Source organism: Apium graveolens, chromosome 4 (assembly GCF_009905375.1).
Source record: "Apium graveolens cultivar Ventura chromosome 4, ASM990537v1, whole genome shotgun sequence".
NCBI lineage: Eukaryota > Viridiplantae > Streptophyta > Magnoliopsida > Apiales > Apiaceae > Apium > Apium graveolens.
In genome coordinates, this window is record NC_133650.1 from 165,214,171 (window position 1) to 165,286,259 (window position 72,089).

General features: G+C 36.2%; 2 protein-coding genes across 12 annotated transcripts; one reads left to right on the forward strand and one right to left on the reverse strand.

Annotated features, from left to right (window-relative positions):
- Nucleotides 1-32,724: 32,724 nt before the first annotated feature.
- Nucleotides 32,725-45,447, forward strand: LOC141720419 (ethylene-responsive transcription factor ERF096-like). Of its 11 annotated transcripts, none has more exons than XR_012574312.1 (8): nt 32,727-33,203; nt 33,291-33,372; nt 33,520-33,966; nt 34,311-34,472; nt 37,949-38,031; nt 38,199-38,277; nt 38,357-38,565; nt 38,858-39,257. XR_012574312.1 is itself a non-coding variant. In XM_074522819.1 (2 exons), exons 1-2 carry the CDS (start codon nt 33,531-33,533, stop codon nt 34,466-34,468), a joined length of 594 nt encoding a protein of 197 aa, XP_074378920.1. In that variant the 5' UTR covers nt 32,729-33,530; the 3' UTR covers nt 34,469-35,136. The 11 variants fall into 11 exon arrangements, 1 of the variants encoding a protein (XP_074378920.1); XR_012574313.1 differs by having other exon boundaries at nt 33,298-33,372; XR_012574317.1 differs by having other exon boundaries at nt 32,725-33,728; nt 33,847-33,966; nt 38,858-39,265.
- Nucleotides 45,448-50,833: 5,386 nt separating this feature from the next.
- Nucleotides 50,834-51,280, reverse strand: LOC141719126 (uncharacterized). Its single transcript, XM_074521507.1, has one exon. It carries the CDS (start codon nt 51,278-51,280, stop codon nt 50,834-50,836), a length of 447 nt encoding a protein of 148 aa, XP_074377608.1.
- Nucleotides 51,281-72,089: the final 20,809 nt, after the last annotated feature.

Genomic DNA, 72,089 nt, shown 5'->3' on the forward strand with positions numbered 1-72,089 from the left:
AAGTGGATCAGCATTGAACAATCTCTTCCTTCACTGGAAGGGGTAGATCCTTTATTAATCATACACTATCTTTGTGTACAAATTCCTATACTTATAATTGTCCCTGGAGACTAAGAACTAAACCAAAGCATAGTTCAGTGTACACAAGATGACTATGATGACCTCAAGTCTAAGGATACTTGTACAACTATCACTATGTGAATAACTGCTGACACGTGAGTAAACTCCATCATTTGTCCAGCTGTGTCAGTCATGTTCAGTGAACTTATTCTATAATAAGCACCTACATACTAGCTATAGTGTCACCACATAAATGTCTATGAGAACAGGCATCCTTCATAACGAAGCAAGCATAGTATGTACCGATCTTTACGGATTACTAATTACCAGTTAGTAATCCTATGACCAGGAAATATTTAACTTTAGAGTTATCATCTTTTAGGTCTCATTATTATGATCTCATCATAATCCATAAAAAAAGCTTTACTCTAAACTATGGTATATCTTATTTAAACACTTAAATAGATAAAGTCCGCAATAAAACCAAAACAAGTCTTTTGTTAATATCAATGAAATCAAAACAGAATACATAAAAGTTATTCCTAAATCATTATACATGATTGGACTTAGGACACATCTCTTTCAATGATTGGTTTAGTAATACACGATCAGTTTCTAAGAGGCAAAATTAAAAGGTATCTACAGATGAGTGAAGGGGATTGTTAGGAATATGTTGTGTACTTGATGATAAGCTAAAGAAAACACCTTAGTAGATTTAACTTAGTGAATTTTGTAGCACCCAACGGATGATCAATTATAGTCCCGACAGATGATTCAATATAGTCCCGACGGATGACTAATTGATATCCACCGGGTGAGTAGCTTATGTAACAATAAGTCATGTAGCACATTTCTGCAAACAACTTTGTATAGATTTTGTAATAGCCTATGAATCATGTAGAGTGCTAGGAAATGTGCAGAATAGATTGATTAAATATAAATATAAAATGTCTTGTAATTCTACACAAATGAAATAGAGTCAAGTGATAAATGGCTACCCGATGTATGATCAACAAAGCTACCCGACGGATGATCAACAAGGCTACCCGACGGATGACAAGCATGTACCTGACGGATGATCAATTCAAATAGCTGTTGACAGTGACAACACAGTCACATGCATCGAGTGTTTGCAAAAGGAATGTGGGCAGCCTGTTTAGCAGGGTTTTGAGAACAAAGAAGCATTACCATTTCCATGCAAGTTATGAAGATTTTCAAAGATGCTGGAATAGAGTAGTGAAGCATCATGGAGTTAGACTTGATAGGTTTTGTTTTATTATCTTTTCTTACTCTATATAAACTTGGTGATATATAAACCAAGTGTAGCAAGTAAAACAACGAAAACAATAGACTAAGCAAAACACATTTTTCGGAGAAACATTTGTAAGCTGTATCCTGTAGCATTTCTCTGTGAGTTTAGTTGTTCACTTGTAAAGCAGCTATGAGCTATTCAAGCTTCACAGGGTTCTCTCGATATATATATATATATATATATATATTTATATATATATATATGGTGGATATATTCAAATCCACCAGAAAGTTTTAAAGACTTGTGTTTTTATTTATATAATTCTTTCATTCCGCACTTTGTAAATCAAACACATATATATTATTGAGTTAGAACCATTTTTCTTAAATCTCAAAAAGAAGCCAGAATTACATTCAACCCCCCGTTCTGTAATTCTTTTTGTATTGTTAGGGAATAATAATTGGTATTAGAGCAAGCTCTTGAAGTACAAAGAGTTTAAAGATCACAACAAAATAGCAAGATGAACAAGAAGGATGTTGGAGTGAAGATTCCATTTCTGGACAAAGATAATTATCACCATTGAAAGGTGAAGATGCACCTACATCTTCTTTCTCAAGATGTGGCCTATGTGGATTGCATAGAGAGAGGTCCTCATGTATCAATGAGAGGTGCAATAGGAAATGAACCATCTGTTCCCAAGCCTAGGCATAAATGGTCAGATCCTGATATTGAGCAAGTCAGGAAAGACAAGAAGGCCATGAATATATTAGTCAATGGAGTTGATGGTAATATGTTTGATAACATCATTAACTGCAAAATAGCCAAGGAGGTTTGGGACACAATTCAGATTATCTATATTGGTACTGAGCAAGTAAGGGAAAATAAGATGCAGCTGTTAATTCAACAATATGAGCACTTTCATTGTGAAGATAGTGAGTCTCTCACTGACATTTTTAGTAGATTTCAAAAACTGCTTAATGCTCTGAAGTTGCATGGAAGAGTCTATCAGAAAAAAGACTCCAATCTCAAGTTCCTTAGATCTCTTCCAAAGGAGTGGAAACCAATGACAGTCTCATTGAGAAACTCTCAAGATTACAAGGAGTTTACTCTGGAGAGACTGTATGACATCCTAAAAACTTATGAGCTTGAAATAGAGCAAGATGAGAGGATGGAGAAAGGAAGGAATAAAGGAGGGTCCATAGCACTGGTTGCTGAGTTGGAGAAAGAGAAAGAGGTGAAGGTAGAAGCTGTTGAGTCTATTACAAAGGTCTGTGAAAATAAGGGCAAGGGGCTGGTAGCTAAAAATGAAGATTCTTTGAGCCAAGATGATATGGATGATATTGATGAACATCTTGTATTTCTTTCCAGAAGATTTTCCAAGCTCAAGTTCAAAAAGAACTTTGAAGCAGCTAAGCCAAATAGAAACATGGTGGATAAATCAAAATTCAAATATTTCAAATGTGGCTTGGCAGGGCATTTTGCCAGTGAGTGTAGAAAGTCAGATTCAAGCAAGAAGAAGTTTGAGCTTATGGATTATAAACAGAAGTATTTTGAGTTGCTCAAACAAAAGGAAAGGGCTTTTATTACACAAGAAAATGACTGGGCAGTAAATGGTCTGGATGAAGATGAAGATGTCAGCTATGTCAATCTAGCCCTAATGGCCAAGTCTAATGAAATAGAGACAACTTCTTCAAGTAATCAGGTAATCACCACTAACCTAGCTCATTTATCTAAAGCTGAGTGTAATGATGCAATTAATGACATGTCTACAGAATTATATCATTTGCGTATTACACTTAAGTCCCTCACTAAGGAAAATGCTAAAATCAAAGAAAATAATATGTTTTTAAGTGAGAGGAATAATGTGCTAGAGTCTCAGTTTATTGAATTTGAAAAATTGAGAATAGAATGTAAGATTGCTAAAGATGAATTAACTGAGTCCTTGAAGAAAGAAGAGATTTTGAAGAAGCAACTTGAACAAGAACAGGAGGTGATTAAAGCATGGAAATCATCCAGAGATGTTCATGCTCAAATCACTAAAGTTCAAGGTATTGAGTCCTTTTGTGACGCGACCTGGAAAAAGAGTAAGGAGATGCTGGAATCCAATTTGGTTGAAGGATTGCTAACAGATGTAGACTCGACGGATGATGAGAGTCATCCGTCGGATAATCAAAAGGATTATCCGTCGAGTGACACAAATCCTCATCCGTCGGCTGTGAGCAAACCTATGAGCAAAGCCAAACTTGCCAAGTTAAATGAAAAGTATGGATCAGTTTCCAAAAACTTTATTTCAGGAGAATCAAGTCAAGTGAAGAAGGAGAAGAAAGTGAATGTTGGTCATCTGTCTATCAAGCAATTGAATGAATGATTAGAAAAGATTGAGGTTAAATCAGAAACTAAAAAGAAAAACAATAGAAATGGGAAAGTAGGGATTAACAAACATAACAACTACACACTTGATAAATATGCTCCCAGAAAAATTTGTGTTAAGTGTGGTAGTGTTAATCATTTGTCTGTTAATTGCAAACTTGCCATGCCTACTCCTATATCTGCACCATCTTTTTTTCCCAACATGAATGCCATGCCTTCTATGCCTATGAATGTTATATCTGCACATAATATGAATGCACAATTTGCTAATATGCCATTTGCATATAATCCTTATTATGCTGCATTTAGTATGCCTCAAATGCCATTTAGCATGCCTTACCGGAATAACATATTTGCAAATAGCATGCATTTTCCTGTTAATCAAAATGTGCATGATAATTCTGTTTTAATGACTGGTTTCAAAGGTCCAACTCAGATGACTAAGGATGAATCTGATATCCCCAAGTCAAATGAGATCAAACTTAAGAAATAAAATAAGAAAGCTAACAAGGCGGGACTCAAGGAAACTTGGGTACCAAAATCAACTTGATTTGGTTTTGATGTGTGCAAGGAAACAGGAAGAATTTGTGGTACTTGGATAGTGGTTGTTCAAGACACATGACTGGAGATTCTACCCTGCTCACAGAGTTCAGGGAGAGAGCTGGCCCAAGTATTACTTTTGGAGATGACAACAAGGGTTATACTGTGGGATATGGCTTAATTTTTAAAGACAATGTCATCATTGAGGAGGTTGCCTTAGTGGTTGGTCTCAAGCACAATTTGTTGAGTATCGGCCAGCTTTGTGATAAATGTAATTCAGTAACCTTCAATTCAGAAGCCTGTATTGTGACTAATAAAAGGAGCAACAAAGTGGTTCTCACTGGAGTGAGAAAAGGAAATGTGTACCTAGCTGACTTCAACTCATCAAATGTAGAATCTGTCACTTGCCTTCTCAGTAAAGCAAGTCAAGATGAAAGTTGGCTGTGGCACAAGAAGCTGTTCCATCTAAACTTCAAGACCATGAATGAGCTTGTCAATAAAGAACTGGTTAGAGGTATTCCTCAAGTGGAGTTTTCTAAGGATGGACTGTGTGATACCTGCCAAAAGGGAAAGCAGATTAAAGCATCATTCAAAAAGAAGCTAGATTTAACAATTGAAGAACCTTTGCAATTGCTACACATGGATTTGTTTGGACCAGTCAATGTGTTGTCCATCTCCAGGAAAAGATTTTGCCTAGTAATTGTAGATGATTTCTCAATGTTCTCTTGGACATATTTCCTAGAGTCTAAAGATGAGGCTAGTGAAATCATCATCAATCACATAAGGCAAGTCAACAATCATCTTGATTTCAAAGTTAGAAGAATCAGGAGTGACAATGGAACTGAGTTCAAGAATTCTGTTATGAGAGTATTTTGTGAAGAGAATGGGATTATGCATGAGTTTTCAGCAGCAAGGACTCCACAACAAAATGGAGTAGTGTAAAGGAAGAATATATCACTTATTGAAGCTGCAAGGACAATGCTTGAAGAATCAAAGTTACCAACATACTTCTGGGCTGAAGCTGTCAATACTGCATGCTACACTCCGAATATTTCTTTGGTTAACCAAGCAAAGTGTATGACACCCTACCAGTTGTTCAAGAACAAGAAGCTAACTCTAAATTTTCTTTATGTCTTTGGCTGCAAATATTATATCTTAACAAATCAAACTGATCAAAATGGGAAGTTTGATGCTAAAGCAGATGAAGGAATTTTTGTTGGATATGCTGTGGGAAAAGCATATAGAGTCTACAATCTTAGAACCAACATTGTTATGGAATCAATACATGTTGTGTTTGATGATAAAAGGATTGAAGTACTCCAAGATAAAGATTCTCATGAAAGTCTCAAATTTGATAATGTAGAGATGGTTAGTGATGATAGTGATGATAAAAGTGATAAGAAAACAATGACAAAGGATATTGCAGAAAAATCTACTACTAATGAAGCACAAAATTCAACATCTGTTGAGTTTCAAAATGCTTCATCCGCCGGGAGACAATCTGCTTTATCCGTCGGGAGACAATTAGCTTCATCCGTCAGAACTCAAAATGCACCATCTGTCGGGTCATCAAAAAAAGCTGAAAGTCAGAGTAGATCACATACAGAAAGTTCCCCTTTCTCAAATCAAAGATCCGTAAACTCAGGGGGAGTTTCTAATAATCAAAACTCAGTTACACATCAAGACAACAATGAGTCCTCTTCATGTAGAGCTAATCTACCTCAATAAAGAAAATGGACAAAAGATCACCCCTTTGAGCTCATCATCGGTGATGTATCTTCTAGAGTTCAAACAAGGAGAGCAACTCAAGAAGAATGTCTATATAGCAGCTTCATATCTAAGGAAGAACCGAAGAAGGTAGAAGAAACTTTGTTGGATCCTGATTAGATTTTAGCTATGCAGGAGGAGCTAAACCAATTTGAAAGGAATAAAGTATGAAAGCTAGTACCCAAGCCTAAAGGAAAGAATCCAATTAACACCAAATGGGTTTTCAGAAACAAGATTGATGAAAATGGCATAGTGGTCAGGAAGAAAGCTAGATTTATTGCTAAGGGCTGTTGTCAACAAGAAGGAATAGATTTTGATGAAACTTTTGCTCCTATTGCAAGACTTGAAGCCATCAGAATTTTCTTTGCCTATGCAGCCCATGCCAATTTCAAGGTCTATCAAATGGATGTCAAGAGTGCTTTTCTAAATAGAGATTTGGAGTAGGAAGTCTATGTCAGTCAGCCTCCTAGTTTTGAAGATCCAAATTTCTCAAATCATGTCTACTATCTTTTGAAAGCACTCTATAGACTGAAGCAAGCACCTAGAGCCTGGTATGAAACTTTATCAAAGTTCCTTTTGGAAAATCACTTCACAAGAGGTACTTTGGATAAAACTTTATTCTTTAGAATATTAATGGCTCTAGTATACTTGTTCAAATTTATGTAGATGATATTATATTTGGCTCTACAGATGAAAAACTTTGCAAAAAGTTTGCCAAATTGATGCAAAGTAAGTTGAAATGAGCATGATGGGAGAACTAACTTACTTTCTTGGTTTACAAGTTAAGCAAGTTAGTGGTGAAATATTCATTAGTCAAACTAAATACATTCATGATCTTTTAAAGAAGTTTGATCTAATGAATTGCACATCTGCAAAAACTTCCATGACCACTGCAACTAAGCTTGAATTAAAACCTACTGAAAAGTCTGTGGATATTTCAAGTTATAGGGACATGGTTGGTTCACTTCTGTACTTAACAGCTAGTAGGCCAGATATAATGTGTGCTAATTTTCTTTGTGCTAGATTTCAGGCTGATCCTAGAGAATCTCACTTGGTAGCTATTAAGAGAATTTTCAGATATCTTAAGGGAATACCAAAACTTGGCATTTAGTACCCTACAGATTCTGGTTTTGATCTAACTGGTTATTCAGATGCAGATTATGCAGGATGTAAAATAGACAGAAAAAGTAGAACATGAACCTGTCAATTTCCAGGAAACAAGCTTGTTTCCTGGTTCAGTAAAAAGCAAAATTCAGTTTCTACCTCTACAGCTGAAGCTGAATATATTACTGCTGGTAGTTGCTGTGCACAAATTTTGTGGATGAAAAGCCAATTGTTGGACTATGGTCTACAAGTGGATATGATTCCTATTTTCTGTGATAACACAAGTGCAATTGCCAATACTGAAAATCCAGTACAACATTCAAGAACAAAGTACATAGACATTAAGTACCACTTCATAAGGGAACATGTGATGAATGGTACTATGGAACTGCATTTTGTTACAAGTGAAAAACAGCTTGCAGATATATTTACCAAGGCACCGGATAAATCCACCTTTTCAAAGTTGGTAAGTGAATTAGGTATGCTAAATTTTTCTTGAATCATTTCAGATATTTTTCAAGTTGTTATGCAGCCAGAAATTTAATTGACTTTTCTGTGTTGGATGAAATTTTGGCTAAGTCAAAATTTACATACCGACGGATGATCATTATCCATCGAGTTTGATCATCCGTCAGAATACAATTTGTCAATAAAATCAATTATTTTTCTGGAATATTTTATAACTCGACGGATAACTGATTTATCCTCATCCGTCGAATTATTTCAATCCTAGCCATTAATTCTCTGAACATTATCCATCGAGTATACTTACAGTTTGTAAGAATGACACGACGGATAAATGATGGAATTTTTACAGTTTATTTTTTAAACGGCTATTTTTGGCAATTTTTATTGGTTACTTTATTTCATTTTATTATTTTTGTCAGTTAATTTCTGAGATTGTATAAAAGCAAATTCACTTTTATTCATTTCTTTTATCATTCTCAAGGTTCAATTGCTCTAATTTCTTTCTTCTCAAAAGCAAACTCTCTCTCTGTAAATTCCAAATCTCTAACAATGGCACCTGTAGTAAAAATCATGTCTCAAACTGGTTATATCTATGAGAAAAACAACTTCTCAGCTCTGGTGAACAAGGAGATTCAACAGTCTGGTGACTGTCACAAAATGATGGATTTTGTGAAGAACTGCAAACTCAACTATGCCATGCTAGAATCACCCACCATTTACTGTAAAATTGTTGAAGAAATATGGACAAGTGTAGTGTACAACTCGATAGACAAAAACATCAAATTCACTATAAAAGGTAAGCAGTTTTGCATAAATAGTGATGTTGTTAAAGCATGCTTCAAGATTCCTGATAATACTGTAACTGCTCCACACACAAACACTGACATTGTTAATATGCTTAATTAATGGGCTATGCACTCACTACTTCAAAATTAAGTGAAATTAGGAGGTTGGGTCTTCGGAAAGAATGGAGTTACCTGTGTGATGTAGTAACTAAGGTTTTTTCTGGTAAAGCTAGTAACTTTGACTCTATAAACATTTCTATGCTTAACATGCTAGTTACTGATAAGTATTTCAATTTCAGTGACTTAGTTTTGTTTGAGTTAGGCTTTAAGTTAGGAGAGACCAAAAAGAGAGATAGAAGTGTCTATTATGCTAGATTTTTCATGATGCTTGCTAACCATCTTGTTGAGGAAATAGTAATTGAGAACCCAACCAACAAGCTGAATTGTTGGGTGCAAGAAAGAAGGATCATTGCAGATTTAAACAGAGCAAACCATCACAAGGAGGTTCCCTTATTCTACTTTCCAGTAATGGAGGGACCTCAGGTAAGTGAGGTAATTTCTTCTGTCTCAACTCTTCCAACCTCACAAATTTCTTTGCTTTCTAGTGTAGCTATGGCAACTGTATCAATGACCCAATAGTTGCCTACCCAAGCTACCAAACCAACAAAAGTTCCTAAATCCAAAGCTAAGAAAGCCCCCTCTAATTTCTTTCAAAAGAGATTAGTTGTAAAATCCACCAAACCTAAAGAGGGGAGTGTGAAGGTGGGTAAGAAAGGTGAGGGATAGGGTGAAAATCAAAGAAGCCCTAAGGATAAGGCTGATGAGAAGAGTGTTCCCAAACCTAGCCACACCACAGTTTCCCAACAAACTGTGGTTGTTAATAAGGATTTTAGCTCATTACTGGTTTCATCCTCCCAGAAGGATGTTATTATTGAAACAAGCTCCCAACCAGGAGCACAGGCCAAGAGGGGTAGGGACACTAGCTCTTCACAAACTTATACCAGAAAGAAAAGATCAAAAACACTTGGGGATGCACAGGGTTCACACACTGTGCAAATTGGTGCAAAAGACCCAGTCACTGCACCCTCTCAAAGTCAGGTTGATGTGGCTCCAATAAATGTCGAGTCACAACCAAAATATCTTATAATTGAAGCTCCTGATACACCAAATTCTCCACACACTCATTAAATGTTGATATGATTCATACATCTCAACCAAATTCTCCATCTTTAACTCTCTTGGAGAAGCCAAAAATCCATGCAAGTGAGCATCATCTTCTAGATGATTTGTTGGCTCACTTGCCATTTCATCCTGAAACTATTGAGACATTTTGGCCAAAATTTTCATCAATCTGCACAGAGTCTACAATAGTCTCCATTCCAAATTCAATTATTTCTTCTATCCCGATGGATATCTATCATCCGTTGAGTAGTGATTGTATCCCAATGGATAAGCTTAACAGCAGTCCTCCGTCAGATAGTCAAACTGCTAACCCGATGGATATTCCTCATCCATCGGGCGTCTCTACACAACTTCAAATTTCATCTATTCGTACCAGCGCAGAAGACTTAGCAGTAGTGCAATCACTCCTAGGACTGAGGGAAGGGAGTGATTTGAGTGAGAGTCTGGGTTTCTCCCTAGAAAAAAAAGAAAAGGAAAAGAGTGATCCAATGCAGTATATTTCTTAAAGACTGGAAAAAATGAGTAAGAGGAGTCCAACCTTAGATGGTGAAGGTGAGGGTCTGAGGGTGGGAAGCCAAGGTGAGACCTTGATGCAAGAAAAGAGAGATATTGAGAGAAATACAGGTACGGGAGATATAAGGGTGGATGTCATTGCAAGTGAGTTAATGAATGTTCAGGATGCAAACAGGGAGGGACTATTTCAGCAAAGTCAAGTTGTTATAGATTCTACCTCCTTGGATGCTGAGACATTTACTCACCCTGTTTCAGCATATCAGCTTCTAGCTGGACAGGGCAATGACAGTGCAGAAAGGATGCTAAATTTGGTGCACACCACACAGTCCATGCAAAGAGGAAAGGATGCAATCACAGCTTTGCCCTCTACAGCTGGTGATATTGACTATGAGACTAGTAGTTCAAAAGATTTCTTTGGTGGTGAGGATGGAGAAAGTGAAGAAGAGCCATTGGATATAGGGGAAAAGTAGGCCCCAGTTCCAGATCAGGCACGCCATCATGGGCCTTCTCCAAGAAATGTGATGAACACCATTTCAAAACCACACTCATCCAACTTATCAGTGAAACACACTTTTCTCTTCAATCAATAATAAATGTCAGCACCAAGAAGCTTCTGCAAGCACATCTTGCTTCTCTTCAATTGCAACAAATCCAAGGTTTTCAACATACTCAGGATGTCACTTCTATCAAAGGAAGAATTGATCAAATAAAAAAAGGACATTTCTGACTGGTCAGATTCTAAACTTTCAGAAGCTACAATGCTTGATATCAAAACACAATTAAGGAAGAACACTGATCTTACAACCAAGGTGGATTCCTTGGAGAAAAGAATGACAGCAATGGAAGCCTCTCTAACAGCAATTCACCTACACCAAGAACAATAAACAGACTTGCTTCAAAGGCTAGTGGCAGCACAACCTCCTCTTCTACTCAACTTGCTGATAACTAAAAGGGGGAGAAAGAAACCTCTTCAAAGGGGGAGAAAGAAACCTCTTCTAAGGGGGAGAAAGAAAGCTCAATTATCTTATTCAGTCAAGGGAAATCAAGAAGTTAAGGGCAACAAAAAGTGCTCAACATTCAAGTTAGTAAAGCAATTGTGCCAACAATTGTTTTCACAAAGCCACCTGCTAAAGATAGCATAGATCTAATCAAAGAAGTAGTAGCCAACTTGAGAGAAGCTGAGAAGAAGCAATTGAGTCCAATAAATTGGAAGAAAATTGATGAGAACATCCATAATATATTTAGCCCAACACAGAAGTCAGACAAAGTTTTCAATCATCACTCTAAAGTCATGAAAATCTCTGTGAAAGATATAAGTATGAACTATCTGGAAAGGGGTCAAACTTCCTGTGTCAAATCTCCAAAGAAAGATCTCATCATGAAGGCCAAATGGAACTATCCTAAGTTTTCAGATAATAATCCTATGGATACCGTGTTTGAGACACCGAAGCCAGATGAAAAGAAACTGTTGTCAAGATCAATTGCATTCGACAAGGATCCAGCTGATTCAGCATTGAAAAAAATAATTGCCAAAATTTATAGAAATGGTAAGGAGATTTGTGACGTGGTTGGACACCCACTGTTTGTGGAAGTTAAAAAGGAAGAGAAAGAAAGAACAAGGCTAGAAAAGAAGCAAGCTGCTTTGGATGCTAAGAAGCAAAAGGAAAAGAAAGAACAAGCTGCTATCTTGGCCAAGCTTCAAGCTGTAAAAACCATAACGGAACCTCCTGTAAAACCAACTGTGTAATAACCCCAATTTTTGGAATTTTTTTGAAACCCTTATGAATAGTGCTTTTGCTGAGTATGCTGAATAAGAAAACTTTTCATACCACACTATGTAGGGGTTCTTTTATTGATCTTCTGAGATATTATTAGTACTCTATGTGGTATATGAGTATATGTAAAGATCGTCAAAATCCAAATCCGAACACTTTGATTTTTCCCGAAAATCCACCAGATACCGAAGGAATTAAGTATAAGGGAATAGGATAAAAAGGATTTAAATTCAAGAATTATAAGAGAGGATCATAAAAGGAATATAATATATTGAGAAAGGTTTAGGGGAACCCAAGTAATAAGATCCCGGGTATGATCCCTCAAACGATAAACGAAAACGGAAGTTAAGCGAACCGCATAACAAATCAGCAGTCATTAGCCAAGTAATTAGAAGATAATTAAAGAGGTTAGTGAGGATGATATCATCAAACCAATAAGAGGAGGACAAGTGGGGGAGGATGACATAACAAGGTGACTTAAGCATAACAAAGAAAGGTGTGTTGTTGGTTGATTAAGAACCACACAAAAGTTACCATTGTAAAAAGTAATAAATCAAAACAAAAACCAAAAAACAACCAACCAACCATTCATTTCACCAAAAAACACAAAGTTGACTCATTTCTTCAAAGGAAGCTCTCGGCCTTCTCTTTATTTCAAGAAGGAAAAATTCAAAATCCTAGATCCAAGCTTTGTTAATTAGCAAGGTAATTATCTAAGGTTCCTTGTGTATATATATAGATATCCTATAAGTTTAAGCTTCAATTTCCTTTACAATCTCTTCCTAAAAATCATGGAAGAAGAGGGTGAATAGTGTTTTTCAAGAACTTAAATTTTTGTTCTTAAATTTTTGTTTAGATTAAGCTTGGATAAGGACTTTCAAGGGTGATTCCAAGCTAATTAGTTACTCCTACTCACAAGAAAGGTATAACCTCTTAACCTAGCTTTGTTATTGAATGTTAAGAGCATAATATGAGTATTATAGTTCATGAGAGGCTTGATTGTTGTGTATGTAGAGATTAGTTGGTTTTGTGGTGTTTTTGGAGTTGTAAATCTTGATAATTAGTTAAAGAACTTAAGTAAGCTTTTAGTTCATGATTGGGAAGTAGTATAAGTTGATAATATTGATTTGTTGGGGCTGTTATGGTGAAGTATTGATGGAGTTTGGTTGTGAAGTTGATTGTGGGTTAATTGTGGGTTGATTTGTAGTGGTATAAATTTGGGTAATCGCGTAAACATAGTCGTCGTAATGCCCGATTTACCGTAGACTGTTTTTGTTCTTAACATCAGAACCCTTGAACTCACTTTTAGGTTTTGACCATTTCCATGTTTAGGTAGTACATGTTACGAGCTTCGTTTTGATATGTGGTACGCTTGAATCCGATGTACGGTTTAGGAGAAACGACCGTTTTAAGTAACGGAGTTTCGCGAACGAACCGTTACCACTCGCCTTACATTGAAACATAGGTTAAAGACCTTAAAGGACTAATTGGAGTAAGAAACATTTATGTGAAGTGTATTATGCAGTTGGTAAGGAACTCGCGAAAGAATCTCCTTAAAACCCTTAATGGTTAATTTATTAAAAATGGTGGAGCCGAGGGTACTCGAGCGACTTAAGTGAGTCGTTAAGCGCAAAAGCGAACGTTAGGGTTCAATTGGTTAAAGTCTAGTTTCTTAAGCGACGTAGTTTAATTCTGGCTTATGTTGTTGTTCATAGGTTACCGGACCCACTCTAAGCTTAAGTCTATCCGGGAACACTCAGGCAAGTTTTCTACCCGTTATACTATTGTGGTGATGTATATATGTATATGCATTATCTTGTGATAGATGCATGATGGTTAATTAGCAAATCTTGCGATATATTGGAGCATGTGATATGGTATATATGCATGTCTGTTTCGTACTCTTGATATATATATATATTGTTGATTTAATTGCTTATAAGTTGCATAATACCTATGCTAGAGATAAGCAGTAGTTGCGTATACCCTTTGTATAGGGGACCCGAAGGTGAACACTTTCTAAAACCGGGAGTCGATGTTCCCGACTATGTTATATATATATATATATATTTATATATATATATATATTGATATAGTTTTCAAAACTATTAATCGAATAAGGTTTATTCGATAACTTTATTTTTATTAATGAATATTAGTTCGAATATTCATTCGAGGGCTTATGACTCCGTTTATTTTATTAATGAATATTATTTCGAATATTCATCCGAGGGCTTATGACCCCGTTTATTTTATTAATGAATATTATTTTAAATATTCATTCGAGTGCTTATGACTCCGTTTATTTTATTAATGAATATTATTTTTTATATTTATTCGAGGACTTATGACTCCGATTATTTACTAATTAATATTCTTTAATTTATTAAAGAATAATGTGTCGATAATCAAACTCACTTTTGATTATTCAAATAAAGATATTACTTTCGTATAAGTATATCATTGGTTATTTAATATTCATTTCAAGTGTAAGTTTTAAAACTTCTACTTCAATTATTTTTATAAAGATTATTCTTTATGGGAATATTATTTAAATAATAATATTCAGATATTTTCTAATATATTGGGACTGATTTATTTTATCAAATCAGTATCACTCCAAACATTCTTAGAAATGTTTTCGAGTCTTCAAAATGATTTTAAAGGTTAGAGCGGATCCCAAAACTCATTTTTATATTTAAGATCTTCCTTAAAAAGGGGATTTAAATACTCGCTCAAAACTTGAGGGATCCGGCTCTGTGGTGTATTTTATATTCGCAACGAGGTTGTTGCTTTGATAAATGAATTGATTACTTACCCAACGTTCGGGAAGTAAGTCCATCTATTGAGTCGGCATAAGCAACATGGGCTCAGTGGGCGTCCATGAAAGTGTAAGTGGCTCAGTGGGAGTCCATCAAATGCGTAAGTGGCTAAGTGGCAATCCAACATAAGGTCCTATTGCGGCCAGGGTGATGACCAGTGGGGAATTCATCCATCTACTAGTAGAAAAGGTTACTTATTGGTATCTTTGCCTGATCAGCAAGATATCAGGTTTATGCCAAGGTTTTCTCCTTTCCAAATTCATTGGATATTGCAACTCTGTTCATAATTTTCATAACAGAGGTTTTCAAGGAGTGTATGAAATGTATATATATATAGGCGTATATATATATCGGGACTCAATGAAGTATCTCGTAACTTCATTATTTATAATGATATTTCAAAGATTGAATCTATTCAAGTATTATCTTGTAGTCTCATCTGTGTGATGAACTTTTGAAACTAATTATAACTTGAAAGGTGGTAGTTCAAGTAGTATTCGGAAAAGATATAAGTATATTGGAGTATCTTGTAACTTCATCTTTTAAACTTATATCTAGTAAATGATTATCTTGTGCATGTCAAAGATTTTCAGAAAAACGTTGAGACAAGGTTAGATATATGAGATCACCTTGCAACGATATTTTAATACAGTTATAAACTGGAACTCTGTGTATGTTATGCATGGAAGAGGACTTCCAAGATTTTGAAAAGTATATATACATATATACTGAATATTTTGCGACTTGGTCGCATTAAGATATCAAACTTGGTTCATTTCTTCTTGACCAAGACTTTCGTGAGTACTATGAGAATGCTCATATATTGTTAATTATTATACATATTATTTCGGTGGGCTTGTTGCTCACCCTTGCTTTCTTCTTTCATGACACAATAACAGATAGACAAGATGAACAGGACCAAGCTCCCAATTCGTGAGCGGATAGGAAACGTTCCCCAGTTTCCTGTAGGCGTTGATTCTGTTGTAGCTGAGGTAAGATCTACCAATAGGCTAGACTTTCAACTTTTGATGTACCAGACTTATGTATATTTATGAATTGTAATAATGGCAAAGAATATGTAAATTATTCAGAAACCCGTTTTAAGGTGTAATGGTTTATAATTGTGGAATAAAATGACTTGTGTTATTTTTGGTATTCATCTCTGAGACTATAACTTGTGGTGTGTGTGTATATTGTGGGGTCACAGTACGCAGTAGTTGGTTGACTGTTAAGATTAAGTATTGATAAGGGAAATGGAACTCGTGACAACCCGAATCCCCGACCCCGGATTTGGGGGTGTTACAGAAATGGTATCAGAGCTAAGCGTTATAAACCTCAGAGATGATGTGACGTTAAGATAATAAGTTCACTAAGATCATAAGAACTCTTGCCAAGTTCATAGTCGGGCTACCTAACGTAGTACTGACAGTTAAAACCCTTACGGGAACCCTTATAAATATCGTGACAGTAACATAGTTCGTTCTCGTATAGGGCAGCGGGGCACCGAACCCTGAGGTTCAGGAGCATCAGCATGAGGATGTTTTATTACATGTTGGAGATCACATTGTGAATCCGATAGAGTACCCTAACGAGGGACCGGATGAGATTCATATTGAGAATATTGCGGTTGAGGATGTTATCCCAGAAGGGATTGTTGCTGAGGAGGATCTCGTGGAGGATCCTGCCGAGAATGAAGAGAGGACCGCTGGGGAATTGATGACCGTAGTCAGGGCAACTACCAGAGCAAGAATGGCATCGAGGGTGGCACTAGAGGATGAAGAGTTGCCAAGGGCACAAAGGTTAATGAGGGCAGAAGGAGTGGGGCCTTCCACGACACCAATTATACCAGTATCAGACCCTCTTCCAGAGGTTCCTGAAGACATCCATGAGGTTCCACCAATTCCTGTTCCCTCCCCTGTATAGAGCCCAGCACCTACTGAGGAAATGCCACCTTTATCTCCTGCACCATTGTCACCTGATACCGTGCTTGGTTATCCATTTGGATCCCCTGGGCCTGTACCACCTGCACCCCATGGACTGCTAGATGCTACCACTCAGTCTTCTCTTATCGCCAATTAAAACATGACTTTGGGTGGCCTGTCTGAGGCCCGTAATGTTAGAAGTGATCTGTTGGACCGACTTATTGCACCAAGGATTGAGGGCGGAGTACTTCCGGCAGGATTAGCGTATAGCATGGAAAGGATTAAGGCTACCACCCGTGTTACAGATAGAGGCCATCTTGAGGGTCAGATTGATCCAGCTCTACTTGCAACTATCTTAGACCTCATCACCGCTTTAATGGAGCAGGTTAGGGATGTTGTGTGTGCCCGCATTTCTTGATCCATGATAGTGTGCAGAGTCTGAGCAATCTGACAAGAATTTCATGTAGCACCGCTTTTGGAGGATTAACCTAAGTTATGAATGATTAGTTTTAATGACTAGATGATTCTCTATGGTAGTACTTTTGAGATAGAAGCGATCAGCTCAAATGATGTAATTCTCTTTAATGTGTTCAGTTGATGTACCCTCGAACAAATTGTTATGTATATATTCGTTAATTTCAATTCAGGATCAGTTTGTTTGTGATAAGTTTATATTGATAGTTGCACTATCAGCACTTAAGAGTGTCATGAAGTTTATAGAACTTGAGAATTCATAATTTGCAATCATACAAGGACTGAATGAGGGAAAGACTTAAGCAAAGTAAGTAAGATAAATATCCAGAGATTCTCAAAATTTTTCCAAGCATTATGCCCCCATGAGGAATAAGATTAGGGGCAAACCTTGAATGTGATAATCAGGGAGGTCGTAATTAAGATATAAGGAACCCAGAATATAATGAAGTGGAAAATGAGGATTTTAAATTAAAAGATGACCCCAATTATGGGGAGTAGGAAGAAATATTTAGACTGAGAAAACAGAAGTCGAGCAAGATAGGAAGAACCAGGATGGTACTCCTATTGGGCAATCCATGGACCTGCCTAAAACAAAACTTATACTTTTACCCCTAACCACCACCTTGAGGAAGTAATGTGGTGTGAAATTCTTTCAGGACCTTTAAGTCGCTAAGCTCTCAGAGTTCCAAGAAAATAGCTGACCCAGTCGAGGAAAGAGCCTGGCTAAAGAAAATACAGGAATTATTTGAGATTCTAAATGATTGACGAATCATAAAAGACTGTTTATGTCACTTACCCTCCTAAGAGAGAGACCACCCAGTGGTGAAAGACCAAAAAAGGCACGGAGCAAGAGGTTATGATAAACTGATTAAAGTTCAGTCAATTATTTTCGAGAAAGTAAATCCCAAGGTTAGGGAGATAGTGTAAAAGCTTTAAGAGCCAGAACAAAGGCGGACGAATATGATAAATTATGAATCTAAGATTATAAAAGTTGTAAACACTCGTTCGGAGGGCAAGAATCCCAGAACGACGTGATGTTTGAAGTAAATAATTAGTGGGTTCATGAAATGATTGTAAGAGAAAGGAAAATAAAAAGAAACTGAAGTGGAAAGGAGCATAAAGGCAATAAAGTTTGAGGAATGATAAGGGAGTTGGGTATGAGGAAACCCTAAAGACTCGTAGGAATAGAAATAGAAAAGTATGTAATCGTCAGGATGAAGGTGATTCACCATGAGTTAAAGTTGATGATTGAATGAATAAAAAAATACATATATTTTATCCCCTTTAAGTTGGGAGGATTCGAGGAAACCTTGAGATAGTTCGAAGGATAAATAATGAGACGCGGATAGACGGAAGAGACAAGAAAGTAAGAAATTAGGAAATTGGATGAAGGAAGTAACCTTCAAAAATGGAAAGTGTATGTAACACCTGTGACTTGATACCCAAAAGGGAGACACCAAGTACAAAAAATATGCCAACATTGAGATGACTGTTGACATAAACAACAAAGGTAAATGAGGATTTATTAAGAAGATTTTCATGTTGAACACGACCAATATCTTTCAGAACATCCATGTTATCATTACCAAATCAGGAAAGAAAAGCAGATAACCATTGTTATCTTTTGAAGGCCATATGTGTTGACCTCAGTTTTAATGAGGATGCCATTGTGAAATTGGTATAGACTATCTGGGTGGGAATGATTGAATAAGACACCCTTATCAGGGATATATGACTTGATTTATCCATGGAAGGATGCATGTACCTTTTTAAAGGTGGAATTAAGGATAGAACATCTGTAACTTAGAATGAATCCTAGGGGAATGCATAAAGGTTGGCATTTCACCCTTAATAGGGATAGTATGAGTTTTGACAGTATAAATTGGAAAGGATTAAGGTAACAACAACCTTTAAGGATTAGTGGAGAAATTTTTCAGAACTATATAGACAATAATTCTGGTATTAGTAAATGGTATTTTGATATGCCCTGTATCTAAGGAATATAGGAGGAACAATTTAAGGATAACCTTAGAGGTTTTACAAGGAGAAAGGTAATATTCAAAATTCTCAAGAATAGAAATGTTGATAAAGGAAATATGACGTAATTATAATGATGCCAAGTGGGGCACGTGTTAAACCACGAGAAAGTATGGATCGAACCAGTAAAGGTCGAAATTGTTCAGGGCAATTAGGACCTAAGATAAAAGATGTTCTAAGTATGATTGAGAGTCAGTCGTGACAGTGATTAACCTCTAAAGACTGAGGCAATAACTTATGGAAAAATGGTGATTTTTTTTACTCATCAGATTTTAAGGAAAACATTTTCACATAAGCAGTGATTGAAATGAGGTAGAAATTTTATTTGGATGTGGTTAAAATGACATTGACTGTAAGGAAATTTTACTATCAGGAAAGGCCAAAGAGGTGGCCGACACTTTAAAGGTAAGAGGATAATTATAGGCGCTTGTGCCAAAGGAATACAGTGATGATGGTTAAAGCTGTGAAGGTTGTATTATGGTTTGGAAGATTGACATTCCTTCTGATGACTGTGCAATATCCAACCGTAATAGTAGTTGGTAAAGGTTTAATTCGTGTAATCGCCATGAACGGGCTATCTATCTCAGAAGGTACTATCTTGAGATAAGCCAGGACCATGTTTAAAAAAGGACTAGATGAACCTTTGAGTTAAGTCTTCTATTTAAGGCATATGATTAAGAATGGTATTAACCTGCTATCGTTGCTTTGATTGAAACTCTTCTGCAATTTTATCTGCTTCATGTCATGAAAGTACGTCAGAATTTGGAGTGTTCTTCCTGAATTATGAATGGTGATTATGTTAACTCCTTAGAAGAATTCTATACGACATGTATGGACTCCGTATGTTTAGATATTAAAATTTCATGGAAAGTGAATGACGACAGTAGGTCAGTGGTGGACCATAGTAATGCAGCAATGATTCTGCGAGTAATGAGCTGATTACAACCGTGAGAGTTGTATTGGAATGGATGTTGAGATTGAATACCACTAATCGGGTCATCTTGACGTATAAGTTATCTTTGATAGAAAAACTAGGTCAATTATTTACCTATTGAATATTTATTCCATCTATCAATAGAGAGTCGTATTACTATACGAGGAAGGTTGTAGTGTAAGCATAGAATTCTAGTAACGATGATGTCTAGAATGAGGTCCCATATTCGAGTTTCGATATCGAGGGAGTTTCGAAGGTGATTGTGTATAAGCTCAAGGAAGAGCATGGGTTCATAGAATGATGGACGGAATAGCAAAAATATTTAGGCATGTGAAGTACGATGCTATAATACCTGATGTTGATATATATACGTATATGTTTTGTTCTCCAATGACAAACCTCTATAGTTCAGAGGTAGATTCCAAGCCAGATATTTTGTGGCAGCATATTTTATATATATACAATTCTCTTCAATTCATTATTTTCTCTCCTTTTCATTTTGTATAAGCTGAGAAGAACAACCCTTCCAGAAGGGGAGGTATTGCCGAATGACTATCTATCTGTGTGATAGAAGCCTAGTAGGATACCCCATGTTGTTTAATTGCTTGTCAAGTACTAAAGGTTGGCCACCTTCTGTACTAACTATGCAATAGAACAAGTGTTCATGATCTTAGTGATCTCTCAATAAATTCTTTTACTTCTATATGAAGGACCAAGATTTCGAAGATGGAGGCAGCTAGAGAGGAAGTGGTACCAAGTATGGTGGTATTCCGATTCTAACGCGTTCGTGATACTAAGGTTGACGCGATTATTAAAAGGTTATAGAACGCTAACGAGCAAAAGTGTAATCAGTATAAAATTTGGTACGGAAGATAATAACGATTACGAACTGGAAAAGAGTGGGTATTGTGAAGCAAAAGCTGTAGATCTAGATGAGATAATGAGAGTCTGTACAATAGACTTGAAAGAAATTTGGAGTGATCACTTAACGTTGATTAATTTTTTTTAAGATAATCGATCGTATGTCAGTATCGAGGTATCGCCTTACGAGATCCTTGAGGAAAGACAATGTCGATCTCCCTTATGATATGATGATGTTGCAGAGCGCAAGATGCTTAGACCAGCAGTGGTCCAAAGGACCAAGGATATAATAGATTTAATCAGAGGATGGCTGGTAGTAGCCCAAGATGGGCACACGAGGTATGTTGATTTGACACGAAAGGAAAAAGAATAGGAAATAGGGGACCTAGTAATGTTAAAGGTATCCCTTGGAAAGGATTGATGAGGGTCAAAAAGAAAGGAAAGCTAAGCCTACGAATTGTTGGACCCTTTGAGGTATTAAGACGTATTGGGAAGTTAGCATATGAGCTAGCCCTACCCCCGAACATGTAGCAAGTCATAACGTGTTCCACGTATCAATGTTAAGGAAGTGTAATTCGGATGCCAGATAAATAGGGGCATATGAGCGCATAGACGTGCAACCAGACGTAACCTATATGGAGCAACCAGGAAGGGTTATAGATTGAAAAAGGAACAAGTGCTTAGAAGAAGGGTTATCAAACTATTCAGAGTTTGATGAAAGAACCACAATGTGGGAAAATTTACTTGAGAGTTAAAAAGTGCAATGCTAAGAAAGTATCCCTATTCATTTTCTATCCGATTCCGGGACGGAATCCTTTTAAGGAGGGGAGACTGTAATAACCCCAATTTTTGGAATTTTTTTGAAACCCTTATAAATAGTGCTTTTGCTGAGTATGCTGAATAAGAAAACTTTTCATACCACACTATGTAGGGGTTCTTTTATTGATCTTCTGAGATATTATTAGTACTCTATGTGGTATATAAGTGTATGTAAAGATCGTCAGAATCCAAATCCGAACACTTTGATTTTTCCCGAAAATCCACCAGATATCGAAGGAATTAAGAATAAGGGAATATGATAAAAAGGATTTAAATTCAAGAATTATAAGAGAGGATCATAAAAGGAATATAATATATTGAGAAAGGTTTAGGGGAACCCAAGTAATAAGATCCCGGGTATGATCCCTTAAACGATAAACGAAAACGGAAGTTAAGCGAACCGCATAACAGATCAGCAGTCATTAGCCAAGTAATTAGAAGCTAATAAAAGAGGTTAGTGAGGATGATGTCATCAAACCAATAAGAGGAGGACAAGTGGGGGAGGATGACATAACAAGGTGACATAAGCATGACAAAGAAAGGTATGTTGTTGGTTGATTAAGAACCACACAAAAGTTACCATGGTAAAAAGTAATAAATCAAAACAAAAACCAAAAAACAACCAACCAACCATTCATTTCACCAAAAAACACAAAGTTGACTCATTTCTTCAAAGGAAGCTCTCGGCCTTCTCTTTATTTCAAGAAGGAAAAATTCAAAATCCTAGATCCAAGCTTTGTTAATTAGCAAGGTAATTATCTAAGGTTCCTTGTGTATAGATATAGATATCCTATAAGTTTAAGCTTCAATTTCCTTCACAATCTCTTCCTAAAAATCATGGAAGAAGAGGGTGAATAGTGTTTTGAAAGAACTTAAATTTTTGTTCTTGAATTTTTGTTTAGATTAAGCTTGGATAAGGACTTTCAAGGGTGATTCCAAGCTAATTAGTTACTCCCACTCACAAGGAAGGTATAATCTCTTAACCTAGCTTTGTTATTGAATGTTAAGAGCATAATATGAGTATTATAGTTCATGAGAGGCTTGATTGTTGTGTATGTAGAGATTAGTTGGTTTTGTGGTGTTTTTGGAGTTGTAAATCTTGATAATTAGTTAAAGAACTTAAGTAAGCTTTTAGTTCATGATTGGGAAGTAGTATAAGTTGATAATATTGAGTTGTTGGGGCTGTTATGGTGAAGTATGGATAGAGTTTGGTTGTGATGTTGATTGTGGGTTGATTTGTAGTGGTATAAATTTGGGTAATCGCGTAAACATAGCCGTTGTAATGTCTGATTTACCGTAGACTGTTTTTGTTCTTAACATCAGAACCCTTGAACTCACTGTTAGGTTTTGACCATTGCCATGTTTAGGTAGTTCATGTTACGAGCTTCGTTTCGATATGTGGTACGCTTGAATCCGATGTACAGTTTAGGAGAAACGACCGTTTTAAGTAACGGAGTTTCGCGAACGAACCGTTACCACTCGCCTTACTTTGAAATATAGGTTAAAGACCTTAAAGCACTAATTGGAGTAAGAAACATTTATGTGAAGTGTATCATGCAGTTGGTAAGGCACTCGCGAAAGAATCGCCTTAAAACCCTTAATGGTTAATTTATTAAAAATGGTGGAGCCGAGGGTACTCGAGCGACTTAAGTGAGCCGTTAAGCGCAAAAGCGAACGTTAGGTTCAATTGGTTAAAGTCTAGTTTCTTAAGCGACGTGGTTTAATTCTGGCTTATGTTAATGTTCATAGGTTACCGGACCCACTCTAAGCTTAAGTCTTTCCGGGAACACTCAGGCAAGTTTTCTACCCGTTATACTATTATGGTGATGTATATATGTATATGCATTATCTTGTGATAGATGCATGATGGTTAATTAGCAAATCTTGCGATATATTGGAGCATGTGATATGGTATATATGCATGTCTGTTTCGTACTCTTGATATATATATATATTGTTGATTCAATTGCTTATAAGTTGCATAATACCTATGCTAGAGATAAGCAGTAGTTGCGTATACCATTTGTATAGGGGACCCGAAGGTGAACACTTTCTAAAACCGGGAGTCGATGTTCCCGACTATGTTATATATATATTTATATATATATATATATATTGATATAGTTTTCAAAACTATTAATCGAATAATATTTATTCGATAACTTTATTTTTATTAATGAATATTAGTTCGAATATTCATTCGAGGGCTTATGACTCCGTTTATTTTATTAATGAATATTATTTCAAATATTCATCCGAGGGCTTATGACTCCGTTTATTTTATTAATGAATATTATTTTGAATATTCATTCGAGGGCTTATGACTCCGTTTATTTTATTAATGAATATTATTTTTAATATTTATTCGAGGACTTATGACTCCGATTATTTACTAATTAATATTCTTTATTTTATTAAAGAATAATGTGTCGATAATCAAACTCACTTTTGATTATTCAAATAAAGATATTACTTTCGTATAAGTATATCTTTGGTTATTTAATATTCATTTCAAGTATAAGTTTTACAACTTCTACTTCAATTATTTTTATAAAGATTATTCTTTATGGGAATATTATTTAAATAATAATATTCAGATATTTTCTAATATATTGGGACTGATTTATTTTATTAAATCAGCAATACTCCAAACATTCTTAGAAATGTTTTCGAGTCTTCAAAATGATTTTAAAGGTTAGAGCGGATCCCAAAACTCATTTTTATATTTAAGATCTTCCTTAAAAAGGGAATTTAAATACTCACTCAAAACCTGAGGGATCCGGCCCTGTGGTGTATTTTATATTCGCAACGAGGTTGCTGCTTTGATAAATGAATTGATTACTTACCCAACATTCGGGAAGTAAGTCCATCTATTGAGTCGGCATAAGCAACATGGGCTCAGTCGGCGTCCATGAAAGTGTAAGTGGCTCAGTGGGAGTCCATCAAATGCGTAAGTGGCTGAGTGGCAGTCCAGCATAAGGTCCTATTGCGGCCAGGGTGATGACCAGTGGGGAATTCGTCCATCTACTAGTAGAAAATGTTACTTATTGGTATTTTTGCCTGATCAGCAAGATATCAGGTTTATGCCAAGGTTTTCTCCTTTCCAAATTCATTGGATATTGCAACTCTGTTCATAATTTTCATAACAGAGGTTTTCAAGGAGTGTATGAAATATATATATATATAGGCGTATATATATATCGGGACTTAATGAAGTATGTCGTAACTTCATTATTTATAATGATATTTCAAAGATTGAATATATTCAAGTATTATCTTGTTATCTCATCTGTGTGATGAACTTTTGAAACTAATTATAACTTGAACGGTGGTAGTTCAAGTAGTATTCGGAAAAGATATAAGTATATTGGAGTATCTTGTAACTTCATCTTTTAAACTTATATCTAGTAAATGATTATCTTGTGCATGTCAAAGATTTTCAGAAAAACGTTGAGACAAGGTTAGATATATGAGATCACCTTGCAACGATATTTTTATACAGTTATAAACTGGAACTCTGTGTATGTTATGCATGGAAGAGGACTTCCAAGATTTTGAAAAGTATATATACATATATACTGAATATTTTACGACTTGGTCGCATTAAGATATCAAACTTGGTTCATTTCTTCTTGACCAAGACTTTCATGAGTACTATGAGAATGCTCATATATTGTTAATTATTATACATATTATTTCGGTGGGCTTGTTGCTCACCCTTGCTTTCTTCTTTCATCACACAACAACAGATAGACAAGATGAACATGACCAAGCTCCCAATTCGTGAGCGGATAGGAAACGTTCCCCAGTTTCCTGTAGGCGTTGCTGCCGTTGTAGCTGAGGTAGGATCTACCAATAGGCTAGACTTTCAACTTTTGATATACCAGACTTATGTATATTTATGAATTGTAATAATGGCAAATAATATATAAATTATTCAGAAACCCGGTTTAAGGTGCAATGGTTTATAATTGTGGAATAAAATGACTTGTGTTATTTTTGGTATTCATCTCTGAGACTATAACTTGTGGTGTGTGTATATTGTGGGGTCACAGTACGCAGTAGTTGGTTGACTGTTAAGATTAAGTATTGATAAGGGAAATGGAACTCGTGACAACCCCAATCCCCGACCCCGGATTTGGGGGTGTTACAAACTATAATTACTAAACCTAAGGATCTGAAAATGTAAGAAGAATCACATCAAAAAAGGAGATTTAGATACAAAATCCATTCCAAGAGGAAAGTGAACTTTAATGATGAGGAATTGGAAGACCAATTTCCCAAAAAGTCTACAACTACAACTCAGACATCAAAAGCCTCAATGGTATTTACAGAATTCAAAGTGGTTGATGCAACAAGGAATATTCATGGTGAACCAATTGTTCCTAAGGATGAATCAGTAGACTGGGATAGTTTACCAATTCCTGAGCTAAATTTACCCATCTTCAAGACAAAGAAGACAAAGACCAGAGCAAGCAAGAAAGTGAAGCCTGTATCTTTCAGATCCAAAGCTCTAACCAATTCCCAACCCACGGTAACTAAGGGAGACATGATGTACATCTGTGACATCAAGGAGTTTTCTGACATCAACCTTTACTTAGATGAATTGGAAGAAGTTAGAGGAATTGATGCTTACAGACGTCTTTCTGAAAGATTGGTATTCAAATACAAGGGAGGAAGAGAGTTCACATGGCCACTTCACAAGATTCTCTTAGAAAGCCAATCTGTGCTGATAAAGGTCTACTCATCATTCAAAAAGAACTTTGGTTACAATGTGACTGCAAGAAGACAAGTTCTAAAGAAGATTGAGGAGCTGAGGAGTATTGAGCCAAAGATTCACTTCCAAGAACTCTATCTATTCCCTTTACAGGAAAGAGAGTGCATCTGAGGCCTTATTGGCTGATGGAATTCAAGGATGAAAAAGGGGTTAGAAGATTTTTCAGATTGGAGGACCAATTGAGTATCACTAGCAATGAGACTCTTTTGGAAATACAGGAAATGCTAGATCTCTCAGAAGCTGATGAACTTGAATTCCATAGACAACTTCAGAATCAAATTGAAGAAAATAATAGAAGGCTTGGGAAGAAATCTAGACAATCAAGGAAATAGATCTATCTGCTCAGACTAGAGGAGCACCTTGATAACAATTGTGAGCAATTTCTTTGTGTACTTTGCATTGTTCAACTTTCAGCAATTTGTAGCACTTATAAGTTTTATCTACTATTTTTCAATCTCTATGCTTAGGATGTTTTGTTATCATCAAGTTTCTCTTAATTTATGGCTACAATTCTAGTAGAAATAAATTGGGGGAGATTGTTAGGAATATGTTGTGTACTTGATGATAAGCTAAACAGAACACCTCAGTAGATTTAACTTAGTGAATTTTGTAGCACCCGACGGATGATCAATTATAGTCCCGACAGATGATTCAATATAGTCCCGACGGATGACTAATTGATATCCACCGGATGAGTAGCTTATGTAACAATAAGTCATGTAGCACATTTCTGCAAACAACTTTGTATAGATTTTGTAATAGCCTATGAATCATGTAGAATGCTAGGAGATGTGCACAATAGGTTGATTAAATATAAATATAAAATATCTTGTAATTCTGCACAAATGAAATAGAGTCAAGTGATAAATGGCTACCCGACGGATGATCAACAAAGCTACCCGACGGATGATCAACAAGGCTACCCGACGGATGACAAGCATGTACCCGATGGATGATCAATTCAAATAGTTGTTGACAGTGACAACACAGTCACATGTATCGAGTGTTTGCAAAAGGAATGTGGTAGCCTGTTCAGCAGGGTTTTGAGAACAAAGAAGCATTACCATTTCCATGCAAGTTATGAAGATTTTCAAAGATGCTGGAATAGAGTAGTGAAGCAGCATGGAGTTAGACTTGATAGGTTTTGTTTTATTATCTTGTCTTACTCTATGTAAACTTGGTGATATATAAACCAAGTGTAGCAAGTAGAACAACGACAACAATAGACTAAGCAAAACACATTTTTCAGAGAAACATTTGTAAGCTGTATCCTATAGCATTTCTCTGTGAGTTTAGTTGTTCACTTGTAAAGCAGCTATGAGCTATTCAAGCTTCACAGGGTTCTCTCGATATATATATATATATATATATATATATATATATATATATATATATATATATATATATATATATATATCTGGTGGATACATTCAAATCCACCAGAAAGTTTTTAAGACTTGTGTTTTTATTACTTGTGTTTTGATTTATATAATTCTTTCATTCCGCACTTTACAAATCAAACACATATATATTATTGAGTTAGAACCATTTTTCTTAAATCTAAAAAAGAAGCCAAAATTACATTCAACCCCCTCTCCCCTTATGTAATTCTTTTGTATTGTTAGAAAATAACAGGGACGCATGTTAGAGTGCGGCTAAAGCATTTGATAAAGATGTTATTGAAGGAAAGAAGAAGATAGAACTCAGAGAATAGGAATAGGAGAGTAATGGAGGCGGGTCTGAAAAAATAAAAGAAGTGGATGAATCAGATAGTATGGTTTTTTACTGGATTTGACAAGAAGTATGGGCTGGGTTGGCTTATTTGTAGGTTGGGCTAAACGTTCAACATCTATATTATTCCCTCTCATTTTTTTATATATCGTTTGATTTTCTTGCACACAATTATAAGTTCTTTGACCGCATAGATAAAATAATATTTTTTAAAATTTTATTTTTATAAGTTAAAATTTTAATCCTAAATTGTTATTTCAATTTTTTTTAAAAGTATTTCACCATTTGCTTTATTTTTGTAAGTTATTATTTTTAAAACTATTTTTATAAAATAATTTTCGTTATAAAATATAATGAAAATTTCAGATCAAAACAATTTAATTTGGTTTGCCATTTTAAAAGTCAAGCATCACTTTGACTACTACAACTAACTAGTGTTTAGTTCTGAAGCGGTATTTTAATTTTTTTTAAAAATATTTTTCATCGATCCAACCGTACAGATGTCAATAAATATATATTAGTGATATAACAAAAATTCAAGATCAAAATAATATTATTTGGTTTGCCATTTTAAAAGTCAAGCATCAGTTTGACTAGTACAACTAACTAGTGTTTAGTCCTGAATTGGTATTTCGATTTTTTACAAATATTTTTTATCGATCTAACTGTACGGATGTCAATAGATATATATACTAGTGATATAACGAAAATTTCAGATCAAGACAATTTTATTTGGTTTGCCATTTGAAAAGTCAAGCATCAGTTTGACTAGTGCAACTAACTAGTGTTTAGTTCTGAGTTGGTATTTCTATTTTAAAAAAAAAATCATCGATTCAACCGTACGGATGTCAATATATATATATATATAGGTTATATAGGGGGCTACTCCAATAAAAACCAATTTAGAATGGAAACTAGAAACCAAATAATTTTCTTTTTAAAATTAATTCAAAATATAACACATATGGTATGCAAATCGATCGTGGAGAGATGTAGAAAAATACAGTGAAATTGGATTTTAAAAAAAAAATTACGGTTTGACGGGAAATATCAAATTAAAAATGGAGGGGAAAAGCTGAAATTGGGTGTGGGAGGGTGCAGGGTAGTTGGGTGGTGTGATTTAGGGGGACCATTAGATTAGGTAGATCTAATGATTTAGATTAGTTCTAAGTTTCTGTTTTAATTTTAGTTTGTATTTGATCATTCCTCTATATATATATATTAGTGATATAAAAAAATTTCAGATCAAAACAATTTTATTTGGTTTGTCATTTTAAAAGTCAACATCAGTTTGACTCGTACACCTAACTAGTGTCTAGTCCTGAATTGGTATTTCAATTTTTTTTAAAATATTTTTCATTGATCCAACCGTACGGATGTCAATAAATATATATATTAGTGATATAACGAAAATTTTAGATCAAAATAATTTTATTTGGTTTGCCATTTTAAAAGTCAAACATCAGTTTGACTAATACAATCAACTAGTGTTTAATCCTAAATAGATGTTTCTATTTTTTAAAAATTATTTTTCATAGATCCAACCATACAGATGTCAATAAATGTATATATTAATGATATAACAAAAATTCCAGATGAAAACTATTTTATTTGGTTTGCCATTTTAAAAGTCAAGCATCAGTTTGACTAGTACAACTAATTAGTGTTTAGTCCTGAGTTGGTATTTCGATTTTAAAAAAAAAATATTTTTCATCGATCCAACCATACGGATGTCAATAAATATATTTATATATATATATATATATATTAGTGATTTAACAAAAATTTCAGATCAAAACAATTTTATTTGGTTTGCCATTGTAAAAGTCAAACATTAGTTTGACTAGTATAACTAACTAGTGTTTAGTCCTAAATTGCTATTTCGATTTTTTTAAAAATATTTTTCATCGATCCAACCATACAGATGTCAATAAATATATATATTAGTGATATAACTTAAGTTTCATATCAAAATAATTTTATTTGGTTTCCTATTTTAAAAATCAAGCATGAGTTTGAATAGTACAACTAACTAGTGTTTAGTCCTGAATTGATATTTCGATTTTTTTAAAATATTTTTCATCGATCCAACCGCATGGATATCCATAGATATATATAGTTGTAATATAACCAAAGTTTCATAGCAAAATAATTTAATTTGGTTTACAATTTTAAAAGTCAAACATGAGTTTAACTAGTATAACTAACTAGTGTTTAAACCTGAATTGGTGTTTTTATTTTGAAAAAATATTTTTCATCGATCCAACCGTACAGATGTCAAAAAAATATATATATTAGTGATATAACGAAAATTTCAGATCAAAACAATTTTACTTGGATTGCCATTTTAAAAGTCAAGTATCAGTTTGACTAGTACAACTAACTAGCGTTTAATCCTGAATTGGTATTACGATTTTTTTAAAAATATTTTTCATCGATCCAACCGTATAGACGTCAATAAAAATATTCTCTCCAATATTCATAATTTCAAAATATTCACTACCATTAAATAAGTTCTTTTATTAAAAATTAAAATTCTGAAAAATCATAAATACAATCGAATTTCATTGAAATATAATTTCGAAAAGGGCGGAAATTTCCCTCACTTCTTTTAAAAAAATTTAAAAGTATGAGCAAATTTCCCTCCATTTTTAAATAAAAAATTTGACCGAAATCGGTTAAATTTAGGAGTGCCAAATAAAATATTTTGCGGGAAAATTCCCTCCAGTTTTTTATTTGGGCTAAATTCGACTGGAAAAAAAATTTGGTCGAATTTAGGAGCTAAATTCGACCGGTTTAATTTCGACCATTTTAATTTCAACCATTTTCGGTTAAAATTGATCATAAATACGACCGCTGGAATTCGACCGAGGCCAGTTGAATTTAGCCGTGTCCAAAGGATTCGACCGCTTGCGGTCGAATTTAACCCCAGTCGAATTTAAATCAGTTGTATTCTAGTTATCCAGAGTCCTCCCCTATGCCTATGGGGCGCCCTAAGCATGGAGAGGTCCTCTGGGGGCTCATATTCTCTTCTTGTACAATTCTTATGCTTTGTTTACTTCTCAATTTAGTTTTGCGAGCAACCTTCTCCCTAATTCTTCCTTGTCATCTAACTAGTGTTGTAGATCGGCCACCCCGTGCAGCCATATAGCATGGGGCGTGCCCCATGAGGGTCCAGGACCTTTCCTGGAGCCCGGGTCGTTCTTCATTTCATCATCGTACAGTTCTTCCACCATGGTCTTCGTAACCCTCCGTCGTAATGATCATCGTAAACCTTCATATATAATTTTACCAATCGTCGTCATAACTTCTCATCGTCAATAGTCGTCGTAAGCGACTCCCATATAGGAAGTGTCCCAAGCTCCGGAAACATGTTATGCGGAGCTCGTTCGTCATCTTTCTCGACGGTGATCCGATCCATTTAATTAATGATGGGATAAAATACTCAACACAATTTTATGGTATAACATAATTGTAAACATAGTTACGTTTACATATTGGATTACTAAAACGGGAAATCTATGTGAAAGTTTGCCGTGCAAATTTAAGAATAAAAAGTGCAGGGGTTATGATCTTATTGAGTTTTCCCTTGTTCTATTTGAGTATTCTATATGATTAGTTGTGGTGAATAATTTGTTGCACGGCATTTCCTGGTAGCAACCGTGCCATAGCTTTCCCCTTTTCATAGTTTTATAGTCTTACCTACTTTGAAAGCTTAATTAAGCTGAGCTAAAAGCTTATACCAATCATCCTAGTAATTGATATCTACACAACTTCAATACGATTCACCCCTGAAGGACAGGGGTATTGATTGTCCCTCGGTTCGAACTGTTCTCCGGAAAACCTATGTAGCAACTCCTAACCGGACTTATAAATTTGCAAGATTTAAATAATGACAAGCTAGCGAATAAATTATCAGCTGATAAATAAACACAAACTCATAAATCAGCTGATAAGTAGATCAAATAGGACTAATGTTTTCTAAGAACTGAGCAATATTAACAGATATCTATTAATTAATGTTGAATGAATTAAGTTCGCCTTACATGAGGTCTCTTTTTTTTTTTTGCAGAAAGCACAGTTGGACATAATTAGACTATATAAATTAACATAATTTAATTTACAAACTAAAGTTACAAGTTATTTACACTAAACACATGTTCTTTTATTTGCTTCTGCTAGTTGTACACTAAAATATGTTGCTCTGGCAAGATAATGAGGAAAAAAACATTTTCATCCTTCTACGAAAACATATAATAGAAATAAAGTATTGCAATCATATATGATTAAGCACCCTAAACAGTCTTCATGATGACTTTAGGCCGCTGATCAATAACATCAATCCTTTAACAAATGATGCTTAAATTATAACATATATCCTCACTCTTTTCGTTAGATTGTTAGATTGTAATTATAAACCTAAATAAGTGAAGGATCATGAACCCCTTAAGATAAGAAATCGACAAAATATCTTCTCTAAAGTTCCATATATAGACAGAGATACTATACATAATTTTAGTGCGTGCAACTTTGGACAGTCTATTTTTAAGTTTTGGACCCCTCCTTTGCCTTCCTCTTATGATACCAAATACACTGTTTTTGAAGTATTACATGTAGTAGTTGTAGTATATGTAGACAATATATAAATAATATTAGAATTGAGGTGGGTCATGATCAGCCGACGGAAAGTGACAAAATTAGCATTAAAACCTAGAACTCTCTGCTCATCCTCCCAAGGACCAAAATATTACTTAGCATTAAAACCTAGTCATATACATGAACACACATGTTTCTGATTTATCATTTTTCTTTATTATTTATCTATTTATGTTTAGCGTTAATCATTTTTTCTTGCCCCTCCGATCTAACACATGATCAAACCAACTATATATGATTAAACATACTGCTCGTGTACAGCTGTCTAATGTAGTAGCTTCACATGCTTCGGGAAGCCGTACAATTGATCTATACTTTCGCTACAAATTTTGTTGGGTTTGGAGACAGATATGTGTATGCCAATTATATTCGATCCTATGTATGTAGTAGTATCAATTTTTAATATTGGGTTTATTCAAGTATAATTAATTTGTTTAATAGAATGTAGATACACATCACATCTTCGTTACATCAATCTAGCTGCGTTGGACCCCTTGTTCTTCTCTCCTAAAACATCTATCAGGTGAGAGCCAACTGATTTAGAAACCCTAGCCCCCATAACTTCTTGACTGTGAGGTGCGAGTTGCTTATAATTTACTGCCTTGTTTATATCGGATCTCAATCTTAAAATTAGTTCATTTTGGAATTATTTACAAATTGATATATACAGACCCAGTTGCAATGGATCAAGGGCCACCAATACCAAATTACCCCGTTCATAGTCCAAATGAAGCCATCAACTCATCTTCTTTGGAAAGGGACGGCAACTTTACTGTAGATCATAAAGAAGAAAAAGAGAAAAGATACATGGGTGTCCGAATGAGGCCATGGGGTAAGTACGCAGCTGAAATAAGGGACCGCACTAAAAGTGGAAAGAAGGTATGGCTTGGAACATTTGACACTGCTGATGCTGCAGCTCGGGCTTATGATCGAGCTGCATTATCAATGCGTGGTCCGACAGCTTTTCTTAACTTTCCTCTATCCCAATCTTCGCCAGTTGTTGAAAGAAGGGATAGTGAAGAGGCACGAGAGACTGACGACACAAGTGTAGTGGTTTTTGAAGACTTGGGAGCTGATTTGTTGGAGGAGCTTCTGACCTTATCTGACCCTGCTCCAAGTACCAGTAGTACTACTTAGTAGTAATTCATAGTTCAATTCTTATATATTTAATTCTAACTACCAAATTTATTCTGTTCATTTTTTTAAAAATCATCATTTTTTTGCATTCTAATTAAGCATATGATGTTACTAGCTAGTTGTTTAAAATATGTTACAGTAAAACTACTGCCTTCACATCTAACTAGATGGCTTCTGCTTGCTAAGTTCATGATTTTTATTGGCTCTCATCTTTATGCTACAAGAAATGCTATTACTTAGCTAGGCTGGTTTCCAACCCTAGCTAAGAGATGCCTAGGTATTTACTCAACTCTTATGGAAACATTAATGTTCCTTTAAATTCAGACGGCATGAAATTTGCTTTAATGTATGGTTCTGACCATGCTGCAACATTATTTCGGAGAATCATGGGACAAGAGAATTTCAAGAAAAGGAGAAACATCAGGAATCGAATGACTAAACAACCTTTAGCTGGGTGCATGCCGCTGCACAAAAGGCCTTGAAAAGGTGAGTTTCTAATCAATCTTAATTGTATTTGTCTTGGTTACAGTTTGTTAAGTTGTTCAGCCTTAGCTTCATAAGCACCTGTGTTTGTTTACTTATCATTCGTAATTCTTGTAATGATTATAGTTAATATCTTAAGTACCAGAACCATATAAATATATCCACCACTTTAGCAAGATACAGTTGTGCGGGATACCACATCCTTACATAACTTGGTAGCATGACTCAATTAATTAACATGCATGTTACGGCTGGCTTTATTTTTATCAATTTTGAAATTGTGACCCCATTTTAGATGGTAATCTCCGTATTCCTCCCCGACTACTTTTTCCTTCAGGTCATTGGGTTCACAGTGATCACGGCCCTTTATGTTACTTATACTTCTCACTGTACTGCAAGCTTAGTCATTTGTATACATTTATTTCCCATCCGCTTTAATACCATCGGTTAAATTTATATTTAATATCACGTGATAGCGGAAATTAGCTGGTTAAACTTGATATGTTTTATGCCCTAAATTCACCAGGTATATGTCAGTTTTGCTCAAAGCACCTAGTCAAATCAGTGAAAATTTGCTAGCTAAATTTGATATGTTTAATGCCCCAAATTTCACAAGTATATGTAAGATTTACTCAATGTACATAATCACAAGTATAGCCATGCTTGCATCTAATCTTACAAGACTCGTCCACTTTTAAGGAAATACACAAATACAAGATTCACTCACCATACAAAATTATAAAATTATTTGATAAATTTCAGTAAGGCGCCGTTTGATATTGTTGTTGGCACCTATAACAATTTTTTGCTGAAAAACTGTCAGACAGGTGTTTGATAAAATTCTGAAAGCTGAAAATAGTTATCAGTTTCACTATCAAATCTTCTCAAAAACATTTTTTTTCATATATTATATCTCAAAATATGCATAAATTAAAAAAAATTACCAACAGTCATCTAATATTAGTGACAGTACTTTTTCCAACAACACTTTTACTCACAGTACAACAGTTTTCAACAGCACTCTCAAACGGAGCCTAAGACTCGGTTATACATTCAATAAATCTCATTTTTACTTCTTGTCAAATCAATAAGTAAAATCAACACAATTACGCAAGTTTAACGTGAAAAATAATAAAAAAATATTTTAACTTGTTTTATCAATAAAAATAATTATCAATAAATCAAATAATCAAGGATATCTAAGCCTAACAATACTCGAGCATTAACTCTGGAGCGATATTGAAATCTCCACCTAATTAGCATCTCATCAATCAAATATAATATTATATAGTCATCTCCATCTTAACCATCAACAAATTCCAACACCGACTGTACAAGTTTTATCATATTTGTGATACAAAACTTTCACCCAGGTACTTATAAGAAGAAATTCCATCTATAATAATTGTATACAAACATTATTATACTACCCGAATTAGTCTAGAACCCACACCCGAATTAAAAATCCCCCACTTCAATACAGTATGATATCACAACCAAATTGACAGACACCATTAAGCTATCGATGTAAACACTAATGTCTCCCCTCAAACAAGAACATATTTCTCTTATTTTGAAATCATTGAGTATCACTAAATTTCACAAACTACCGTTATTTATCAGACTTAATCAATTATTTTGACCTCTAGAATAACAACGATAGTGTCATCCAAATTATTTATATGCTTGATCAAGCAATCGAAACAATCACGACCATCGTTTCCATCTTCTTCTATCACGAGTTCAGACAAATCTTTTTTCGAGGAATAATTTCTCCAAAATATCATGATTGATTTCTGGTGCAAAGTACATTCGCATAATGGTGACCAGACATAATTTCGTATCTTTCTTTTTTAGAAAAACCTTTCATCGCAGTCTATTATATCAATTGAATCTTCTACGTTTCTTCAAACCCATTCATCACGAAACTTGACTCCAATACCACTTATGAGGTGAACAGGCAGATACGATATTCACCCACTAATGCAGAGCACCTACAAAACCAAACTATTAGTTGGTGAAAATTTAAGCTTGAGTTTGAGAAGTTTTCTTCATGTGTATGAAAATTTTCATGTCCTCTAGAAGTACGTACACACTTCCTTTATTATTGTAATCGAGCCCAAGTATTTAGGATTCGTTTGTCCCTTACCGTTACAGGGAGAATTTCGTATAACAGTGTTTTGGAGGTTTTTGACCGGAATAATGATCAAATATGATGCTTTGGGACGGAGGAAGGTTATGTATGGTGGTGACTTAACTTGTATGTTGACTCCTGAAGAAAGAATAGGGTTTTCTTTATTCTTTATGAAGTATCGACTCATGTCTCATACAAGTGTCCATGTACCCTATTTATAGGGATCAAGCATCACGTAGTTCTAAGGGAACAAGTCATCTAGGTTAGGGTTAGGGTTTTTCTACCCGTGCAGCCCAAGCCCAGACTTAAATCAGACCTTCAGCCAATTAGTCACGTAAACCTCGACCGGCCCCACACGCTTCCTACAACCTCGCGGCATCTCCGCATTTCTTCCCATGATTGCAGGAATGTCCCGTACTGGCCCCGAAATTCCCAAAAAACCGAGTCATTTATGGGTTATTTTCCATATTTCAGATAAATCATTTAAGTGCAAGCCGGCTTGGTTACTTCGGCCCGCACCTACTCTTCTTCAACCCACAAATGGCCCTTCCCCCTTGTTACACTACAAGAAAAAAGATAATAGACATCACACATTAGACATCAGTCACTCATGCCACTGTTGTTAAAAAGTTCATTAACAGCATCCTGCATTATTGTGATGTCTTTGTATTATTAACACATCACTTCCTTAACAACTTCCTTAACAGACCGATGTCTTAAATACTGAAAAAATTCAAAGCGTGGCACTTCAAATTATTTTCCCTTACTTGTTAAAATTTTCCCCGCTTACTTACCAAATGATACCGCCTCAGCCAAATTTTTGTTCCCCCTCTTTTTTCACTATCTTGTGATTAAACAAACAAAATAAGTAAAATATATTTTATCTCTTCTCTAGTCTCTTCTCGACCCTCACCTCTCTGGCTCTCTCTCTCTCTCCCTCTCTCTCAAGTATCAACTCTCATATCTGCAACGTTATCTCTACTCTCAACCATCTTTTCTCTGTCCTCTCCTTACCTCTCTCCTCTGGTCTCTCTCGACTTTAACCTCTCTCGATTTGGTTGTTTCATCTCGAATGAGTAACTCGAATTGTAAGCTCGAAATTTATTGATCTCTGACAACACGATATTGGTTGGGATTTTGAAGCTCGAACTGAAACGATATTGATTTGGAGTTTCGAAACTCGAATTGGTGAGTATGTAAGCATTTGTAAGTATTTGTAAAGGGGGTTTTCTGAAAATTGAAACCTTAATTTTAAATAAGGGTTTTATTTTTAAATTACAATATTTGTTATAAGGAGCCTTTTTAAAGTAATAATGATACAATGGTATGCCTGATGTTAATGCAGTTCCTTTTTTGTGCTTTGGATGATGGTGGTTGAAGGCCAGCCCATGGACCGAGATAGAACTTCTAGTATGGGTGCTCGAACAGGTAACTGCTTCATTTCTTTCTATACTACACCTAATAATAGTTCATGCTTGACAGATCTAACATTTTCTATAATAATGTTTTGGTAAATCAGTTGATAAATCATATGCTGGCAGTGGTCAGTATCTAGATTTGAACTTGCTAATTTCTCCACCTTATTTTCCTGATAGTGCTAAAGGGATGGATGATTTTGGGAGTTTAAGTTTCCAGAATCATTTAGATGAAACCCCTGAGGTTTCAAAATCTAGGGTAAGTTAAATATTAGTAGTTCAATACCTAGTTACATTTCAACAAAGCTAGCTTATCGGTAATACTCTGTCATCCGCAGAAGGTCACTCGAAAAGAGGAGAGTCCTGCTTCTACAATAATGGGCATTCAACTGCCTCTAGGCCAAGTTTATACACCAGAGCACCACCCTTCTTTCTGGAGTTGTGTAAATTCAAGTTTTCTTCCCGTCTTTGATGTATATAAAAAGTACATTATGTTGCCATGGTTGTTCATTATGTTGCTCCAGTTATACTTGACTATAAGTGACTGGTTAGTACTTCAATTTCTCAAATTTTATGTCACACTGAAGCAGAAAATCAAAAATTCTAATGATAGCTAGGTTCCTATAAGTTGTCAATCTCCTTACCACATAGTTATTTAAATTACCTGAAATATCAGTTACCTCTGTCTTCTTGAATGAAGAGGGCTTATGCAACGCACATATATTAGGATTTTTTTAAGATGGTATACTTTCATCTTGAACATGACAAGTTGATGTAAGGCCTTGTATAATTGGTCTCAGTTTTATATGTGTTATATCCTATATGTGATCATGTAACAGGGAAGAGCAATAGAGAAGAGTATAGAAGTTAATTCACAGCCACCCTGGGCGTGGAGTGATCAAGGACCTTATTCTGAAGCGACTTCAGTGCCACTCTTCTCGACTGCAACATCATCAGGATTCGTTACTTCAAAGATTACTGATTCATCAGCTGGTGTTTATTATCCTCACTTCACTATCCAACCTCATCACTACGCTTCTACGCCTTGCCAAATCATGCCAAACACTAACAGTGTGTCTTATTTTTCAAATCACAAGCGTTAGGCCACGACTCGAGTTCAGCATCTTCTTCATCTTCGTTTAAGTATAAGAAGACACTAATTGGCCTAAAACAACTGATTGGGTCTTTTGTGACATGTTAAATTGTTTGTTTTGTATTCGTTATGCTCTATGTTTGTATGGAACATCTTATTCTGCATTTCAACTTATTTCCATAATAATAGTTCATGCTTGACAGATAGAACAGGTAAACTGGTAAACATAAACGTTATATGAAAATGGTTCATTTAATTTCTCTTTATTAGGTGTAGTATACTTAGATTATATATATTTTAATTATTGTTTTAAATATATTTATTTATCTTAATGCAGGAAAACAAGGCTCAGAATGACAGTACCGATTTTCTTTCAGATTTTTTTATATTCTATATTTGGGTATCATCACCTACTAAACTTCAAATCTTTTGTTTTAATAATATATAAACTAGCTACTACTACATAGTGTTAAAAGATTTTAGCAGTGTGTCGCAAACTTGCAATATACAATGAGTTGTATGTTGATATATTTGTGCAGGATGACATTGAACCAGATTACATACTTTGTTGGGCTAAAACATTCAACACCAACAGTAGCTTGCGCATTGACAAACTTACTTCCGGCTGTCACTTTCCTCATGGTTGTTCCTTGTCGGTAATTACTTTATTTCTTGTTTCATCTTCTTCGATAGCTCCGTTTAAATCCCCTTTTCCAAGAAAATTATATTGTGATTTAATTTTTTGATCCGAAACACCACACTAAGATACAAATTTCTTAGTATCGTAGAGTACAAGGTGGTGGTTTTCTCTTATCATCCGATGTGTATGTTCCAAATACGCATTTCAAATTTTTGAATATTTTCTACTGCTTTGTAGTTGATCCATATGACACCTGTTTACATCTCCACATGATTGTACCCCTGATTATTTTGTTTATCAATTTTTGTGTTCTGTAGAATAGAGAGTGTTATAAGGGCAGGGCAAGTGAAAGTTATAAGGGCCCTAGTGGATATAAACACGGTGTTTCCTTTACTATGGCTTGTAGATATGTTAAGTTCTTCATATCTGATTCTTCAACCCATTTGTCGCTTACCATATTGCGGTTCAGCTCCTCTTTAGCTAAGTTTAGGGAAGTTGGATTGTTAAGTAGTAATGACATGGTGTAACACCCCCAGATCCGGGGTCGGAGATCCGGGTCGTTATGAGTTCCATTTCCCTTAATAACACCCAATCTTAATAATTACTCAACTACTCTGTACTGTGACCCCACAATAAACACACACACCACACGTTATAGTCTCAGAGATGAACATCCAAAAATAACCACAAGTCATTTTATTCCACAATTATCTGCCAATACACCTTAAAAGGTTTTCTGAATAAATTTACATTTCTTTGCCATTATTACAATTCATAAATATACATAATCTGATACATCAAAAGTTGAAAGCCTAGCCTATTGGTAGTTCCTACCTCAGCTATGGCGGCATCAGTGCTTCTAGAAAACTGCGGAACGTCTCCTAACCTCTTGCGAATCGGGAGCTTGGTCCGGTTCATCTTGTCTATCTGATGTTGTGTGATGAAAGAAGAAAGCAAGGGTGAGCAGCAAGCCCACCAAAATAATATGTATAATGATTTACAATATATGAGCCTACTCATAATACTCATGAAAGTCTTGGTCAAAAGAAATGAACCAAGTTGATAACTTAATGCGATGAAGTCGCAAAATATTCAGTATATACGCATATATACTTTTCAAAATATTGGAAGTCCTCTTCCATGCATAATATACACAAAGTCCTAGTGTATAACTGTATAAAAATATCGTTGCAAGGTGATCTCATATATCTAACCTTGTCACAACGTTTTTCTGAAAATTTTTGTCATACATAAGATAATCATTTACTAGATATAAGTTTAAAAGATGAAGTTACAAGATACTCCAATATACTTATATCTTTTCCAAATACTACTTGAACTACCACCGTTCAAGTTATAATTAGTTCAAAAGTTCATCACATAGATGAGACTACAAGACCAGATTTGAATAGATTAAACCTTTTAAAATATCATCAAAATAAAATGAAGTTATGAGATACTTCATTTGATGTAAACATCATTTTGAAAACTTGACCCTGCCAACACTCAACAATCGCCCAACCATAGCCTTTCTATCGAAGTGCTCTGGGTAGTGTTGCAGAAATTATCCAATTGGATGATGAACTCATTACGGGAGTTTGCCGCGCCAGGAAGACCACTTACGATGATCAGTCGTAGTAGTACAACCCCACCATTTTCTACATGTAGAGGAGAACCTGTCGGATTTACTTGTCAACCGAACACTGAACTCCTAAGGAATGGACCGCCTTAGCGGAACTTCCAGGCCATTTGGGCCAATATAATAAGGCTGGGCCGGCGCTACTCGACCACTTACGCCACTCCTAGTTCAGATGAAATCCATGACTCTGAAACGTAAAGCTCGTTTCCCCCTTTCCCCAAGTAGAAACTTGTTGATACGGCTCCACCAAGAAGTCGTACCTAGTTGGAAAGGAAAACTCACCGATATTTCCCAGGCGATGCCTGTTAATGGATTAACTTGTTCCAAGAATTTTACTTCCCGAATATTGGGTAAGTAATCAAAAACTCTTTTACCAAGACAGCAACCTTGTTGCGAATATAAAACACACCACCGAGCCGGATCCCCCAGGTTTTGAGCGAGTATTTAAATCCCCTTTTTAAAAGGAAGATCTTAAATATAAAAATAGTTTTGGGATCCGCTCTAACTTTTGAAAATCATTTTAAAGACTCGAAAACACTTTAAAGAGTGTTTGGAGTAAAACTGATTTAATGAAGTAAATCAGTTCCCAGAATATTTAGAAAATGTCTGAATATTATTATTTAAATAATATTCCCATAAAAAAATAATCTTTATAAAATAATTGAAGTAGAAGTATTAAAACTTATACTTGAAATGAATAGCAAATAATCAAAGATATACTTATACGAAAGTAATATCTTTATTTGAATAATCAAAAATAAGTTTGATTATCGACACCTTATTCTTTAATAAAATAAAGAATATATCTCAGCAAATAATCGGAGTCATAGATCCTCAAATGAATATTCAAATAATATTCAATAAATAAAATAAGCTGAGTCATAATACCTCGAATGAATATTATAAATAATATTCATTAAATAAAATAAAGGAGTCATACGTCCTCAAATGAATATTCAAATAATATTCAATAAATAATGTAAAGGAGTCATACGCCTTCGAATAATATTCGGAATAATATTCAAATAATAAAATAAAAGGAGTCATAAGTCCTCGAATGAATATTCGAATAATATTCAAATAATAAAATAAAAGGAGTCATAAGTCCTCGAATGAATATTCGTAATAATATTCATTAAATAAAATAAAGTTATCGAATAAACCTTATTCGATTAATAGTTTTAAAAACTATATCAATATATATATATATAAATATATATTATACTCGGGAGCCTCGCCTCCCGGTTTAGAAATATGTTCACCTTTTATCCCCTATACTAAGGGTAAACTCAAATACCGCTTATCTCTAGCATAGGTATTATGCAACTATAAGCATTTGAACCAACAGATATATAAACCAAGAATATAAATCAGGCATGCATATATACCATATCACATGCTACAATATATCGCAAGAATTTGCTAATAACAAATATGCATTTATCGCAAGATCATGCATATACACATATACATCACCACAACAGTATAACCGGTAGAAAACTTGCCTGAGCGACTGGGGGTTACGAATGGCTCGGGACGAGTCTGGTAACCTATAAACAACAAGTAAGTTGGAATTAAACCAAAGTCACTTGTAAATCTATACTTTAACTAACTTAGACTCTAACGCTTGTTTTGCGCTTACTGATTCTCTTAAGTCACTCGAGTACCCTCGGCTCCACCATTTTTAATAATTTAACCTTTACGAGTTTTAAGGCGATTCATTCGCGAGTGTCTTACCAACTGCCTAACACACTTACCATAAATGTTTCATACATTAATTAACCCTTTTTGGTCTTTAACCTATGTTTCAAAGTAAGGCGAGGGGAAAAGTTTCGTTCGCGAAACGCCGTTACTTGAAACGGTCGTTTCTCCTAAACCGTGCATCGGAATCGAACGAACTACATATCAAAATGAAGCTCGTAACATGAGCTATCTAAACATGGCAGTGGTCATAATCTAGCAGGGGGTTCTCGGGTCCTAATGTTATGCACAAAAACAGTCCAAAGAAAATCGGACGTTACGACGGCTATGTTTACGCGTTTTCCCAATTTTAAACCATTCAATACCAACCACAAATCAACCCCAAATCAATCATACAACCAATATCCCTCCAAACCACATCATAACAGCCCCAACACATCCACATTAACCATTTATAGTTATTCCTCACATGAACTAAAGGCTTTACTTAGGTTCTTTAACTAATTACCAAGTTTTACAACTCCAACAATGCAATAAAACCAACTAATCTCTACAAACTCAACCAAACCTCAACCAATCAAGCATCATGCTTCACATATGCTATATCAAACACATTCAATCCTAATTACTCAAAACTAAAGCTAGGGTTTGTAGTTTATACCTTCCTTGGAGAGTGGAGAATCAAGAGAATGGCTTGGAATCACCTTTAAAGCCCTTATCCAAGCTTAATCTAAACAAAACTTCAAGAACACAAATTTTAGTTCTTGAAAACACTATTCACCATCTTCTTTCATGATTTATAGAAAAAGATTGGCTTGGAATTAGAAGCTTAAACTTATAGGAAGTATGTAACTATCCATGGGGAAGCTTAGATAATTACCTTGCTAAATAGTAAGTGGAGGAGCTTGGACTTCCCATTTCTTAAGAAAAAACCCGAGAGCATGAAGAAGAAGAAGAGAGATTTTTATGTTTTGGCTTGATTTGCTTTTGGTTGGTTGATTTTTGTTGTTTGCTTTAGTGAATTACCTAGTTGCCCTTGGTTTTGTGTGGTTAAAAAGTCACCACATCTCCTTCCTTTCTTGTCATGCCTATGTCATCCTCATGATGTCATCCTCCCTTCCTTGTCCTCTTTCTATTGGTTGGATGACATCATTCCCACTAATCCCTTTGATTAACTTCCTAATCGTTTGCCTAATGACCGCTGATCTGTTATACGGTTCGCTTAACTTTCGTTTTCGTTTATCGTTTGAGGGATCATACCCGGGATCTTATTAGTTAGGTTCCCTTAACCTTTCTCAATATATTATATTCCTTTTATGATCCTCTCCTATAATCCTTTTATTTAAATCCTTTTTATCCTGTTACCTTTTTCTCAAATCTTTCCGTATCTAGTGTATTTCCGGGAAAAATCAAAGTGTTCGGATTTGGATTCTGACGATCTTTACATACACTTATATCCCATATAAAGTACTAATAATATCCCATAAGATCAATAACAGAACCCCTACATAGCGTGGCATGAAAAGTTTTCTCGTTCAGCAAAAACACTATTCATAAGGGTTTCAAAAATTTCCAAAAATTGGGGTTATTACACATGGCCCATGTTAGTGTCTCAGATATGCTTTCTAAACCAGTCATGATGATAACCTGAAATAGTTTAAAACTAATTTTATTACAGGGGACTTATGAAGGTCATCCTGGTTGGATCGTTAGTGAATGAACCTTTTTTTAGTGCATGAAACTCTACATATTAATTTAACTCCAAAGTCAAAAGAGTTACAATAGTGATTACTAGAAACGGGTTTCCTACTATTGATATAAAGCCAAAATCGATGTGGCTCTAATTTTTATCGGCTGGAGATCAGAAAAGTGAACAAGAAACTTCTGAAAAGGTTTCCAATATTTTTGTGATTGTGTTTGTATTTGTGCGTGTATTCGTTCAAGTAAAGTGTATCTTCTGCTGCTGCATATTAGATTTTCTTCTAGGAGCTCATATTAAGTGGTATGTTGTCTAAAATCTGTGTTTGAACTATGTAAGTTCTGCAGAGTGAAGAGGAAGCAGAATGTCAGACACCATATGATTTAGCGCTGAAGTGTATATGTCGACATTTGACCGCTCAAAACCTCCCGAGGAAGTACGTTCTACCTTTTCCACTCTTAAATCTTCAACTAGTGTTCAAACTTTATAATATTTTGTGCCATTTGATATGATAAACTGAATGTTTCATATGTTTGTGCAGTTGGTGATCGCGAGGTAGATTCGTTCGATCAGAGAAGTATACACTGAGTCGGGTCATGTACTGCCTCTAACAACATTTAAAAGCTATAATTCAAACTCGAAATATTTTTACAGATCAATGTATTAACAATTTGGTTTTAATAGAATATGAATATGCAAGTCATATTTGTTTTACTCATTAATGTGAGAATGATAATATTTGGTTGTTATTTTGGTGTAAAAATAATTTGATATTTTTGTATTGTGTAAGTAGTGTAATAACTATATATACATCACTTTTATGTGTAAAAATTGATGTCAACAATAAAATACAAATCAGTTTTTGTGAGATAAAACTGATATTTATGTGACAATATAGACATCACTTTTAAAGAAGAAAAATTGATGTCAACAAATTTAATGTACATCGCTTTTAGATAAACAACCGATGTCACAGAATGACATGTTCAAGCCTAAATTGAACATAGGTATCACTTTATTTTGGATAAAACTAATGTCTATATGCCAATATAGACATCACCCTTAAGTAAAGAAATTGATGTTTAATATCTGATTTTACATCACCTAAATGAAAATATTCGATGTCTATGTGGAAAAAAACATAGCTCATTATATGTTTAATCTGTTGTAATAGGTGTAATTTATTTATTAAATTATTTATTTCTAACATTTTTTGTAAAAAAACAATGCATGGACATTAGTTTTTTGAATGGCCGATGTCCAGAATAGACATCACCGACATCAACATCGGTTGCTAAACAACATAGACATCGGCCAAAAACCGATGTCTATGGACTTTTTTCTTGTAGTGTTATTCCATCAGATGTTAGCATACGATCCCAGCCTGCGTGTGAATACACTCCTTCATCATCTAATAATGAGCCTATAAGCATAAATAATACAGGTCCAGCTCACCCTACCAGCCCATGAGCTCAACTCACATGTTGTAAGCCCAGCTCACACATCAGCTAGTGGTTCCAGCTCGCTGAATATCCACCTTGACCCAAACCCTGAAGACTACACAAGAGAAACCAATATTTACGACTAGAGAAATACACCCATTGATCTCTCTAAAATTCCTGCATCATTTGGGGTAGAGGAGATTCTCAGGCGCGAGCCCACCCCTATAGACAAAGAGCGAGTAGATGAGATTCTGAGGAAAATGGCGAGAGAGAGAGAGGCTCGCCTTAAGCAAGCTGCAGCCAATGACCTCGACCCTATTCACCTTAATTCCAAATCAACTGACAAAGCCTTGGGCAGCGCATACTATGACACCAACCGAGGAAAGAAGACAGTTACTGCAGAATATCTTATTCTCGGGCTCGAGGGTGAGGAGGACGGCTCACACTGGTCCTATGACTCTTCTAAAAGCGAGGAGGTGGGCGATGTGATAAGCCAAGTCAACGTCTGTAACTATAATTATGTTCATGCTACTTCCCCTGAATCATATATGCCTCCTGCCCAGCTTGAGCTCGAGGGTGAGATCATCTTTAGGAAGCAGATTATTCCAGATGGAGAAGAGAGCTCCAGCTCGACCCAAGAGGAGGTAAAAACCCTAGCATACCGCGACCTGGTATCATCTCTGACCCAAAAATACCTAGGTGATGTGGTGGACCAATTCCAGCTCGAGGGCCATGTAATTCTTCCAAGGCCGCACAAGCGATGCTACAGATTCGACCACCCTAATAATGGGGGCAGGGTGTCTCGCATGGTCTTTTCCACCTTCCTATTTAGGCTAGGGATTTCTTCAACTCTCCGCTCTTTTATCAAAGACGTTTGTGATTACTACCAGCTCGCCCCGCTTCAGATTAACCCGAATGGATACATGGCCGTTATCGCTTTGTACATCATATACCATAAAGGCGGGTTCCCCCCTTTCACCGCGAGGTAGCTGGTTTATTTCCTCAACTTGAAACATTCACCAAATGACTTTGGATACTTCTAACTCTCTGTTTGGTCTTGTTATAATAAGAAAAATCTTATCCACAATGGACCGAGAAACTCAGGAAAATGGAAGAGTTCATACTTCTATATTCATGAGGTGCCTCGAGTCCAAACCCACTTCTACTATAATCCATGTAATTTTCCTCTGGTTGCACTTTCGTTTCTTTCTTTTGTAAAGTTTCATTTTAATAATCAATTCTTTATCACCAGACACCCCGCGTCGTACTGTCCTTCAAGGACAAGAAAAAATAAATGCGGATAGCATTCCCGAGCTTCTCCGTGCGGACAGATATATCCTTAAACTTATAAGTACTTTGAATCTGGTCGAGTGTGAGCTGATGGGCTCGCACCTTTTTTTTTCTGTACGCACCCTACTTTTACTTGCATATTTCATATTCCATTTTTGTCTGCATCTTCTATCTGCTCGCATCTATCCGGTGCTATTATATTTTTTGTTGACTATTTCCAGAAATGACCATCTCACCAATCCCCTTCATGGAGGAAGTTGAGCAAGCCGCGACCTCGCATCCGGTTCAGCCCGCAGCTGCGATAATAGTGGCTCACACCCAAGAGATTCCACCAGCTCATAGGACAACACTCTCCGAGTATCTAAAAAGTGGTGGTCCCTTCTCCAAAACTCAAGATGCATCACAGCTCCAAGGAAGGGAGGACAGTCGAGGCCGAACCTAAAAGGAGAGTCATTCCTGCCCTTGTTGATGTCCCCCTTCCGTCCTCCTCTTCTTCTAACGTGGTTGCGACCACATTTGATCGACTCGCTTAAGCACACATCACCGATCATGATATCATAGATTGGACCTCTTCATCTCTCGAGGCCAATAATGATGTTTTGACCAGTACCGCGGCTTAAGTGCATTTCCGACAACTCACCCGAACTCATGAGATTCGAGCCATCACCAGGATAGCCTAAAGTTTGATGCTAAGGTCAAAGCTCTGGAGGGCCAAGTCAAAGATCTCGAAAAAGAGAAGACCAGAATGATGGAAAATTATAATAAAAAAATGCTTGATCTGTCTTCTGCCCATGAGAAGGCGCTGAGGGAGCATAAAGAAGCCCATGACCTGGTCGCGGAGAATGCGAAGGAGGAGAGGGAGACCCTCGGGAAGAAGGTTTCTGAGATGGAGGGGTCACTTTCTGCCATAACCGCGAGTCGGGAGGCCGCTCTCGCAGATTCAAGGAATCTGGGGGCCAGGAACTTCATGAAAATCTTTATTGGCAAGGTCCCTGATTTCGATTGGGGACTCTTGGGCCTGGGTGCGGGCACAGCCAGGCATATTGAGAAGTTAAAGCTGGAGATGGAAAGAGACACCCAAATTGCCGAGGAAGCTCGGGTCGCGACCAAAAAAGCCTCCAAAAAACTAGGAGCTGAAAATTCTTAACTTTTTAATTTGATAAACTTTTGGATGGAGAAACGGGCACCCCGTTTGCCTCACACTTTATATTTAAATTATATTACCTTTGGGCCCAATTCTGAATTATGTTTATCTATATTTGTTGTATAAATAATAAAGTCTTATGTGCCCGCACTTATTTTCCATGCTAGCCGATTCCCTTTGTTAATTTTCTTTATATTGTATAAGTTGAATGTGCCCCTACTGGCCTAGGGTTATCATAGCCCTGGCCGTGTATGGCGGATGTTTTTACTTTGACAGCGAGCTGAGCCCACCGGCTCGCATTATCATTGCCGAATTATAATTATTGGTTGGTCGCATGTATGCTCGGATTAGCGGGCTGGGCGCATGAGCTCACATCTCTTTTTTGTATCCTCTATCAATTTTCTAACCAGATAATTCATATCAGACTTCCTTGTAATCTTCCTCCTTTATTAAAATTACCCTTTAAAGTGACGAACTATTGCCTTTACTGGCCTAGAGTTATCATAACCCTGGCCGCGTATGGCGGGTTTATTTTGAAAGCAAGCTGAGCTCATAAGCTCGCATCGATGGTCTATTATTCCAGTAAAAGAATGTCCTGTTGCCTTACTTTCTGATTAATCATAAGTAAAATGTACCCATGACAATTTTAATTAGACTAAGCCCGTATTAATATTGGCCTAGAATTGCTATAATTTTGGCCGCATATGGCGAGTTTGTTTACTCGATAAAGGACCGAGCTCACCGGCGTGCATCATCGAGCTCATGTTTCCTCTAGCTTTACACATTTACAACTTTGTCCTTGCATGGCATAACCATAGATGGGCTCGCGAGCTCGTTTTTAATCTGTAATCTTGTTTAAATCTTTAGCAATCTGTTTTGTAAGCATTTTATTTAAGCGGACTGTGGCCCAATTCGAATTGTAAACCTTGTTTCTCAACAGGTCGAGACCCAACTTGATTTCTAATTTTTAACTATTTTATCCTCCCATGGGCTTCCCAAGGATGGACTCTCCTACCGGTATCTTAGTCTATTAACAAATGTCAAAATTCAAGGCACAAATAAATAGCAATTAAGCATTCATTCATAAATAGTGGAAGATGAGTCAAGTACATGTTTGTGGCCTCGGGGAGGTACTTAAATAGCACTACCCCCCACCCCTCGAGACTTAGGAATATTTTAATAATACTAAGTCTGAAAAGAACAATTTTATTGATAATGCTTGCGGAGATGCTCCGCATTCCAGGCCCGTGAGATCAACTTGTCTTACATATCATTGAGATGGTAGGTTCCCTCCCAAAGTACTGATTTTATCTTGTAGGGGCCTTCCCAATTTTCCCCAAAGACTCCATGGCTCACCACCTTGGTATTTGGCATGACCCGACGTAGAACCAAATTCCCACTTCAAAAGTCTGGGTTTGAACCTTATTATTGTAATATCGTGCTGTCCTCTGCTGATATGCTGTTATCCTAATATGAGCATCTTTTCAAGTCTCCTCAATCATGTCCAAGTAGAGACGATGGTTAACCTCATTTTCCTCCAAGTCATAATTAGCCCTTCGAAAAAATCCTTCCATCACTTCCACTAGCACCATGGCCTCACATCCGTACACCAAAGAAAAAGGTGTTTCCCTAGTCTTGGGGTTGTATTATAGGACCACATGATATGTGGAAACTCATCTGGCCATGTTGCCTTCTTCTCCTCCAGCTTTTCCTTCAAAGTATGTTTGACGATCTTATTAACAGCTTCTGTCGGCCCATTACTTTGAGGGTGACTAATCGCACTGCAGCTCTTCTGAATCCCCAATTGCTCACAAAATTCTCTCATCTCCTTGTTATCAAATTGCTTTCCATTATCAGAGACCAGATTGTACGGAATGCCATAACAGCACACAATGGCTCTGTACACAAACTCTCTGAGCTTATTTGTTGTAATGGTGCCATATGCTTAGATTTTGCCCACTTCCTGAAGTGATCCACCGCAACCACTGCATACTTAACTCCCCCTTGCTTTGGGCAGCTCTCCAATCAAATCTATTCCCCACATAGAAAAGGGCTAGGGGCTCATATAAGATGTGAGGGGAGCCACGGGGCTGTTATAGTAATTGGCATATCGCTGACACTTTTCAGAAGCTCGAGAAAATTCAAAGGCATCCTTCTTCAGCATTGGTCAATAGTAGCCGTAACGGGGGATTTTCTGAGCTAAAGAGCTACCCCCAAAGTGATTGTCGCAAATACCTTCATGCACCTCCCTCAGGATATAGTTGCACTCATTTTCATCTGTGCATCTGAGGAGGGGCACACTAAACGCTCTTCTATATAGAATCCCGTAGTATATTACAAAACGAGCTGCTTTGTACATCATCCGTCTTGCCTCATTCTTTCCGTCTAGAAATGATCCTTCTTTTATATAAGCCAAAAGAGGGGTCATCCATGTTGGGTCGGGGCCGCTACCAATGCTGCTTTTCTCATGTTCAGGCACACTAGGCTTCCTCTGTATATCAAGGGGAATGACCCCTAACAGAGTAGCTTCCCGGCGCAAGCCTAGCTTGGCTAGCTCGTCTGCGACTTCATTCTGTCGTTGTGGGATAAGCTCCAGCCTCACCTCGTTGAACATCCCAATTATTCTCCATGTATATCATAGAGTCACTGAACACGTTCAAATTCTCAGCCTTCATTTCCAAAGCTAGCTTGACACCATTGATTGGGGCCTCATATTTAGCATTATTGTTGGTTGCATGAAAAGCCAAATGAGTCGCATGTCTTATCTTGTGCCCCTCCAGGCTGATTAACTTAATTCCGGCTCCTGCCCCTTCCCCGTTAGAGGCTCCATCCATAAACAGACTCCACAATGGGTGATGTTCTGCTTCTTTTTCTCACTCTCCTCTACCCTCCGGTATGACAATGAGGGCCCCTGGTCCACCTCTTGGTGTGGGGGAAAATCCAGGATAAAGTCAGCCAAGGTTTGGCCTTTGATCGCAGTCCTAGGCTTATAATCCACCTCAAACTGGCCAAGCTCTACCATCTACTTTAATATTCGACCAGAAGCCTCGGGCTTGTGCATCACCTGTCTTAGTGGATAATAGGTTCTCACTGCTATTTTACGGGCCTGAAAATAGGGTCTAAGTTTCTGAGAGGCCAGCATCAGAGCATATGCCAGCTTCTGAAGATTTGTGTACCGAATCTCTGCATCGTCTAGTCTTTTACTCACATAATATATTGGAATATGGACACCATCTTATACCTGGACTAACACAACACTAATTGAAAAGTAGGAAACATCCAAGTAAATCACCAGAATTTCCTCTGCCTTGGGGTTGGATAGCATAGGAGGGCTGCCAAGGTGCTTCTTAATGTCCTGAAATCCATCTTTACACTCCTTTGTCCATTCAAAGTTCTACCCCACTCTCTTATTTGCTTTAAAGAATTCCTAGCATTTATCGGAGGACCTTGAAACCAAGAGGTTCAGAGCGACCACTCCTCTTAAGCTCTGTACCTCTTATATCTGTCGCGGAGACTGGATCTCGAGTAGGGCTTGTACCTTGGCGAGGTTGGCCTCAATACCCCTATGGTTGACAGTAAAACCCAAAAACTTCCCAGACTCGACCCTGAACACACATTTCTGGGGATTGAGCTTCAGCATGTATTCCCTCAAGATCTGGAACATGTCGGATAGGTGACGAACATGATCCTTTGCCTCCTTCGACTTCACCAGCATATCATCCACATATGCGGTGCCCCAAAATCCGGGGTCAGGGATCTAGGAGGCCACTCCATCTTGAATCTTGCATAACACTTATCTCGTACAACAATGTATAATTACTCAAACCTTTATGACCCCACACTTATCATCACACACATATTTACAGGTTATTGTCTTGGAAACAAACAATTCTTTACTAGAGTATTTCAATCCACAAAGTGATAATTATTACAGTCCCAAAACTGATTAAGTCTTACCACGAGTGTAACCTTTATTTAAGGTTAGACCGGCATCCAAATATATGTTTCTTCATTATTATCTTACATAAGTCATACATGTAAATAAGCTGGACTAAAAAAACTGAAACTAATCAAGCTTATTTGATCTACCTGGGGTACTGTACCAAACATCCTACGGAACAATTGGCCATTTCCTACCCGTCTCCTGGCCGTGAGTTTCATAATAGGCATCTTGATTCACTGTTATGTCGTGTCAATTTAAGAAAACAAATGTGAGCTATAATGCCCAACATAATAATGTACAGTATGAAAAGACTGTATGAGAAATTCATGTCTGATTCCATGTACAACAATATGTTTGTTTAAAATAGTTCTTCTCGGTGATACACACCTTCTTTCAAAATAATTCTTTTATTGACTTATTATTCTACAAATACCTTAATGGTAAACCCTGCACCTAGGCTTGAGTTACGGTATTGCATCTCAATTCCAACTAGAATAATATAGGACATTCACCGGAGCCACCGTATACGATGATCAGTTGTAATACGGAAATATGTAACCTTTTCTACTAGTAGAAGGACGAAACATTTGTATCCCGATTATCACCCTTGCCGCATTCGGGCTATGTGTCCCATTTCGGGTATGCACACACTTCACAGGTTCCTGAGTACACATAGTACCTTCTCTTGCGGTATCATAGGTTCCTGAGTACACAGAGTACCTTCGCCTATGATACTTTTGGTAGTCTCCCTAGTACTCATCGTACTAGAGTCTACCCCTTCTTGTCCTTGGAAGAATCCTTTCATATCCCAAGAACTCGAACCACATCGAAGTTCTCCAAGCGTTTTGCTTGTTGATAGGCACAACTCATCCCGTTTATATATATATATATATGTACTTCCTAGAATTTTCGGGGGGAACACTAAGATAATGTGAGTTGACCATTGTCAAAAAAATAATAAATTAGGGGGAGTTTCTTTTGAAACTATATTCAAAATATTTAAAATACATCAAGATAATATTCTCGACGATACAAAATGATTAGAATGATTTTCTGAAACTCAAAAAATATTCAAAACCAAGTCTTACTATTTTTAAATCATATTACATCATTTAATAAAAATTTAATAATTTAATAATAATTATTAAATAATTAAATCTCAAATAAATATATTTTTAAAGAATATTTGAAATAATATTCCTCAACTTATTTATATTTAAACAACTAAAGTAATCTTTAATAAATATAAATAATTGAGTTTGAAATAAATAATTGTTGGAGAATACTTATCCTATTTAAAATGAATATCCGAAATAATTTTTTATTAATTAAATATAGTTGAGGAAATAAGATCTTTGGAAATCGTTTTAAATAAATTCGAGGTATTTAATACTTCGCAAGTGGACATCAAATCCCTTGGAATAAAATAAGTACGGACTTTTGATCGTCTAAAACATCTCCGGGATGGTTACCGGGTTTTCATTTAATAACTGCGTCTGACTCTCGGTCTTATGATTAATACATCACGCTTTATAGTAGCATTAAAATATTCTACGATATATACTTCGTAAACTCAATCATTATTGATGCGTAAAAACTCGAAATGTTGTTATCATGACAAACATGGCATCTATATGAAAGACAGTTAAACAACTTTTCACAACACAACAGTATATGGAGTTGGGTTCGTAAACTTGCCTGGGTACTTTGAAGTGGAGGGTGCTCTAAGGTCCGCCCGGAAATCTATATTTATAAATAATTATCGTTTCATTAGACTTCGTTCGTATTTATCGTTACTTGTACATACGCGATACTTAATAATCATTCACATAACTCACTTTACCCTTATTATTCCAATAAGTACAAGGACTTGTCATATTCACGTTCTTTTCGAAATATCTTATGTCCGTTATTGTCTTTTAGATATCGTCCCTCGGCTCCCCTCTCGATTCTTAAGGGTTTCTATTCACGTGGTCTCGGCTCCACATTTTTATAAAATTGAAAAATCCATATTTTCACTTTAAATATTTATGGCAGTTAATGAAATCTATTTCTTACTCTCTGTAAAAAGTTTATGATTTTTGAATATTTTTAAGTCTATCATTTCTATTTCCAAAGTTTGTAATTCTTAGCAGTTTTTATCGTGTAAATCGTTTTTAGTAAAACGGTGATAACTTTTGATCCGTAAATCGAAATCAAGCGATTCAAGCGCCTAAAAGGTCCTCGTAATATTTTCTATCATAATCAAGTCTTATGTTTCATGAAATTATAGTTTATACTTTCTGTAACTCTGCATAAAACGTATGGTTATGATTTGTTCATTTTAACGATGTTACGACTACGATCCGAGTTTCGTTTACGCTCTAAATTATTAACCAACCATCAACAATAATCATACCATCATCTCAACACTAACTCCTCTCAATAACATCATGTTCTTGAGGCAACAACAACAACCTTAATAGCTAACCAACTAAACATCAAGAAAATAACAAAACAACTAACAAAACTAGGTTTGCATCTAAGATCTTTGATTTTTTTTTAAACTAAAACCTTATATAAAGTTTGGTCAAGGATTTGTACCTTTCTTGAAAGCTTGGGATATGTTCTCCTTGATGGTGGAATCTTGGGGATGTTTGGGTGAGCTTAGGAACTGTAAGTCATATGTCATAGCCTATTTGTATATTCGAGGATTCAACTCAACTCAAATAAGAATGTAATAAGTAAATAGTGGAACTACCATCAGAGAGATCTCGCAAAGTAATATCTGTCAAAGGATTCAGAGACAAGGTTCATCTACAGACTTGAGGAATTAATTCACTGGAAGAAGTTCAAGAAATTGATCATGCCTCAGTGATATAAGTCAAGATCGTGGATTTAATCAAGTGACAGAGATCTCGTCAGAGTATCAATTAATTACAAGGATTTAATCTGAAGAAAATCAAAGTGTCAGAGTCAAGACATGAAGAAACGTCACGGAAGTTAGTCACTCATGAACCAGACAGTACATCGAGTGTCAACGTTGAAGTGGTGGAATTGATTCATAATTTTCAGTGATTTTCAGAAGATTTGCAGAAGAATGGTTGCTGCTCAAGACTAGAATTAATTCTCTATTAATTAATTAATTCATCTAATTTAATTAAGAAAATAAATTATATCTGCGAAGAATAATTTATTTATTAATTGAATTAATTGATTAATTAATTCTGAATTAATTTTAGGAATTTTCAGAAGTTTAATTGGATTAAATTCAAGTCTTAAATCAGCAAGACAAATGGAAATGAACTAGCATGACAATCTGGATTGTCATACCGATTGTCATGCCAAGTCATTTCCATTGTCATACCGAAAGTTACTCTAGGAGGATAATTGTCTTGCTAGTTCATTCTGATTGTCATGCTAGTTCATTCAGATTGTCTTGCTAGTTCATTCAATTGTCCTACCGAAAGTCTTGCCAGCTATAGGATTGTCATGCCAATTCAATTCTATTGGTTTGTTGATTAAAAAGAAGCAGAAGACCTTCTTTCAATAATCTATCATTCAAACAGAAGAAAAAAAAACAAGAAAAGCAACCGCCTTGAAATATTACATTTTTCATCTGTTTAATCCAAGATTAAATTTCTAGATTGTAAAGTTAAATCCAATCAACTAGAAATCTTTATCTTGTTCTTGTGTAACAATCTAGCGGATCAAAATCCCTAGAACTTAATCTCAAATCGCGTTTAGCATTTGATTCTAATTATTGCAAAAATAGAAAAAGTTCATGTCGAATTTATTCTAGATTTGTGATAATTGATTTGAGATTAATACCTTGTAATCGATACAGTTGTTGTAACACCTTTCAAGTTTAATAATATTTTTATTTAACTTGAATTTTGTTTCACATTTTTTATTCCGCATTTATTCAATTATTTGGTACTGTTTGTATTCAACCCCCCCTTCTACAAACAAATTGGGACCTAACAATTGGTATCAGAGCCTTCTGATTAACGAACAAATCAAGATCCTAGACTTTTGTGATTTTTCAACTCCTTGAATTTGTTATTTATTCAAAAATTCATAATGACTTCACATAAAGTTGGAACCGTTAAAATTCCACAATTTGATAAAGAGAATTATATCATGTGGAAGAAGAAGATGCTATTATTTTTACAAGTTGCAAATCCCAAATATTCAAACTTGTTAAAGAAGGGTATAAAAACTCCGATGGTTATTGAACCGGAGGTAATAATAGATGGTGTGGTGACTACTGAAGCTAGAACCTATCCAAAAGAGCCTGAAGATTTTACTCCTGCTGAGAAGGAAGAAGCCTCCTTGGATGCCAGCCTTCAATTAATATTAATTGATTCCCTTGATCCCTTGATGAACAGACATGTGATGAACTGTAAAAATTCCAAACACATGTGGGAAACTATTGAGGTGATTAATGAAGGCACAGAGGAAGTTAGGGAGAACAAGTTGGAAATCCTAACCTCTGAATATGAACATTTCAAATCAAATCCAGGAGAAGGAATTACTGAAGTGTTTGAGAGGTACAATGCGTTGATCAACAACCTGAACATCAATGGAAAGTATTATTCAATCAGGGAGGTCAACAAAAAGTTCCTTTTAACACTGCCAGCTCATCTTGAACATAGAATCACTGCCATTAGAGAAGCTAGAGATCTGAGTGAGATTTCTTTGGACAGGCTCTATGGAGTGTTAAAAACTTATGAGTTGGAGCAGATTCAACAGAAGGAAGTCTACGGGAAGGATAGAATGGTCAGCACATCTAATGCACTTGTAGCTGAAGGTCAACAACAATAACAATCTCAACAGTTAGAAAGAATGGTACAGTTTTCCAAGGGTGAGGAAAATGAGTTAGTAGCAGAATATGATCCTCCTACTACAAATCAATCAAGTGATGATTTTTATTCCTTGGAAGAGCTGGAGCAATTGGAAGACGAGTCAATGGCCCAAATTGTCAAGAGATTCTCCCATGTCAGATTCAAGAGGAATCCCAAGCTTAAGTACAAGTCCAACTACAACAAATTCCAGAAAGGTGGATCTTCATCCTCTAACACCAGCAGTGGTGGATACAAAACAGGGATGGTTGATCGGAGCACCATTAGATGCTATAACTGCAATGAGTTGGGACACTTTGCCACAGAATGTAGGAAGCCAAAGCAAGTAAGAAAGAACTCTGAAAGGGCTTATCTGGCAAAGGGAAGAAGCTGGGATGATACTGACAGTGAAGATGAAGATGAAGGAAATCTTGCTCTTATGGCTGTTGATGGAAAAGCTTCATCGTCAAGAATAGAGGTAAAACTTTCTGATGCTGAAATGGTTTATCATCTAAGAGGTAACTTAGATTGTGCACGTCGTGATAATGAACTGTTAAGTTTACAGATCACAGACCTTGAGAAAGAGGTCAATGAATTAAGACTTGTGCACATTAATCAAGACAAATTAAAAGAACAGGTATCTTTTCTAGAGAATAGAGTTGACTGTTATAGAAAACTCAAAACTATTCTCAAAGACAAGATCACCGGTCTTGAGACTAAGGTTAGAGCCTACTTCAATTCTTGTTCGAAGGCTAAAGAGTTCTACAGTAAGCAAGCTGTTAATCAAACATCTGGAATAGGTTATGATTACAATGCTGCTATTGGAGAATTAGGCATAAACTCCCCTCCTCATGTCTGTGCTAAAGGGAGGGAAGTACCACATGTGCTTAAGGGTGTTGATGAACCCCTCTATAAAGCATCAATTGCTGAACCATTTGATGCGACCTCTTCTGTTATTCATGAAGAAATACGTGCTGAAGATCATGCTAATGAGAAGATTGTTTCCAAGTCAAGTGAGTCGAAAGTTCCAGTCAAAGTTGTGAAAGCAACTGAGACTAACTCAGACACACATGAGTTGGATAACAATAATTCCATGTCTACCATGCATAAATTACCTGCTGTTAATCACTCTCATAAAGCATGTAGTGTTGCTAATTGTATGTCTTGTGCTTTTAATATGATGTATGCTTATTTTAATGGTAAGTATGTGTCTAATGATAAGAGTACTACTCGTCAGCATGTGAATAACAAGAAGCATGATAGGTCTAAGACTGCTAGTCCTTCTAAGGCTAGAAAGGAGACATTTGTGCCTAAGCTTAAACAGAAATTGGTTAAGGCTGTTTACAAGGTCAAATGTTCAGTCATTGAGGATGTTGAGATCGTTAAAATTAAAAATGTTGTTTTGCCTGACAAAGGACAATTCTACAAGTATGCCGGGCCCAACCAAGTTTGGGTTCCGAAGAAGGTCTAATCCATTTGTAGTGCAGGGCATTAAACAGGTGTAACCGGTAGTGTGGATTCTTGACAGTGGATCATCAAGACATATGACCGGAGATAGAGCCCTGCTATCAAATGTGGATTGTGAAAGCTGGCCCCCTGGTTACCTTTGGAGATAACAGCAAAGGTTTATCTGAGGGATATGGCTGTTTGCAAGCTGGGAATGTTATCATTGTAATTTTGTATATTGTGCTAGGTTATTATCAGGAAGCAGTATCTAACATATAGCACCAGTGATGAGACTTGAGAATATTATGACATATCAGACACCTGCTGCACATTACACTTGGAATTGTACTCTAGTAAGATGTGTACAAGTGTACTCCTGGTTGGTAAGTCAAAAGAGGAAGTCAATGCACCACAGTTCATGGACTTTGCAGCTGCAGATCTATTGGACTATGCAATTTCTTCTTCACAATCTCACTTCAGGTTGGTATGAACTAGTATACTGCTCAAGCAATCGTCAAGGACCTGGTATGGCACTCTAACAGAAGTTATAATTTTATATGAATAAGTAGAGTCATCATATTAATAACTATCTTATCACTAAGCACAATCATATTGTTTTATATGTGCAGTGGTATATTGTTTATGCAACATAACAATTAGTATCTAAAGTACTTGACAAGTATCGGTCAATGATATCTTGTTAACATTATATTGCAGATATTTGTAAGCTTTTGACATGAATGAGAATTACTTAGACTTTACCCTAAGTGATCAATGTTTTATCAAAAACTCATTCATATTGAAAAACAAAATCAAACTTCTTTCTACATTAGTGATTTCTTATTTCGTGTAAAATCTTTTGAAATCACTATTGTAAATCATTTTCTCTCTATCACCATATGTTCTGTGTTACAGGTTCAGTCTCCAATGACTTTCTTTCATTGACAGTCATGAGGTTGAAAACCCACAACGTCTATCCCAGACTGTAAAGACAAACACCAAAACAGAACCAACCAACACTCTCTTACCACTAAATGTAGTATGAATGAGCGTGAGGGAGATAGTGCCTTAGTGCACCACATAAGGAAGGTTCTGTAGTCAACCCAGTAGCTCTGTCTCCTACATAGATGAGTAGTATTTAAACCGAGACAACTGCTAGCCCCCATACATCTTCTCAAAAAGATGTAATGGCTGAAAAGGCACAAAAACAGTTACTAGATTCATTCTCTCAACAGGGTGAGTCTATTGAATTTTGCCTGTCGGCCAAGGTATCCGATGTAGTGTCACCACCTCAAATATAAACAATTCTTAATGCACAAGGAAAGGTTACACACACAAAGGATGAGTTGACGGAAACAAGAGTTTCGACCATTTTAAGGTCAGATTCGATTGTTCAAGGTTCGTTAATGGACCAATTGCCTTTACAGGTGTTAGGAGAGGATACTGATCCAAAAGCCATATGTCAGTGGTCAGTGTCTACCTCCCTAGGCTTAAATCCCCTGGATGCATCTGCGGATAGTGGATCTGACATAGGTGCAGATCGGCAACTTGTTGACAATGATTCAGATATTACCTGATGAGTCACAAGGAAATGTCTTCACAGGCATTAGAAGGGAACTGTGATCTTTATGCTAAATTCTTTGGATCATTGTTTACCTTCCCAGAATTCAAATCTGGAACCCTAAAAGGGAAACTAGCAACTTGTAGATTATGACTCAGATTTATCTGACGAGTTTAACAAGGATGGGGATTTGTGAACTCCCATTGCACCACCTGTGACCTCCTTAAGGATGGCTAAGGTGATTTTCCTTGCAGGTATAGCTGATTTTTGGAGCTATGAGAGGAGTGATACACTTGTGAGAATGAGTGTAAACACGAGTGGAGAGAAGAGTGAAACACATGTGAGGTACACTAAAACACAATCACACACTCACAGTGAGGAAGAAAGAGAAACACTTGTTATTTCTTTTCCAACCAAGTGAAATATGAGAACTCCTTCAGACGACGGCATACATTCCTTCTTTAAGGGGGAGATAAAAGCTTAAGTAATAGTTTGGAGGATTCCTCAACTAAGGGGGAGAAATAGAAGGGAGGAAGAAAAAGATCCTAAAAATGTACACTACACCACACCATTGTTATTTGTAACTACGGATCCTATTGTACGGGAGAGGTGGTAAACACAAGGTGATTTCCTAGTAAGGGAAGAAGCAGTTAGGGGAGTACCATTGGTTTTTATCTGCGGATCCTATTGTACGGGAGAGGTGGTAAAACGAAGGTGATCTTCTTTAATCAGTTGATTCTCATAGGGGGAGAAGCAAGAGATATGGGCTTCTCAACAGGAAATGTGGTTGTACAAATGAAGATGGAACTACTTGAAGATATGTTCAGTCTAGAGGAACATCTACTTGGAATCTGGAAAATGTTAAATCTCATCCAGAACTTTTCTGCTATTTACTTTGCATGTATGTTTATATCTTTTTCTTATTTGTTAGTTGAGTTATCCTCTAGGTATTTGTGTGTTATTGTCTAACAAACAAATAGGGGGAGATTGTAAGTCATATGTCATAGCCTATTTGTATATTCGAGGATTCAACTCAACTCAAATAAGAATGTAATAAGTAAATAGTGGAACTACCATCAGAGAGATCTCGCAAAGTAATATCTGTCAAAGGATTCAGAGACAAGGTTCATCTACAGACTTGAGGAATTAATTCACTGGAAGAAGTTCAAGAAATTGATCATGCCTCAGTGATATAAGTCAAGATCGTGGATTTAATCAAGTGACAGAGATCTCGTCAGAGTATCAATTAATTACAAGGATTTAATCTGAAGAAAATCAAAGTGTTAGAGTCAAGACATGAAGAAACGTCACGGAAGTTAGTCACTCATGAACCAGACAGTACATCGAGTGTCAACGTTGAAGTGGTGGAATTGATTCATAATTTTCAGTGATTTTCAGAAGATTTGCAGAAGAATGGTTGATGCTCAAGACTAGAATTAATTCTCTATTAATTAATTAATTCATCTAATTTAATTAAGAAAATAAATTATATCTGCGAAGAATAATTTATTTATTAATTGAATTAATTGATTAATTAATTCTGAATTAATTTTAGGAATTTTCAGAAGTTTAATTGGATTAAATTCAAGTCTTAAATCAGCAAGACAAATGGAAATGAACTAGCATGACAATCTGGATTGTCATACCGATTGTCATGCTAAGTCATTTCCATTGTCATACCGAAAGTTACTCTAGGAGGATAATTTTCTTGCTAGTTCATTCTGATTGTCATGCTAGTTCATTCAGATTGTCTTGCTAGTTCATTCAATTGTCCTACCGAAAGTCTTGCCAGCTATAGGATTGTCATGCCAATTCAATTCTATTGGTTTGTTGATTAAAAAGAAGCAGAAGACCTTCTTTCAATAATCTATCATTCAAACAGAAGAAAAAAAAACAAGAAAAGCAGCCGCCTTGAAATATTACATTTTTCATCTGTTTAATCCAAGATTAAATTTCTAGATTGTAAAGTTAAATCCAATCAACTAGAAATCTTTATCTTGTTCTTGTGTAACAATCTAGCGGATCAAAATCCCTAGAACTTAATCTCAAATCGCGTTTAGCATTTGATTCTAATTATTGCAAAAATAGAAAAAGTTCATGTCGAATTTATTCTAGATTTGTGATAATTGATTTGAGATTAATACCTTGTAATCGATACAGTTGTTGTAACACCTTTCAAGTTTAATAATATTTTTATTTAACTTGAATTTTGTTTCACATTTTTTATTCCGCATTTATTCGATTATTTGGTACTGTTTGTATTCAACCCCACCTTCTACAAACAAATTGGGACCTAACAGGAACCCCAAATCAATTCATGAAAATCAAGAAACCAAGAAAAGTTACTAATCTACACTATTTATCATCACTTTCATGGAATTATTTCACCATTCAAACCTTAATGTAATGATCTTAAAATTTTATATTACCTTAGTTTAGTATGTCAGAAGCTTAGAAATTAATTGGAGAATTTTTCCATGGCTTGAAGTGGAGTTTTGAAATTTAATTTCTTTATCTTTGTAAAATAGCCGAATGAAAGCCTTTGGAGAGAGAAGATATAGTTTTTGGCTTGGCTTCTTGGATGCTTCTTGTAATTGATATGTTCGTGTGTGTATGTATCTATTATTACAAGAAAATATATCATAATCTTTCTAGGTTAGCTCATGATCAAGGCTAGTTGGTAGCTAAGTACATTGGTTACTATTCATGTCACTATTTACTTAGTTAGGTTACTATGCACTAGCTTGGTTACTGTTCTTGTTAGGTTAGCTACTATTTGGTTATTAAACATGGTTACTTTCTTACCTTAGTTAGCTTGTATGGTTATCTTGGCTCGATACATTTTATATATTCGCTTACACGTTCGCTCGGTCGCTTATTTGTTTTCGTAATAAATTTTCTTAAGCGGTTCACGGGGTAAATCCTTTCTTATACGTCCTTCATAATTTGAAGCCTTGTACTTGGGTTTAAATTTTTAGGATTTTTTATTTGTAATTATATTGCACTTCACGTATTCCTTGATGGTTCGTAGATACGGTCGTTTTTCAAAGTTCGTTTTCTTCGAAAATTGATAGCGTTTACATACAGTTATTTGGTATGTATAATCGCGTTATCGACTTGGAAACTAAATTTCCCATGCATGAAATAGTGTGGGCTAAAATGTTTTCCACGATTTTCAAGGTTTTTATTCATCAACCTTATTATAAAGTCTCAAAAATTTGAGTTATTACAACATATAACTGTTTTCCGATGGTAGGTTGCTCCAGCATTAAGGAGCCCCAAGGGCATGCCGATGTAGCAATAGAGGCCCCGATCAGTGATAAAGGAGGGGTACTCCTGATCTAGCCCATACATTGGGATTTGATTATATCCCGAATAAACATCCATAAAGCTGAGTAATCCGTGCCCATCCGTGGAATCAACCAATTGGTCGGTCCGGGGTATAGGAAAGGTATCCTTCGGGCAGGATTTGTTGAGGTCAATGAAGTCCACACATGTTCTCCATTTTCCATTCGGTTTATTGATAAGCACTGGGTTTGTCAGCCACTTGGGTAGAAGGCTTCCCTCACGAGCCATGCCTCCATTAGTCTATAACTTCTTCCTTGAGGGCCTCTGCCCTCTCTCCACTAATTGGCCGTCTCTTCTACCTGACCCTCTTCTTTCTTGGATCCAAGTTGAGTCGGTGGCACATGACATTGGGATCGATCCACACCATATTAGAATGTGACCACGCAAAAACATCTAAATTCTTCCTCAAGAAATGAGACAGGTCTTCTATGAGCTCGGGCTCAAGTTAGAGCCAATCATGAGTATCTTGAAAGGATCACTCTGGTCTGCCAAGATAGATATCGTGTCCTCTATGGCCCCGACCCGCTCAACCATTGGGGGAATTCTTGGGTCCAAGTCTGCCCAGGCCTTACTACTTGCCCCATCTTCTGTGATTGTTAAGCATTCTGCCACCTCAGGCTCGGGCTCATGAGCTCGACCCGAACTCACCAAACCTCCAGCAGTCATGTTGACCTCGCAGGTGACTCCATTTCCTTTCCTGAGTCTCGCAACAACTTTCTCGGGCCTCTCTTCATCATCACTTGCTTCCTCTACAACCCCCTCCTGCACCACCATGATAGGCTGAGAGGCTTCCATTAGCAAAGCCCCAGGGCGCGGCTCCACTTGAATCCCCAAGTGCTCGAAATAGCCTTCTAGCAATTCGTCGATCGAGATCATGTTGCAAGTTTCATGTCCCTCAAGACATACTCTTTTCCTTCCTTCAGCCTCTTCCATGAGGACATCACTTTCTTGATGGATGGCCTCTTTTGATACATTTCCTACATCTTCCGTCTTGAGTGCCTGGTTACAACAAACTCTTAATTCATACTGGAAACTCTTCCAGAAACCTACCCCCGTGGGAGTTGGGAATTTTACTGTCATGTGATGGATCGAGGTCACCATCCTCATCTCCCTCATAAGGGGTCTGCCCACTATAACATTGTAGCCACATGGCTGATCTACAACTATAAATATGACGATCTGGGTGGCCACACAAGGTTCTTCTCCCAAGGTCACCGAGAGTGGATCATCCCTTTCATTCCGATTGAGTTTCCTGTGAACCCATACAGGTGCCCACCGGTCGAGGTTAGTTCCCTATCCAACAACCCTAGTTTCTTGTAGGCATCGTAAGTCAATACATCAGCCGAGCACCCGGTATCCACAATGCTCGGTGCACATTCACCGTCCCAATCTTCATTTTTATCACCAGGGCATCAGTATGAGGCTAATGGATCCACTTGGCATCAGTTTCCCTGAACACGATATCATCGGCCTCCCTTTCAAAGAGCTCTAGGGGCCTTTGGCTTAGATGATTGATGTTGGTGAGGGGCTTGTCCTTGACCTCCCGAGCATACCTGTCCATTGCCTTCTAGCTGTCTCTGCCAATATGAGACCCGCCTAAAATTGTGTGAATGTTATTTTCCCGGGACACTCTCTCCTTTTCTTTTGGGGGTGGGGGAGGGACTATATGAAAGTCTGTCATGTGCTTTCGAACCTCCTTGGCCACCCATTCCGTAAGCTTCCCCTGACGGATCAGTGTCTCAATCTCAACCTTTAGCTGTCTACAATCAGATGTAACATGTCCCGTCGCCTGGTGGTATGCACAATACTTTGAAGTATTCTTCATGGTGTAGTCTGCCCTCAACCCCTGGGCCAGGAGTTGACGTCACTAAACACAACGAACCACAATATAAACTACAAGATTATTATTAATATTACAGTAACACAACCCCAAACCAAGATCCGATCCAGGTTCAAGTATGATTTAAGTTACTCATTATTAAAAACCATTTATTAAAACCTAACTCACTAAACTTATACAGCAACTTATCAGACTGCACATGGTCTGATACTAACTACCTCTGAGGAGCCAGGTCCAGAAGGGGCTGAGACACGGTTCTGCCAAGGCTTGAGGGGTCTTCTAGGCATCTGCGATATATATATATATATATATATATATATATATATAACAGGCTGCAAGGATGAACATATAATCGCTCAGCAATACCAACATATGAACATTAAGATAAAAACAGTTAAGTAAACAGTTATAGGAACAAAACTATAAATCAACAGGAAACCGTAATCTGTAAATCATTTCGAACAACAGTAAATAATCATCGATGAAAGAAACTGGATATTAATGACTGACATGCTCTTTACAAAACAAATGTAGTCGTGTGCTGTGTCAATACCAGAGTCCAACTTTAGCATATTGTTTACATTTATTATTCAATTGTATCAATCACTTATTCTCTTATAGGATTCGCAAATCCAAATCAGATACGTAATGGATATATGAAGACAGCTGATTAGGCTATCAACACCAGACGGCTCCAACTGCCATCCCATACACCTGTTCCGGAACTCAGAGACTAGCTAGGTCTCTAACCTGCTGGACTAATCGGTTATGTAATGCGCGTGACCGATTTAGCCTCTTATGCAACCTCAATAGGCCACTCTGGCCCTTAATTATCCCATATCTTATCGTTTTATCGAGTTGTTCAAAACATTTGTACCTATCTCATTTTAAAATCGTTCATTTAACAGCACACGTAAAACTGGTTCACAAATTATTTTTATTCGAGATAGGTACTTTTAGGAGTTCTTTTCCCCAAAACAGGTTTAAAACAATTAATTATAACTACAGGGGATACGTAACTTAAAACATTTATGTTCCTGTATGAGAATAACATAACAGTTTATCCATATGTATTGAACCATAAAAGAATGGTTTGGGGACTTTTCTTGCAACGCTTTACATAAACCCTAAGTAGCTTTCACGCTGACTTCGGTCCTTGCGAGACTCGACTGGGATCTACAGTAATAAAATACCATAATTAGTTATACCGACATGCTTGATATCCTCGATCCTAAATAATCCAATCCGATAACCCGACTTGTATAATGTATATACACATAAGCATGCAATCATTATTCATATAGGGGTAAAACGCTTTATATTGTAAAGTATGTTTCTCGCATTTTAGAAATAATTTTCAGAAAATTTTGACAGCGACTCCTCTATTTATAACCTTACCTGTCGAAACATCATCGACGTCAATCCCAACAAATCACAATTTATATCACGATATAATTAAATAACTAATTATGCACAAAACAAGTCATATGAACCATTTTATTTATTTTATAAGATTAGGACTCAGAACGTATCATCACAGTCCACCGTTGAGTCTCTGAAGTTCATCGTCAATGGTGGTAAAATTTACGGGTACACGATTAATTTTGGGTTTCCAACGTAAATCCCACCGATTACGAAATTAATCATTCCCCGCACGAAATTATTTTTCATTTCACGAATATTACTCGAATAAATTTTCCTGCAAAAAATTTATAAAATAATATCAAAATTAAACCAACAGCAGCGCAAAACGGAAAAGGGAGAAACATGGCAGCAACTGTTACGAATTTGTTTTGAACTTGATGATAAGTTGAACAAAACACCTTAGTAGATTTACCTTAGTGTTTTTGTAGCTCTCAACGGATATTCTACAATAGTCCCGCGGATGATCTTTATAGTCCCGACGGATGACCTCTGAATATCTATCGAGAGTGTACCTTATGTAACAATAAGTATTGTAGCACATTTCTACAAACAACAATGTTTTAGTTGAGTAGATGCTGCAGGATTATTTGAGTCATGTTGACTACTAGATTGATATGCAGAATAGGTTGGCTAATTATAAATATAAGATGTCTTTAATTCTCTATAAGTGAAATAGAGTCAAGTGGCAGAAAGACTCCCGACGGATGATCTACAAAGGCTCCTGACAGATAATCAACAAGGCTCCCGACGGATGACTAACATAGTCCCGACGGATGATCATAAATTCAAAAGAGCAGTTGACAGTGACAACATAGTCACATGTGTCGGGTGTTTGCAAATGGAATGTGGCAGCCTAATTGCGGGACTTAGAGAGCAAAGAAGCATTACCATTTCCATGCAATTATGAAGATAATCAAAGATGCTGGATAGGGTAATGAAGTAACATGGAATTAGACTAGAAACAATCTTTGTTTCTATTTGTTTGTCTTTTTATCATATAACTTGGTAGTATATAAACCAAGTGTAGCAAGTACAACAAACTAATTAAGTAAGCATTATTTTCAGAGAGATAGATAAAGCTGTATCTGTTAAAAATCTCTTTGTAATTCTGTAAGTTCTCTTGTAAGCAGCTGTGTGCTATTCAAGCATCACAGAGTTTCCATCTTTATATATATCTCTGGTGGATAAGTTCCAATCCACCGAAAAGTTTTAAAGCCTTGTGTTTTATTGCTTTGTATTTTGATTTCTATTTTACTTTTATTCTGCACTTCTTGCAAAATCAAACACAGTTATATATTATGTAAGATCATTCTTAAAATCAGGTGAAGAAGCTAGAATTGCATTCAATCGCCCCTTCTGTAATTCTTGTTGCATTGTTTGGGAATAACAGCAACATAACTGGAAACAGGGAACCACGGCAGCACAACACAGCCAACAAACATAACACTTTACTCGCACACACACATATCCATATGTATATATACATGTATATGATAAACAAAAGCAGAACCCACCGGAATTAAGGTGACACCACCAGAAAATGCAATACCCGACCAAGAAACAGGAAAGAGAGGAATATCGGGGAAGAATGGAAAAGAACAGAGAGATTGTGAGGGAGAGAGACGAGAGGATTGAGAGAAATCGAGAGAGAGCCGAGAATAGAGAGAACAAAGAAATCGATGTTCACCCCCAAACTCAAACAACAGCTCACACTCCTGATACACAAGCACACGACACACGTCCAAATTTATTGGATACGTGTCCTTTTATTTTTGTTTCGACCGAGTGCAAGCCACGCACAACATTTAAATTTATTTTAATGGTATAATCTGCGAATAAATAAAAATCAAAACAATACCGAAATAATCTTAAAATTTTATAAATATTCCGAAACTTATAAAACAGAAATTTTATAATTTTTAAACCATTTTTGGACCGCGACTTATACACGCATTTTACGATTAAACGAAATAACGCATAGGTGAATTTAATCCCAAAAATTTCCAAAATAATTTTAAAATTCTCAGAATATTAAAAACTTATTAAAATGAAAGTTTCGTAATTTTTGAAGAATTTTGGAATTAAATACTGATTTTATAATTAAATGAAATCAGAAAATCATTTAAGAATAAATAATTAATGAAATATTGATTTCTTATTTTTATCAATTCCCAAAAATAATTATTGAAATTAAAAAATCATAAAAACAATTTTAGAGACAATACAAATATTTATGGAAATAAATATGCCATAATATCACTTTTAAAAGTACAACAAAGCAATGCAACCCAATAATTAATTACACAATTTAACCCTTTATACCATAAATCACACGTAAATAATAATAAACAACACACAACTGTTGAAACTAATGCACATATTTTATATAATTAGTTATTCAACAGTAACACTTTTAAAAAAATTATACAAAATATACGAGTCGTTATAGGCTGCTAGTACTGGAGCTGACACTAGTCTCTTCTTTAGTTCCTGGAAACTTTCTTCACATTTCTCTTTCCAAATGAATTTCTCGTTCTTCCTAGTTAGCTTGGTTAACGGAGATGCGATCTTAGAGAAATCCTTTACAAATCTTCGATAATATCCTGCTAGCCCAAGAAAACTTCTCACTTCCATCGGAGTCTTTGGTTGCTCCCACTTGGATACGGCTTTAATCTTTACAGGGTCCACTTTAATACCTTCCTTGCTTACCACATGTCCAAGAAATTATACCTCTGTCAACCAAAACTCACACTTAGAAAACTTTTCATACTGTTGTTTTTCTCTCAACCTTTGAAAGGCAACCCTTAGGTGCGTTGTGTGATCTTCTAGAGTCTTTGAATAAATAAGGATGTCATCAATAAATACAATAACAAACTTATCCAAGTACTTCTTATACACCCAGTTCATTAAATCCATAAAAGCTGTTGGTGCATTGGTTAAACCAAACGACATCACTAAGAACTCATAATGATCATACCTTGTTCTGAATGCAGTTTTGGGTATATTTTCAGGCTTTATCTTTAGTTGGTGGTAGCCAGATCTTAAGTCAATCTTTCAAAAACAGCATGCTCCTTTCAGCTAGTCAAACAAATCGTCGATCGTTGGAAAAGGATACTTGTTCTATATCGTTAGCTTGTTCAGCTCCTTGTAATCAATGCATAATCTCATACTTCAATCCTTCTTCTTTAAAAATAATACTGGAGCACCCCACGGAGAAACACTTGGTCAGATAACTCGTTTATCCAATAGTTCCTGGAGTTGTTTGGCTAATTCCTTCATTTCCACTGGAGCCATTCGGTATGGAGGTTTGGAAACTGGTTCAGCTCCTGGAATCAAATCAATGGAGAACTCTATTTCTCGATCAGGTGGTAGTCCTGGCAATTCTTCTGGAAAGACGTCGGGATATTCTCTTACTATGGGAATCTCATCTAAATTAGGGTCTCTTTCTTAGTGTCCACCACATGAGCTAAGTATGCTTCATATCCTTGCCGCAATAATTTCTTTCCATGCAGTACTGAAAGAAACTTCTTGTCCTGCTTCTATCCTTGATAGCTTATCCTTACATTATCTGTTGTATACATAACAATTCTTTTTTTCTTGCAGTCAATATTTTCCTTATACAGAGACAACCAATCCATGCCTAGAATAACATCGAATTCTCCTAAATCAAAAGGTATTAGGTCATCGGGAAAAGAATGTCCTGAAATCTCTATGGAGCACTAAGGACAAAATTGATTTACAGGCACTTTATCCTTATTAGCCACCTCTATGGTCAAAGGTTCATCTAAGTTTTCCAACATTAATTGCATTTTATTCACACAGTTCATGGATATAAAAGATTTAGACATTCTCGAATTAAATAGAACGTTAACAGGAACGAAATCAAGAGAAAGCGTACCTGCAACTACATCAGAATCCTGAGCCGGAGATTTCTTAGTCATTTTAAAGGTTCTAGCTCTGGAGGAACTTGTTGCTGGTCCTTGGGATGCACTTCTTCCTACACTGCCCTGGGTAACTGATCTGCAGTTCCTAGCGATATGCCCCACTTTGCCGCAGCTGAAACAGGTTACTCTTTGGCTCTCGAATTTGCACTCCGTGGAATAATGACCCTTCTGGCCACACTTAAAACAGTTGACGTTCTCTCTGCACTGACCACTGTGCTTCTTTCCACATGTCTTGTAGTCGATCATCGGCTTGTTGGACTTTGTCGGTTTAGAACCAACTAAGGTAGTACTGGGCCTAACTTGTGGGAAATTCTGTCTCCTGAACTTCCTATCCCTATTTTTTCCAAATTGTCGTTGAAAATTTTGACTTACTCCTTCTTGTTCCGACTTTTCAAGCCCACCTTCAAACTTTCTTTTCATCTCACATTTTTCCTTAGCAGCTAACCTCTTATCACTTTCTATTGCTAAGGAAGCCTGAACTACCGCAGTATACGTCTTGAGTTGTAAAGCTACAACTCCATTTCTAATCTCTGGCTTCAATTCTGGTTGAAACCGCTTCGCTCTCTGAGCTTCTGAACTCACATACTATGGTGCTATACGAGCCAACTCCGTGAATTTAGCTTCAAACTCTGTGACACTTATGTCCCCTTGATTTAACTCTAAAAACTCCATCTCTATCTGACTCTGGAGACAATCTGGAAAGTATTTTTCCAAGAACAATTTTGTGAATCAGGTCCAAGGTATATAACCTTCTCCTTCTAACGCTCGTGTGGACTCCCACCAATAGTTCGAATCATTTTTCAAAAAATAACTAGCATAATCTGTCTTTAAATCCTCACTCACCTTGGTGAGTGCAAAAGCCTTCTCCATTTTCTTCAACCAGATCCTGGAAGCAACAGGATCTACTTCACCTTTAAATTTTGGGGGCTTCACATCCTAGAAAGATTTAAAATTAACAGCTTGGGTCATCCCCTTCATCTGATGTTGCTGTTGGATCTCCAGCTGTTCCTGTTCAATTTGTTGTTGTTGTTGTTGTTGTTGTTGTTGTTGTTGTTGTTGTTGTTGTTATTGTTGTTGTTGTTGTTATTGTTGT

Coding starts and splice junctions, on each gene's coding strand:
- LOC141720419 (XM_074522819.1), top strand. CDS start 33,531: ATGGATCAAGGGCCACCAATACCAAATTACCCCGTTCATAGTCCAAAT. Junction 33,967..34,310: donor CTTATCTGACCCTGCTCCAA/GTACCAGTAGTA, acceptor CTTTAAATTCAG/ACGGCATGAAATTTGCTTTA.
- LOC141719126 (XM_074521507.1), bottom strand. CDS start 51,280: ATGTTCAACGAGGTGAGGCTGGAGCTTATCCCACAACGACAGAATGAA.